Source organism: Salvelinus namaycush, chromosome 9 (assembly GCF_016432855.1).
Source record: "Salvelinus namaycush isolate Seneca chromosome 9, SaNama_1.0, whole genome shotgun sequence".
Classification (NCBI taxonomy): domain Eukaryota; kingdom Metazoa; phylum Chordata; class Actinopteri; order Salmoniformes; family Salmonidae; genus Salvelinus; species Salvelinus namaycush.
In genome coordinates, this window is record NC_052315.1 from 48111163 (window position 1) to 48172560 (window position 61398).

General features: G+C 43.7%; 1 pseudogene; it reads left to right on the top strand.

Annotated features, from left to right (window-relative positions):
- Positions 1 to 5591: 5591 nt before the first annotated feature.
- Positions 5592 to 53072, top strand: LOC120053302 (annotated as a pseudogene).
- Positions 53073 to 61398: the final 8326 nt, after the last annotated feature.

Consider the following 61398-nt stretch of genomic DNA (forward strand, 5'->3'; position numbering starts at 1 on the left):
TCAACGTTGACATCAGCAAACCGCTCGCCCTCACAACGCCATTCTTACGTATACTCACTCTCCGGCGCTCTATGTCACCAGGCTGCTCATTATTATGCACACCTGTCACCATCGTTACGCGCACTAGCGCCTCATCAGACTCACCTGGACTTCAGCATCTTCTTGATTACCTTCCCTATATCTGTCATTCCCTTTGGTTCCTTCCCCAGGCGTTATTGTTTCATGTCTGGGACGTCGGGTGCGAGTGCAACTCCCGAGGCAAGTGAGGATGCCTCAGCCAGCTCGTCAGGCTTTCATGCCTCAGCCAGCACGTCAGGTTCACAACACTCGGTTGTGTGACAAAACTGCACATTTTAGAGTGGCCTTTTATTGTCCCCAGCACAAGGTGTACCTGTGTAATGATCATGCTGTAAAATCCGCTTCTTGATATGCCACTCCTGTCAGGTGGATGGATTATCTTGGCATAGGAGAAATGCTCACTAACAGGGATGTAAACATATGTGTGTACAACATTTGAGAGAAATAAGCTTTTTGTGTGTATGGAAAGTGTCTGGGATCGTTTATTTCAGCTCATGAAACAGGGGACCAACACTTTACATGTTGCGTTTACATTTTTGTTCCGTTTAAAAATGAAATGAAATTTTTAAAAATCAACAAGTTACACTACGCAACAGGGACCCATTACACTTTGAAATAGCAAGAACAACTTCATAGAGTGGAATACATTCAACGGTTTTACAATCAAATAGAGTAAATAATACACAACCGGTCCTGGTATTCATCATTGCGTGCACCTGGCATTCATCATCATGCACACATGGACTCCATCGCTTCACTGATTACCTCCCCTATATCTGTCACCTCCTTAGGTCCATTCCCCAGACAGAATTGACGATGTGCTTCATGTCTATACGCTACTTGTGTTTGTTATATTGTTCTGTGGGCCGTGTTCCGTTTACTATTAACTCACCACCTGCACTTGCTTTCTGACTCCCAGCGTATACGTTACAGCACCACCAAGGCCAGTGTCACGACTTCCGCCGAAGTCGGTCCCTCTCCTTGTTCCGGCGGCGTTCGGCAGTTGACGTCACCGGCTTTCTAGCCATCGCCGATCCACTTTTCATTTTCCATTTGTTTTGTCTTACACACCTGGTTTCAATCCCCCAATTACTTGTTCATTATTTAACCCTCTGTTCCCCCATGGTTGTTTGTGAGTGATTGTTTGTCTTGTATACGGTCCGTTATTGTGGGCTCGGAATATTGTGTTGTATTTGTGAATACTTGAGTAAATACGTTGATTACTCATATCTGCTGTTCTGCGTCTGACTCTCTACACCAGCTACACACAGGCCCGATTACAGCCAGGCAGAAGCGCGTATAGACTGGAGCAACCCACTGAATGATTTTGATGAAATCAATTTCTGTGACCATTTCCATTTGTACAAAGAAAACGCAGCTGACATTTTATTTGATTCAGCCAAGGCTTTTTTCTGACTCTTAGGGGAAGGCCCATCTCTCCTTCCCAACAAGTATTGATCCCCTTGAGGTTTTTGGCATCTGGAACCTTCAGTCGAGAAACAGGAGATATGTGTGCTGTAAGTGAACCTACTGTATGCGGAATAGTCCACAAGTCTGAAATGCTATATGTGAAGTGAAAGACAAATACATCAAGTTCCCCTGATGCTGCAGCCCAAGTCAACAACAAAGTAGAGTTCTATGAATATGGGAACTTACCTGGAGTCATTGGCTATATAGATAGATGTCATATTCCCATCAAGTGTCCCTCTACAACAGATGCGGAACAGTATAGGAATCTTAAACTGGTTCTCAAAAAATATACAACGTGTGTGTGTGCACTCCCAATTTGCAGTTCTCCAACGTTGTTGCACATTGGAAAGGTACAACTCATGACTCAAGGTTTTTCCAAAACTCCTCTTTGTATGCTCAGCCTAAAGGAGGATAAGATAGTGGAATCATGCTTGGTGACAGTGGATTATGCACAGATCAACTTCTCGTTCACCCCCCCATCTTCATGCAATAGGACCTGAGCAACAACGCTACAACCAAGCTCATATCCGCGAGGTGTATTGGAGCGCATGTTTGGTGTATGGAAGAGTCTTTTCCAGTGCGCTTTCAACCAAGAAGATGCCGCAGTGTCATAATTGCAACAGCAGTGCTTCACAATCACCTCAAAAAGCATGGCTGCCCAGATCCTTGCATTGAAGGTGAGGATGACCCAGATGTTCCCATGGTTGAGGCAGACAATGACAGAAATGGACACGCCTGCAGAGGTGCTTTTGCTATGCAGCACTTCTCACAACAGATAGCTCAAATGATTGAAGCAAAGAACATTGGTACTGCTGCTACTTCATGTTTCTCTCCTCCTAGTTCATAGACAACTCAACATGAAGGATGTGCATCTTCATATCATGCTCTTCTTTTAAATGCTTTTTGTTTGCGCTCATTCAAATCCATGGCCAGTTTCTCATGCATGCTCAGCCTCTTTGTCTTTATCCTCCGGCCCAGGTTGGTGACACAATCTTCCTTCCTGGCTGCTGCAGATGTAGCGGGCTGACCTTCACCCCATTAAGACAAGTCCCCTCCAAGCTATGGTGATCATCTGCCTCTAGAAAATGATTACATTGCTGCATTAGAGAACATTATTTCTTCAAGAGTTGAGTTCATTACATCATTTTTATTATGGGATAGCAAGAGATGACTGACAACATTACATATTTCGTGCAGCACGGGGATGGCACAGGTTTTATGAATGTGTCCTACCAAATGAGGATTGGAACGGTCCCCCATCTGAACTGTCTAAATGGGCATCATAGGGGATACCTTCCACGGGTTACTGTCTATCAATAATTCTGGTCAACAAGTCCCCTAGCTCATCTGTCTTTGGTATTACCAGTCTTGAAACGCTCTCTACGAGCAACAGCATTTGTCTTCTTTAAGTAGATTTTTGTTTTTCCACAAGACCTTAGAAAGACAAGACAATATAGAAATGATATGAGTAATTATGCATGATATTGTTTGTTACATTTATTTCACACAAATACATTTAGGCCCCACTATGTTGTGTTACAGAACAAAACTAACATTTCAAAGTGACTAGAGATATGTATACTGTAGCTAAGAAAGTCATACTACACATATGTTGTGCAGTAAGCTGTTAGAAGCCCATGTGCCTCACCCTAATAATTTGGTCCTTTTCCCCCTCATAACTTAGTCTACTGTTCTGACTTGGTGGTGCACATGTAGCCTATAGCCTGTTTTAGAGAAAGGTAATCATAGAATATTGTAAGAGCTTTCATTGTCAGCTTTATATGCCCTATTTGTTTATCCTATGGTTCTGACTTGGTGTACAGGGAGAATACTGTAATAATAGTTATATTGACTACATCCGTCCTAGCTCACTCATTAATGTCTTAATCGAAATTACGGATGGCCTCTTATACGCTCGTCGTCCGCTTATGCCATAGATTGTGCATCTCAATTGTCAGTAGAAACCACATTTGTTGAAGCAAATGTTTTTTCAAATAGGTATTCCTATTTGAGTGTAAAGTGTTATTTAAATTGAATTACTCACAGTTTAACTATCAGATATTTTCGAACCGGTTCTCTTCGTAAAGGGAATCTAGATAATTAAATTGGATTGAGACAGATTCAGCACTAATAATCCGTCCATCCTAGCCCGTGGCAATTTTAGCATGTAAATCTTTGTGGTGCAAACTCAAATATTTTTGGGGATGCATTCCAGCAAAGCCACAACACAACACTAAACAATACATTAATTGAACTATAACAGTGACAAGCGGTGCCCACAAACTGTTAGGGCCTACATAAAACTGTCCCAACTGCAGAGCTTTCTTTTCAGCACCATGGAGTGAATCCTCACCACTGCTACACCTGGCTATCAGCGGAGCCTTGTTTGGCAGCAAAACAGTTAAATTTGCCTAATTCACTGCCTGTTAAAGATACAATCACATCCATTCTGTAACGATGTACGCTGAGAGTCGGGAAGCAAGTTCAGGGAGTGAATGCATTTAATTAATAAATGAACAAAACAAGAAACACAAACAGCGCACCGACATGAAACAGCAACAATGGTCCCATGTGGCTCAGTTGGTAGAGCATGGCGCTTGCAACGCCAGGATTGTGGGTTCGATTCCCACGGGGGGCCAGTACAAAAAAGTATGAATGTATGTACTTGTAAGTCGCTCTGGATAAGAGCGTCTGCTAAATGACTTAAATGTAACAATGACGACTGGGGAAGAAACCAAAGGGAGTGACATATAAACAGCACACCGACATGAAACCGCAACAATGACGACTGGGGAAGAAACCAAAGGGAGTGACATATAAAGGGCAGGTAGTCAAGGAGGTGATGGAGTCCAGGTGAGTGTCATTATGCGGGTAAAGCTGGTGAAAGGTGTGTGCTCTGATGAGCAGCCTGGTGACCTAGAGGCCGGAGGGAGCACACGTGACACATTCATTGTCATGGTCATTCAAACAGAAGATTCGCTGTAGTGTCAAAAATGTTAAAGAATTAATTTTGTCAACTGGAGGCAGGGTGATTAGATAGCCATAATAATATAGAATTTAGCTAGGACATCTCGTGATAAGTGCCGTGGGATGTCTAGTGACCACGGAGTGTCAGGTCCTTGTTTAACATCTTATTTGAAGGATGGCACCAGGGCTCCTCTGGTGGCACTTCTTTAGTCTTGTTACCCAACCCTAGGCAACAGTGACTAGGGTCTGGTTTCAATGATGGACTCTTTTGGCATCTATGTAGTAGAAGTCAATGGAAAGCAGACTGTGGGGGATAGAATAAGTGCATTTTGGAAGTGGCTAGTGCATCAACTACCTTCACTGAAACAACTGCAAAGGTTTTGCCTGTAAACTTTTAGTTTTGAATCGCAAAGTTCTGGCATGTCTGCCTCGTGGTTTATTGGGAGAGTTGTCTGTCGGTCTGAACAGGACCGACTTTTTTTCCCCTTATCGAAGTTGCCAAAAGAGTCCACCATTGAAACCAGACCCTAGTCACTGTTGCCTAGGGTCGGGTTTTAGCAACTAGCATCAAAGACAGAACATTATGAAAAGAGGCAGAACCTGCTTCTTCAAAAGACAGGTTGGTTGTTTATGACTTTGTAAGATCTGTTGGAAATTTTGAATTTGAAGCACCAGTTAAACTGAATCGTAGTGATGGAGGAACAAATCGATACAGGCTATTGCAATATTATTTTGGACGAGATTATACTGAACAAAAATATAATCGTGACATTCAACAATTTCAAAGATTTGACTGAGTTACAGTCCATATAAGGAAATCGGTCAATTCAAATAAATTCATTAGGCCCTAATCTATGGATTAGAAAACCAGTCAGCATCTGGTGTGACCACCATTTTCCTCATGCAGCGCGACACATCTCCTTCTCATGCAGTTAATCAGGCAGTTGATTATTGCCTGTGGAATGTTGTCCCACTCCTCTTCAATGGCTGTGCAAATTTGCTGGATATTGGCGGGAACTGGAACACACTGTCGTACAAGTCGATCCAGAGCATCCCAAACATGCACAATTGGGGACATGTCTGGTGAGTATACAGCCCATTGTAGAACTGGGACATTTTTAGCTTCCAGGAATTGTGTACAGATCCTTGCGACATGGGGCCGTGCATTATCATGCTGTAACATGAGGTGATTGCGGCAGATGGTAAGACAATGGGCCTCAGGATCTCATCACGGTATCTCTGTGCATTCAAATTGCCAGCGATAAAATGCAATTGTGTTCATTGTCCGTAGTTTATGCCTGCCCATACCATAACCCCACCGCCACCATGGGCCACTCTGTTGACAACGTTGACATCAGCAAACCGCTCAATGCCATACACGTGGCCTGTGGTTGTGAGGCCAGTTGAACGTACTGGCAAAATGTTTAATATGACATTGGAGATGGCTTATGATAGAAAAATTAACATTAAATGATTTGGCAACAGCTCTGGTGGACATTCCTGCAGTCAGCATGCCAATTGTACGCTCCCTCAAAGGTCAAGACATCTGTGGCATTGTGTTGTGTGACAAAACTGCACATTTTAGTGGCCCTTATTGTCCCCAGCACAAGGTGCACCTGTATAATGATCATGCTGTTTAATCAACTTCTTGATATGCCAAACCTGTCAGGTGGATGGATTATCTTGACAGGAGAAATGCTCAATAATAGGGACGTAAACAAATTTGTGCACAAATTGAGAGAAATAATATTTTTCTGCGTATGGAATACTTAGCTCTTTTATTTCAGCTCATGAAACATGGGACCAACACTTTACATGTTACATTTATATTTTTGTTCAGTGTATATCGATACTTTGACTCCAAGTATCGAATTGTAAAAATGTTTTTGCTAGGTAGAGCTAGTTAGCGGTTATCGGCTGTACCCGCGACAAAACTACAGTATTTCTCATCCTGTAGCTTGTTCTTCATTTTCTTTTATAATATTGTTTTCAGCACTTTTATTTCCATGACTGATCAAAACAAATGTTCTAATGCTCTCTCTTGTCTCTCTGCAGCACACATATATTGAGCAATATGTTTGGAGCATGAAATTGCAATTATATTACAGTATTGAATCTTAAAACACATCAAATGGTGACAATTGCAATACATATCGTATCGGCACCTCAGTATCGTGATAATATCGTATCCTGAGGTCCCTGGCAAATCCCAGCCGTATTGAGTCTGCCTTAACTGAAAATTGTAACCTAATGTTCGGTACATGACAGTGTTTTCAACCTTGCTGATTTGGGGTCTTCTTTGAACCCATTTAAATAACCAAGTGCTGTAACTGTTTGGCCTGGTTTCACTTTTCTAATTCCTGTGTCAGGCCTGGATGTCGAGACCAAGCTGGGCTTTGAGCGGACACCGCTGATGTGTGCTGTGCACGTGGCTCACTATGACATCGCCAAGTTTCTGCTGGACATAGGAGCCCGCGCTAACTTCAGCAGAGACAAGACCAACGAGTCATATTATGCAGGCTACAGCTTGTATTCAATACCATGCTCCCATCAGCACTCTGATGTCGACTACGTCCTGGTGCACTATAGGTGTGAAATGATTTTGCATTGTCGTTGAACAAAAGTACAGTGCAAGTTAATAGGCGTGATCGTTAAATCATTGCACTAGGCCAATATTTTTTTTCTGATGTCGTGGTTTTTCAGTGTTTCACAGACAGTTGTGTGACAGAACTTGACCCATTTCTACTAGAAACTTTCATATCTTCCAGCTTCTGCAAGCCTGCTTGGAGAAGAGACTATCTGCTCTATAGAGACACTGACTTAAAAGAGAGATAGAACACTGCCGCTGGCACGGGCTCAAATGACCTTCCCGTCATAAGTAGGACAGATAGCGGGATATTGCAACAAAACAGCAATGATGGACAAGGAAACGAATGAAGGAATCCTGTGATATAAAACGATCCAAGCTGTGCATGTCCAGACTTAATCCTCCCGTCTTCCGACAGGCCACTTCTGCTTTCCATGAAAAAACTGTATCGCACTTGAATCACACACATACACACACAGTTAATTACCCCTCCTCTCGCACCTTCTCTCAATTTCCACACGTGCCCCGGCCAAAGACTGAGGAGCCAATTAGAAGCCTTGGCACTAGTTTCATCTGCCTTTACTTAAAGTCTATGACGTTAAAGAGGAACCGTCGAAAAACATGCTGCTAATCCGCCGGTGTGTTTTCAGTTTACAGCTCCGACCATATCATTCCTGCCTCTCTCACTCTGGTGGAGAAATTGAATGCATCTTTCGGTGTATCGTTGTATCAGGGATCTCGGAAAGGGAGACAAGAGAGATAAGAGAGTCAAAGTCATGGAAAGACAGAGGAGAGTGTTACCCCGGTTGGGTGATAAGGGAGGGGTGTCACAGTCTGTGCTTGCGTTTGTGCGTTACTCCAGTCAGCACATATGGGATGGATGGTTGTGTGTACGTTAGTGATGCGCGGGTCAGCCGTTTGTTCACCCGCACCCAATTGCTAATAACTAGGGGTGTAAAGGTTCACCAAATCCACAGTTCGGTGCGTATTGCAGTATTGGGTTCACGGTTCAGTTTCGGTACAGTGGGAAAATGAAATGTACTTCACAATGTTCAGCATTCAATGTTCCTTGCATTGTCCGTTGTGACCGGATTGTTGTGTTGGCCCAGAGTTTCCACTCTGATGCTGCGTTTGTAACCATATGGAACGTGCGAGTTTACCAGTTGTGAAGTCGTAAATACCAGTTGGTATTTATTCATGTGATTTAAACTCATTGAGAAACACTGATTGGCTAATGGCCAACAAGCTGTGTCAACAATAAACTAAAAGTACAGCTATCATGCTTGTAAACTAATTATGGAGTTTAAAAAAACACTTTAATAGATTGATTTTTATATTGTTTTGTTGTTGCATTTAACTGCTGAAAATGCTGTTATAAAGGCCATTTCCTTAGTAAGTGACGTCAGAGGTCACCATGTGGGAGTGGTGGGTGCGATGATAAACGAGTTTCCCACTAGTAATTGCCAGTTTGAGGGCCGTTCAAGTGTATTTTTCCCAGTCGTTGGTTTGCTTATACACAGTGGAGCGGGTAATAACTGTTTGCTGAATGTGTGCAAAAGGGAAGTTCGTGTGGCTCAAGCACTTTCACCAGGTGCTGAAACCTAAATAATTTTCCAATCATTTTGTTCTGAACAGAACCATTCTTTTTTAAGTTGCGTTCCACTGTTCCGACCTGCAAAATAAAGTACTGGTTTCTATCTTTACTTTCTGTTCCTTTTTAAACTCGGAAATATTTTTTTTACATTAGCTCGACATTAAATTACTTCACCAGTACGGATAGAGCAGCTCGCTATGGAGCGGGCAAGCTATATAGTTATTTACATATGCGATGGACAGACAAGTAAAGGCCGCAACTAACATTTTGCTGGTGGGGAGAGAGCGAGAGGGAGTGGAGGAGGTTGGCTTGAAGTGCTGGGCATCTTGTTATGACTAGCTTCGACACAACCAAGAGAGTTATGCCATGCATTATCTGAATTGGGCCCACAGAGTTACTGAGGAGCAGCTTCTATGGAGGAACTTTTAATGTCTTGAACTTCTGAGACGTTGCTTAACGTTGGACCAGAGCTAGCTAACAAGTTTGTGTGTGCAGAGCAGGACCAGAATTAAAAACACGTCTTACCTTTTTGTAGTTAATACATCCAATGTTAAACGTAATAATTAATATCCGTAACTAGCATTGAAAAAAATATAAAACAGCCTACCTATCGCTCTTGTAATTTCTTTGGCCTGGTCAGAATCAGCCACCAAGTGCTGCTTGACTGCAGAGCTGTTGTGTTGTTGTTTCTTTGTGTTTCTGTCTTGCTCCGGTATACTGGGCTGATGTCCGTGTAAATGTGTCAATATGTTTGAGGTGTTGGCAGCTGCATAGGCTGTTCTCGTTGAGCGTGGCGATATTAGGGCTGTCCCCGATCCCAAAAAATCTTGGTTGACCGAAAGTCGTCTGTTCTTTCAACCAATCGATTGGTCTACATAGAAAACGTATATTTCTCCATATACACTACCGTTCAAAAGTTTGGGTTCTGTGAAGGGAGTAGTACACGGCGTTGTACGAGATCTTCAGTTTCTTGGCAATTTCTCGCATGGAATAGTCTTAATTTCTCAGAACAAGAATAGACTGACGAGTCTCAGAAGAAAGTTCTTTGTTTCTAGCCATTTTGAGCCTGTAATCGAACGCACAAATGCTGACGCTCCAGATACTCAACTAGTCTTAAGAAGGCCAGTTTTATTGCTTCTTTAATCAGGACAACAGTTTTCAGCTGTGCTAAATAATTGCAAAAGGGTTTTCTAATGATCAATTAGCCTTTCAAAATGATAAACTTGGATTAGTTAACACAACGTGCCATTGGAACACAGGAGTGATGGTTGCTGATAATGGGCCTCTGTACGCCTATGCAGATATTCCAACATTAACAATGTCTACACTGTATTTCTGATCAATTTTATGTTATTTTAATGGACAAAAAATTAGCTTTTCTTTAAAAAACAAGGACATTTCTAAGTGACCTCAAACTTTTGAACTGTAGTGTATGTGACCTGTTTCAGGAAGCTATCCATATGTGGCACTTCACTATTTCACAGGAGAGGCATTTTATTAAATTTTTATCAACATTTGTTATTTTGGTAGAAATGCCTTCTAGAACGTGAACTTTCATGTGCCTTAATATCAAACTTGTATTCCATCTGTAAATACGAATATTTGTTTTTAATTACAAGTTTGGTTGGTTTAGCCACGGAAAAAGGCAGGAACCTTCCCGCTAGCCATGATTGAGATAATGGTTGGGCTGGACATGCTGGGAGATGAGTTTGGATTGGTCTGCCATGTAGCATTCTCCTGTATAACGTGAGTTGCTCAGTATGAGTTGATAGTCTTTTCTACTGTGGCGTTTTTGAAAGATATAACGTTTTTCATTGAGAACTACAAAGGTTTTGCTACATTTCTCAACAACATTGATGCCCTGAATTTAGCAGGCGCTATCGACAGATCAGTTGGAAAAAGTTATGATGGGCTACTTTCTCCACATGCCACTGCAGTGTGAACCGGAGTGACTTGACTCAACGCTGGCCAAACAAGATGTAGCTACAAACAAAACAGAGTTAAATGGTTCAAGTCTGCTGTGAGGCGTTCATCCATGTATACTGGTAAGAGTCTAGCAATATTTTCAGATATATGTTTAATATATGATATTATATGTTAATTTTGTCAAAAAGTAATTTTCATTGAAAGTTAAAGTGTACTGTTAGTTAGCTAGCAAACTTTAGCTTACTGGCTTGCTAGCTAATGTTACGTGTATGACCTGTGTAGTAATATTATTCCAATCAGAACTCATTTGCATTGCTAGTTATAGCCTGATGTTGGCTAGCTAACATTGAACCTAGTTGGTTAGCTTTAGCTACCTGCAGATTCATACTACAGGTATGACAATGCTTGTATTGGTGGTAGTAGTATGAGTTGCGATTATGCCGGTTTATTGTTTAGCTAGTTAGCTAGCTACCTAGCTACATGTCTAATCAAGACTCCACTTGGCCAGATGATTGCATAACCCATCAAGTTAGCCAGGTGTGTCTGGGGGGTGATTACGGCCATCTAATGTATTTCATGAACATGTATACATGTCTAGACAATAGTGACCCATCCACTTAGCTAGATGTGGCAGGGGGGTGGTTACAGCATTTCTTTCACATGACCCATCAATTTAGACAAGTGTGTCTGGGTAAGCATCATCTAATAATTATATCTGCACATTTTCTGTTTTTGATGTTGTTTATGCAAGTAACCATTTCACAGTACCATTTACACCTTCTGTATCCTGTGCATGTGACAAATAAACTTAGATTTGATTTTATATAGTGTGTGTTCACCAGAGACGGTAATGTGAAGAACAACATGACCTGCACCAAAGTCAGATTAGGATATAAACTAAGGACTACATAAAGTGTATTTTTACTTGGGTTTATTTTCCTTATTGTAGGCTACTACTTTTCTCACTTTTAGTCTTGAAAAATTTGGTTGTTTACTACACTACTCACTCTGTTTAGCACATGGCCTCATGTGAATCCTTACAGAGATGTGTGGGGCTAAGGCTTAAGAGGGTGTGAATGATGCTGAATGGCTGTAGACAAAGAAGAGCTCTCCAGTAGGTGTACCAAAACATCTAAGGGCCTTTTTCTCAAAAGTGGCATTAGAAGTTAATAAACTTTCAAAGCAGAATGACTTTCCCATTGTCCCTCAACTGCAGTGAATGATATACCATCTTCTAGCTCTGAGTCTATACTTTTATTTCATGTAAAACATTTTTTTTAAATGTAGGACCGAATCCAGGTGGTGGGTCACATATAGACACACCATATGTGTTTTAATAAATCAACGATATGTATTGAGCTTGTCTGATGCTTCAAGCACACGGTTTGATTAAATAAGACACATATTACTCAAGAGGGAGCCAGAGATCAAGATAACAGGAAGAAAAAAAACTTAACCTGACCGGACCATCCTCCTCTTATTCCTGCTGGCTTTTGCAGATTCTGCCATTACTCTCCTGAAGTTGCCTGTAACAGGCTACACGAGGAGTCGGCAACCTTTCTCATGGTTGAATGCCAATTTATCTTACAATTTCTACCCATCTAACCACCTATGCCAGTTATGGTGTTCATATGCACGGTTTTATTTAATTTATAATAACATTCTTGTACCTCAAAATCAGTGTCATGTGGTTAATCAAAAATCTATCCAAATCTAAATTAAAATGATACAAACGAAAAAGACACTTCTATGGCCATTGACAACTATGTAAAAATAGCGTACACAAAGCCAACGAACTTGAAACATTGTATCAACAATCAACTTGGGTCTGGCCATTGTATAAAATATTCTGGGCCCTCAGAGTTGCCAATGTCAGTGAGATCAGGACAAACACAGCTGTAGGCTATTTGCGCAAGAGATAAAAGGTAATCGGATAGGCCTATTTTCCACTGGATCAGAGCATTATATTTATAGAAAGGGAGAGAGCTGGAAAGATTTATCAAATAAATTAACGAACTATTGTCATTCTAAATGGATGCAAAAAACATTACTTCGAGAAGATTCACAGCTCATTAGTGGTGGCGTTTTAAGTCAATCAGAAATACTATCAGATCCCCAAATGGGCACATTTATATGCCTACATTTGTGCGCAGGCCAGGTAGCCTGTAGGCCTACTTCTATGTACAATCAGATGCTTGTCCTTGCTCAACATTGACAGGAGCACTCCAAACAAAAGACACTTACTAAATTGACTAAACTCGTAAATGGAAGGAAATAAAGCAAAACTTGTTTCTCACAAGCATAGGTTGTTCACTCTACAAACAACGTGTCCACTCCGACAATGAGAACGGTAAAAGACTAGAATAATAATATATTGACTGCATTAACAGAAAAGACCGTAATCAAACAAAGATTGTAGATTAGAAATGAACGGTAAATGTACAATTGGTGATACACCATACAGTACCAGTCAAAAGTTTGGACACACCTACTCATTGAAAGGTTTTTCTTTATTTTTACTATTTTCTACATCGTAGAATAATAGGGAAGACGTCAAAACTATGAAATAACATATATGGAATCATGTAGTAACCAAAATTGTGTTAAACTCTTGGCATTCTCTTAACCAGCTTCACCTGGAATGCTTTTCCAACAGTCTTGAAGGACTTCCCACATATGCTGAGCACTTGTTGGCTGCTTTTCCTTCACTCTGCGGTCCAACTCATCCCAAACCATCTCAATTGGGTTGAAGTCGGGTGATTGTGGAGGCCAGGTCATCTGATGCACCACTCCATCACTCTCCTTCTTGGTCAAATAGCCCTTACACAGCCTGAAGGTGTGTTGAGTCATTGTCCTGTTGAAAACAAATGATAGTCCCACCAGATGGGATGGCGTATAGCTGCGGAAGGATGTGGTAGCCATGCTGGTTGTGTGCCTTGAATTCTAAATAAATCACAGACAGTGTCACCAGCAAAGCACCATCACACCTCCTCCTCCATGCTTCACGGTGGGAACCACACATGCGGAGATCATCCGTTCACCTACATTGCGTCTCACAACGACACGGCAGTTGGAACCAATAATCTCAAATTTGGACTCGTCAGACCAAAGGACAGATTTCCACCGGTCTAATGTCCATTGCTCGTGTTTTGTGGCCCAAGCAAGTCTCTTCTTATTATTGGTGTCCTTTAGTAGTGGTTTCTTTGCAGCAATTTGACCATGAAGGCCTAATTCACGCGGTCTCCTCCGAACAGTTGATGTTGAGATGTGTCTGCTACTTAAACTATGTGAAGCATTTATTTGGGCTGCAATTTCTGTGGCTGGTAACTAAAATGAACTTATCCTCTGCAGCAGAGGTAACTCTGGATCTTCCTTTCCTGTAGTGGTCCTCATGAGAGCCAGTTTCATCATAGTGCTTGATGGTTCTTGTGACTGCACTTGAAGAAACTTTCAAAGTTCTGGAAATTTTCCAGATTGACTGACCTTCATGTCTTAAAGTAATGATGGACTGTCATTTCCCTTTGCTTATTAGCGCTGTTCTTGCCATAAGATAGCCCTATTTGGTAAAAGACCAAGTCTATCTTCTGTATGCCACCACTACCTTGTCACAACACAAATGATTGGCTCAAATGCATTAAGAAGGAAATAAATTCCACAAATTAACCATGCACACCTGTTAATTGAAATGCATTCCAGTTGACTACCTCATGAAGCTAGTTGAGAGAATGCCAAGAGTGTGCCTAAGCTGTCATCAAGGCAAAGGGTGGCTACTTTTTAGAATCTCAAATATACCATGTATTTTGATTTGTTTAACAATTTTTTGGTTACTACATGATTCCATATGTGTTATTTTATAGTTTTGATGTCTTCACTATTATTATACAATGTAGAAAATAGTAAAATGAAAGAAAAACCCTTGAATAAGTAGGTGTGTCCAAACCTTTGACAGGTACTGTATATACGAAAGTATGGGAACACCCCTTCAAATGAGTGGATTCGGCTATTGCAGCCAAACCCGATAAATGTACCGTTACACCCCTACTAATAACCGATCCGCAACCGCCCGACAATATGTGATAAACTAAAAATCTGAGGCCCGCACCCAACCCTAACCCACAAATATTGAAAATGTGCTTTAGACCTAGTCAGAGATTACGGAATAATTGTTTGACAGGCCTTTTTAGATAGGCCTGTTTCCGCTTATTATTTCCAACATTTTGGTAGGCTATTTGTTAGTCAACTTGTCTATAATTAGATACATGCAGCTTATCTCTATGTTCATCTTTCATCTCTGCTTCTCTCGCACAGTAGATGTTTCGGGACCGGGGAGAAAATGCAATAAAAAAAACAAAAAGGAAAAGATTTTCCATGCAAAATTTCCAAATGAGTTTTAGCAGTTTTAAGGAAATTAACAGCTGTTAAAACAACCCAACATGTTTCTAATAAGATTCCAGTTTGGCTTGGATGTCTATTTTATGTGGTTGAAATACTATCAGCTTTCATGATGCTGATAAAGACGGCACATTTACAGACATTCCCTAACCACTCATTCATTCTCTCAACATGCTGAAAGAAAGAAACATGTCTCCACTCATGTTCCTGAATCAAAATGTACATTTGGTGTATAATTTTACTGCAAGAAATGCTTAATTCTGTAGGAGTTAATATAATATTAAGCTATGTCAGAGGTTATAGACCTAAAGTCAGTGTCCAGATTTCAATTAGGCTACTATTCCATTTACCCATCTGAACACTACAGTTCCCTTGAGGTGCCATTTTGAATTCCCCTTCTTGTGACTGTCGAATTTGTATAGCACCTCACAATCATCACACATACAGTGGCTTGCGAAGGTATTCACCACCCTTGGCATTTTTCTTATTTTGTTGCTTTACAACCTGGAATTAAAATAGATTTTTTGTGGGGTTTGTATCATTTGATTTACACAACATGCCTACCACTTTGAAGATACAATTTTTTGTTGTTGTGTGAAGCAAACAAGAAATAAGACAAAAAACAGAACTTGAGCATGCATAACTATTCACCCCCCCCCCCCCCAAGTCAGTACTTTGTAGAGCCACCTTTTGCAGCAATTACAGCTGCAAGTCTCTTGGGGTATGTCTCTATAAGATTGGCACATCTCGCCACTGGGATTTTTGCCCATTCTTGAAGGCTAAACTGCTCCAGCTCATTCAAGTTGGATAGGTTCCGCTGGTGTACAGCAATCTTTAAGTCATACCACAGATTCTCAATTGGATTGAGGTCTGGGCTTTGACTAGGCCATTCCAAACCATTTAAATGTTTCCCGCTATACCACTCAAGCGTTGCTTTAACAGTATGCTTAGGGTCATTGTCCTGCTAGAAGGTGAACCTCCGTCCCAGTCTCAAATCTCTGGAAGACTGAAACAGGTTTCCTCAAGAATTTCCCTGTATTTATCGCCACCCATCATTCCTTCAATTCTGACCAGTTTCCCAGTCCCTGCTGATAAAAAACATCCCCACAGCATGATGCTGCCGCCACCATGCTTCACTGTGAGGATGGTGTTCTCGGGGTGATGAGAGATGTTGGGTTTGTGCCAGACATAGTGTTTTCCTTGATGGACAAAAAGCTACATTTTTGTCTCATCTGACCAGAGCACCTTCTTCCATATGTTTGGGGAGTCTCCCACATGCCTCTTGGCGAACATCAAACGTGTTTGCTTATTTTTTTCTTTAAGCAATGGCTTTTTTTCTGGCCACTCTTCCATAAAGCCCAGCTCTGTGGAGTGTACGGCTTAAAGTGGTCCTATGGACAGATACTCCAATCTCCGCTGTGTAGCTTTGCAGCTCCCTCTGGGTTATCTTTGGTCTCTTTGTTGCCTCTCTGGTTAATGCTCTCCTTGCCTGGTCCGTGAGTTTTGGTGGGCGGCTCTCTCTTGGCAGGTTTGTTGTGGTGCTATATTCTTTCAATTTTTTTATTAATGGGTTTAATGGCGCTCCATGGGATGTTCAAAGTTTAAGATTTTTTTCACTACCCAATCCTGATCTGTACTTCTCCACAACTTTGTCCCTGACCTGTTTGGAGAGCTCCTTGGTGTTCATGGTGCCGCTTGCTTGGTAGTGCCCCTTGCTTAGTGGTGTTGCAGACTCATGGGCCTTTCAGAACAGGTGTGTATATATACTGAGATCATGTGACAGATCATGTGACACTTAGATTGCACACAGGTGGACTTTATTTAACTAGTAACGTGACTTCTGAAGGTAATTGGTTGCACCAGATCTTATTTAGGAGCTTCATAGCAAAGAGGGTGAATAGATATGCATGCACCACTTTTCCATTTTTAATTATAATTTTATATACACTGCTCAAAAAAATAAAGGGAACACTTAAACAACACAATGTAACTCCAAGTCAATCACACTTCTGTGAAATCAAACTGTCCACTTAGGAAGCAACACTGATTGACAATAAATTTCACATGCTGTTGTGCAAATGGAATAGACAAAAGGTGGAAATTATAGGCAATTAGCAAGACACCCCCAAAAAAGGAGTGATTCTGCAGGTGGTGACCACAGACCACTTCTCAGTTCCTATGCTTCCTGGCTGATGTTTTGGTCACTTTTGAATGCTGGCGGTGCTCTCACTCTAGTGGTAGCATGAGACGGAGTCTACAACCCACACAAGTGGCTCAGGTAGTGCAGTTCATGCAGGATGGCACATCAATGCGAGCTGTGGCAAGAAGGTTTGCTGTGTGTCAGCGTAGTGTCCAGAGCATGGAGGGGCTACCAGGAGACAGGCCAGTACATCAGGAGACGTGGAGGAGGCCGTAGGAGGGCAATGTCTCTATAAGATTGGCACATCTCGCCACTGGGATTTTTGCCCATTCTTGAAGGCTAAACTGCTCCAGCTCATTCAAGTTGGATAGGTTCCGCTGGTGTACAGCAATCTTTAAGTCATACCACAGATTCTCAATTGGATTGAGGTCTGGGCTTTGACTAGGCCATTCCAAACCATTTAAATGTTTCCCGCTATACCACTCAAGCGTTGCTTTAACAGTATGCTTAGGGTCATTGTCCTGCTAGAAGGTGAACCTCCGTCCCAGTCTCAAATCTCTGGAAGACTGAAACAGGTTTCCTCAAGAATTTCCCTGTATTTATCGCCACCCATCATTCCTTCAATTCTGACCAGTTTCCCAGTCCCTGCTGATAAAAAACATCCCCACAGCATGATGCTGCCGCCACCATGCTTCACTGTGAGGATGGTGTTCTCGGGGTGATGAGAGATGTTGGGTTTGTGCCAGACATAGTGTTTTCCTTGATGGACAAAAAGCTACATTTTTGTCTCATCTGACCAGAGCACCTTCTTCCATATGTTTGGGGAGTCTCCCACATGCCTCTTGGCGAACATCAAACGTGTTTGCTTATTTTTTTCTTTAAGCAATGGCTTTTTTTCTGGCCACTCTTCCATAAAGCCCAGCTCTGTGGAGTGTACGGCTTAAAGTGGTCCTATGGACAGATACTCCAATCTCCGCTGTGTAGCTTTGCAGCTCCCTCTGGGTTATCTTTGGTCTCTTTGTTGCCTCTCTGGTTAATGCTCTCCTTGCCTGGTCCGTGAGTTTTGGTGGGCGGCTCTCTCTTGGCAGGTTTGTTGTGGTGCTATATTCTTTCAATTTTTTTATTAATGGGTTTAATGGCGCTCCATGGGATGTTCAAAGTTTAAGATTTTTTTCACTACCCAATCCTGATCTGTACTTCTCCACAACTTTGTCCCTGACCTGTTTGGAGAGCTCCTTGGTGTTCATGGTGCCGCTTGCTTGGTAGTGCCCCTTGCTTAGTGGTGTTGCAGACTCATGGGCCTTTCAGAACAGGTGTGTATATATACTGAGATCATGTGACAGATCATGTGACACTTAGATTGCACACAGGTGGACTTTATTTAACTAGTAACGTGACTTCTGAAGGTAATTGGTTGCACCAGATCTTATTTAGGAGCTTCATAGCAAAGAGGGTGAATAGATATGCATGCACCACTTTTCCATTTTTAATTATAATTTTATATACACTGCTCAAAAAAATAAAGGGAACACTTAAACAACACAATGTAACTCCAAGTCAATCACACTTCTGTGAAATCAAACTGTCCACTTAGGAAGCAACACTGATTGACAATAAATTTCACATGCTGTTGTGCAAATGGAATAGACAAAAGGTGGAAATTATAGGCAATTAGCAAGACACCCCCAAAAAAGGAGTGATTCTGCAGGTGGTGACCACAGACCACTTCTCAGTTCCTATGCTTCCTGGCTGATGTTTTGGTCACTTTTGAATGCTGGCGGTGCTCTCACTCTAGTGGTAGCATGAGACGGAGTCTACAACCCACACAAGTGGCTCAGGTAGTGCAGTTCATGCAGGATGGCACATCAATGCGAGCTGTGGCAAGAAGGTTTGCTGTGTCTGTCAGCGTAGTGTCCAGAGCATGGAGGCGCTACCAGGAGACAGGCCAGTACATCAGGAGACGTGGAGCAGGCCGTAGGAGGGCAACAACCCAGCAGCAGGACCGCTACCTCCACCTTTGTGCAAGGAGGTGCACTGCCAGAGCCCTGCAAAATGACCTCCAGCAGGCCACAAATGTGCATGTGTCAGCATATGGTCTCACAAGGGGTCTGAGGATCTCATCTCGGTACCTAATGGCAGTCAGGCTACCTCTGGCGAGCACATGGAGGGCTGTGCGGCCCCACAAAGAAATGCCACCCCACACCATGACTGACCCATCGCCAAACCGGTCATGCTGGAGGATGTTGCAGGCAGCAGAACGTTCTCCACGGCGTCTCCAGACTCTGTCACGTCTGTCACATGTGCTCATGTGCTCAGTGTGAACCTGCTTTCATCTGTGAAGAGCACAGGGCGCCAGTGGCGAATTTGCCAATCTTGGTGTTCTCTGGCAAATGCCAAATGTCCTGCACGGTGTTGGGCTGTAAGCACAACCCCCACCTGTGGACGTCGGGCCCTCATACCACCCTCATGGAGTCTGTTTCTGACCGTTTGAGCAGACACATGCACATTTGTGGCCTGCTGGAGGTCATTTTGCAGGGCGCTGGCAGTGCACCTCCTTGCACAAAGGCGGAGGTAGCGGTCCTGCTGCTGGGTTGTTGCCCTCCTACGGCCTCCTCCACGTCTCCTGATGTACTGGCCTGTCTCCTGGTAGCCCCTCCATGCTCTGGACACTACGCTGACACACAGCAAACCTTTTTGCCACAGCTCGCATTGATGTGCCATCCTGGATGAACTGCACTACCTGAGCCACTTGTGTGGGTTGTAGACTCCGTCTCATGCTACCACTAGAGTGAGAGCACCGCCAGCATTCAAAAGTGACCAAAACATCAGCCAGGAAGCATAGGAACTGAGAAGTGGTCTGTGGTCACCACCTGCAGAATCACTCCTTTTTTGGGGGTGTCTTGCTAATTGCCTATAATTTCCACCTTTTGTCTATTCCATTTGCACAACAGCATGTGAAATTTATTGTCAATCAGTGTTGCTTCCTAAGTGGACAGTTTGATTTCACAGAAGTGTGATTGACTTGGAGTTACATTGTGTTGTTTAAGTGTTCCCTTTATTTTTTTGAGCAGTGTATATATTTTTTTAAACAAACTATTTTTCATTTCACTTCACCAATTTGAACCATTTTGTGTAGGTCCATTTACATGAAATCCAAATAAAAATCCATTTCAATTACAAGCTGTAATGCAACAAAATAGAAAAAACGCCAAGGGGGTGAATACTTTTGCAAGGCACTGTAACATATCCAGCAATGCTATCATCCTCATTTATCACTTCAACAAATCTTTCCCAAACATTAGACTACTGTTCTGGCCCTCCCTTCTATTTATTTTCAACCCTCCATTTCGCAGCTTTTCTCTTCATGACATTGTGCTTTTTGCCTCAGTGGATCGAACAAAATCAACGTAGCCTATAGATATGAATTACACACGCATTGATTTTTAATGCATCGTTTTCTCTTTTCACACAATATTTAATTACCTTAATCCCGCCCCGCGGATATACAGTGCATTCAGAAAGTATTCAGACCCCTTCGCTTTTTTCCATTTTTTGTTAGATTACAGCCTTACTCTAAAACGTGTTAAATTGTGTTTTTTCCTCATCAATATACACACACACAATACCCCATAATGACAAAGCAAAAACAGGTTTTTAGAAACATTTGCAAATGTATTAAAAATACAAAACTGAAATATCAAATTACATTAGTATTCAGACTCTTTACTCAGTACTTTGTTGAAGCACCTTTAGCAGCGATTACAGCCTCAAGTCTTCGTGGGTATGATGCTACAAGCTTGGCATACCTGTATTTGGGGAGTTTCTCCCATTTTTCTCTGCAGATCCTGTCAAGCTCTGTCAGGTTGGATGGGGGGCGTTGCTGCACAGCTATTTTCAGGTCTCTCCAGAGATGTTCGATCGGGTTCAAGTCCGGGATCTGGCTGGGTCACTCAAGAACATTCAGAGACTTGTCCCGAAGCCACTCCTACGTTGTCTTGGCTGTGTGCTTAGGGTTGTTGTCCTGTTGGAAGGTGAACCTTCGCCCAAGTCTGAGGTTCTGAGTGCTCTTGAGCAGGTTTTCATCAAGGATCTCTCTGTACTTTGCTCTTTTAATCTTTCCCTCGATCCTGACTAGTCTCCCAGTCCCTGCCGTTGAAAAACATCCCCACAGCATGATGCTGCCACCACCAGTCTTCATTGTATGGATGGTATTGGCCAGGTGCTGAGCGGTGCCTGGTTTCCTCCAGACGTGACATTTGGCATTTAGGCCAAAGAGTTCCATCTTGGTTTTATCAGACCAGAGAATCTCGTTTCAAATGGTCTGCGAGTCATTTATGTGCCTTTTGGCAAATTCCGTCTCGCCACTCTACCATAAAGACCTGATTGGTGGAGTGCTGCAGAGATGGTTGTCTTTCTGGAAGGTTCTCCCATCGCCACAGAGGAACTCTGGAGCTCTGTCCCTAATTAAGGCCCTTGTCCCCAGAATGCTCAGTTTGGCCAGGCGGCCAGCTCTAGAAAGCATCTTGGTGGTTCCAAACTTCTTCAATTTAAGAATGATGGAGGCCACTGTGTTCTTGGGGACCTTCAATGCAGCAGAAGTCTTTTGGTACCCTTCCCCAGATCTGTGCCTCAACACAATCTTGTCTCTGAGCTCCACGAACAGTTCCTTCGACCTCATGGTTTGGTTTTTGCTCTGACATGCACTGTCAACTGTGAGACCTTATATAGACAGGTGTGTGCCTTTCCAAATCATGTCCAATTAATTGAATTTACCACAGGTGGACTCCAAGGAAGTTGTAGAAACATCTCAAGGATGATCAATGGAAACAGGATGCACCTGAGCTCAATTTCTAGTCTCATAGCAAAGGATCTGAATACTTACGTAAATAAGGTATCTGTAAAAAATAAAATAAAATGGCCAACATTTTCTGAAAACCTGTTTTTGCTTTTTTGTTATGGGGTATTGTGTGTAGATTGATGGACATTTAAAAAAAAAATAGAATAGGGCTGTAACAAAATGTGGAAAAGGTGAAGGGGTCTGAATACTTTCCAAATGCACTATAACCAAGGGTTATGAGTCAACCCGCGCATCACTAGTGTTGGTGTGTGAGTGTGTGTTTCTATGTCTGTGTGTGTGTATACACACTTCGGCGGCGACTGGTGCTGGAGGCTTTGAAGGGAAACAATTAAATGGGAGAGTGGCGGTCACTTCCTAATTTGTGTTCCGCTAAGAGAGAAAAAAAAGAGGGTAAGGAATGCAGGAATGATTGATAAAGCTGGTACACAGAGTGTGGCGCTGTCGTCATAGCACCGGGCCAACCCGACTTTTATTTATTTTCCCCCGGCAACCGCAGACACAAACCGGTAGTCTGGTTGCTTTCTACACCCGAACAGACCAACAGCTGCCCTCCCTTGCTTTTCCCCTCTAACACACAAACATACACTTCCCATACAGACACGTACACACACACTAGGATTTAATGCAGGAACCATGTTACCAAGATTTACTGCCACAACCCAAATAAAATAAAATAAAGTTTGATTTGTCGCATACACATATTTAGCATATGTTATTGCGGGTGTAGCGAAATGCTTGTGTTCTTAGCTCCAACAGTGCAGTAATATCTAACAATACACAACAATACACGCTTGTCTATGCTGCAATAGCCGAGTGTGTTTTAGTCAGGCTGGTCTGACTAAAATACACTCGTCATCTGAGAGCAACGTTTGTTGTTGAAAGCTGAACGAAAGGTTTATTGTTTTTGTCAAGTTGACAGTGTTTCTTTGGACATTTTGTTTTTTATATTATTTTATTTTGGAGCCTGCGGTTCTGTTGGGCATAGTTGCTGTGAGCGCTGCTGTCTGACCCGGGATCCTGCCAGATTCCGCATAGGGGGAGAGACACGGATGCCCAGCTAGCCGAGCTGGCTCGGCTGTCTCAAATAGAGATCGTTATTGAACGTTTCCAGCGCTGCAGGAGCTGCAGGAGCTGTGTTTACTTTGTTTTGTTCTGGGACAATGTGAAACATGCTGACTTTCAATGAAGCAACTGCTTGCTTGCGGAGGACAAAGGGGCGAAGTGGCTATTCTTAACAAGCAGGTAGCAAACCAACAAAAGCTACTGGGGAATCCATGCCCGCCTACTTTTTATTTTTCTTCCACCCCAGTAGCAGGATGCCGCCGTCGTGTCGGCTCTCTCCACAGCGAACTGGTCGGTGCTCAGCAGGGTTCCATCCCCGAAGGCGTCACCCCCTTCCCTGGAGAACGGAGCTGATCTTGACCCAACCAACCAGCCATGGAGATACATCAGTCGACGTGGAAGATGAAGAAAGCGTCCTCTGGCGATGGGGGTCTCCTTGGAGATGTTAAGCCCGGACCTGACACAGACCAGAAACGACTTTGCAGCCCTGGATCCAGAGGTTCTTGCGCCTTCTTCCTTAGGGGCTTCCCATTCGAGATCGGATCCAGAGGTACCTGCGTCTTCATCCTCTGTTCTGTCTCCCTCTTCGGTGGCTTCTACCTCGGGTTCAGATCTTCAGCGGTCCCACCGTCATCAGAACGTAAGGCTGCCTGAGAGACCGGCCCATTCAACATCACCAGCTGTCATCATCGGCAGCTCTATGGTGAGAAACATCTCGGTTCCCAAGGCAAGGACATCACAAGGCTGCTTCCGATTGTTCTACGGCAGATGCCGGGAGCTGACGCTGTCGTAGTCCATGTGGGGTCAAACAACATCAAGAGGGCTAGCTCGGAACATCTGAAAATTGATTTTAAAGAACTGATTTTAGCATTAAAAGACTCCAAAAAACGGGCAGTCATTTCAGGTCCAGTACCATCGTTGGGCCGCGGGTGTGAAAAAATTGCTGAGGATAATAGCGGAGGATATTGCCACTCGTATTTGCCACATCTTCAATTTAAGCCTACTAGAAAGTGTGTGCCCTCAGGCTTGGAGGGAAGCTAAAGTCATTCCGCTACCCAAGAATAGTAAAGCCCCCTTTACTGGCTCAAATAGCTGACCAATCAGCCTGTTACCAATCCTTAATAAACTTCTGTAAAAAAATAGTGATTGACCAGATACAATGCTATTTCACAGTAAACAAATTGACAACAGACTTTCAGCACGCTTATAGGGAAGGACACTCAACAAGCACAACACACAAATGACTGATTATTGGCTGAGAGAAATTGATGATATAATGATTGTGGGGGCTGTCAGACTTCAGTGCAGCTTTTGACATTATTGATCATAGTCTGCTGCTGGTAAAACATAGGTGTTATGGCTTTACACCCCCTGCTATAATGTGGATAAAGAGTTACTTGTCTAACAGAACACAGAAGGTGTTCTTTAATGGAAGCTTCTCAAACATAATCCAGGTAGAATCAGGAATTCCCCAGGGTAGCTGTTTAGGCCCCTTACCTTTTTCAATCTTTACTAACGACATACCACTGGCTTTGAGTAAAGCCAGTGTGCCTATGTATGCGGAAGACTCAACACTATAAAGTCAGCTACTACAGCAACTGAAATGACTGCAACACTTAACGAAGAGCTGCAGTTAGTTTCGGAATGTGTAGCAAGAAATAAGTTTGGGTCAAATCATTCACTAATCCCTAAACCTCAACTACATGTCATAATGAATAATGTGGAAATTGAGCAAGTTGAGGTGACTAAACTGCTTAGAGTAACCCTGGATTGTAAACTGTCATGGTCAAAACATATTGATACAACAGTAGGTAAGATGATGCGAAGTCTGTCCATAATAAAGCGCTGCTCTGCCTTCATAACAACATTATCAACAAGGCAAGTCCTACAGGCCCTAATTTTGTCGCACCTAGACTACTGTTCCGTTGTGTGGTCAGGTGCCACAAAGAGGGACTTAGGAAAATTGCAGTTGGCTCCGAACAGAGCAGCACGGCTGGCACTTAAAAGCACACGGCAAGCTAACATTAATGACATGCATGTCAATCTCTCATGGCTCAAAGTGCAAGAGAGATTGACTTCATCACTACTTGTTTTTGTAAGAAGTTTTGACATGCTGAATGCCCCGAGCTGTCCGTTTAAAATATGTACAGACACATGTAATATTGTTGTATGGTGGTATTAAACATTATGTATTGTAGATATGTAGTGGTGTAATAATGTTATATGATGTACTGTTTTATATGTAATGTAAGTGCTTTCATATGTTTGGACGCCAGGAAGAGCTGCCTTGGCAGCAGCTAATGGGGATCCCTAATAAATACAAATACAAAGCTTGCTGTACAACATTAAAACCCATTCAGTCTGTCTATTAACAGGCTCTCAACGTGCTTGATAGGAAGCCCAATAGCCATCATCACTGTTACATCCTCAGAAAGCCTGAGTTGGGAAAATCTTGTGCAATACACTGACGCATGTCTTGCATTCAAGATCCTAAATGGCCTGGCTCCCCCTCCACTCAGTATTTCTGTTAAACAGAAAACCCAAACCTATTGCAGCAGATTCACACGGTCTGCCATGAGAGGTGACTGTATAGTTCCCTTAAGGAAAAGCACCTTTAGTAAATCCGCTTTCTCTGTGAGAGCTTCCAATGTCTGGAACACACTGCCATCAGACACACATAACTGCACCACCTATCACACTTTCACAAAAAACATGAAGACATGGCTAAAGGTTAATCAGATTTGTGAACATCATCCCTAGCTGTGTATTGCCGCTTTCCATGTTGTCTGTTGTCTGTAGCTTGTGAGGTGTGGAAACACTTTGTTGCTTTTATGGAGTTTGTCTTGTTGCTTTTTGTTCTATATTGCTCTGTCTGTATGCTGTGTCTTGCTTGTCCTATGTTGCTCTGTCTGTATGCTGTGTCTTGCTTGTCCTATGTTGCTCTGTCTGTATGCTGTGTCTTGCTTGTCCTATGTTGCTCTGTCTGTATGCTGTGTCTTGCTTGTCCTATGTTGCTCTGTCTGTATGCTGTGTCTTGCTTGTCCTATGTTGCTCTGTCTGTATGCTATGTCTTGCTTGTCATATGTTGCTCTGCGTGTGCTCATTGCTTGTCTGTATTGTAATTGTTTTTAATAACCTGCCCAGGGACTGCAGTTGAAAATTAGCCGGCTGGCTAAAACCGGCACTTTTACTGAAACGTTGATTAATGTGCACTGTCCCTGTAAAAATAAAATAAACTCAATAAACTATATATTTTAGATTTTAGATTCTTCAAAGTAGCCACCCTTTGCCTTGATTACAGCTTTGCACACTCTTGGCATTCTCTCAACCAGCTTCACCTGGAATGCGAGGTGCAGTTAACACTAATGAACTTATCCTCTGCATCACCTATTCTAGGTCTCACAAAGACACGAATGTTGGAACCAAACATCTAAAATTTGGACTCATCAGTGTCACACACTGATCTGTTTCACCTGTCTTTGTGCTTGTCTCCACCCCCCTCCAGGTGTCGCCAATCTACCCCATTATCCCCAGTGTATTTATACCTGTGTTCTTTGTTGCCAGTTTGTTCAGTTTCGTGAAACCTACCAGCATTTTCCCCCTTGCTCCTGTCTGTTCTAGTTCCTGTTTTCTATTTTTTCCAGGTTTTGACCATTCTGCCTGCCCTGACCCTGAGTCTGCCTTCCGTTCTGTACCTTGCCACACCACACTGGATTATTGACCCCTGCCTGCTCTGACCCTGAGACTGCCTGCCACTCTGGACCTTTTGCACCCTATCTGGATTACTGACCTCTGCTTGCCCTTGACCTGTCATTTTGCCTGCCCCTGTACTAGTAATAAACTTTTGTTACTTCGACACTGTCTGCATCTGGGTCTTACCTGAAACGTGATAATCAGACCAAATGACAGATTTCCACTGGTCTAATGTCCATTTCTCGTGTTTCATGGCCAAAGCAAGTCTCTTCTTATTGGTGTCCTTTAGTAGTGGTTTCTTTGCAGCAATTCAACCATGAAGGCCTGATTCATGCAGTCTCCTCTGAACAGTTGATGTTGATGTGTCTGTTACTTGAACTCTGTGACTGCAATCTGAGGTGCAGTTAACTCTAATATGGTTCTTCCTTTCCTGTGGCGGTCCTCATGAGAGCCAGTTTCATCATAGCGCTTGATGGTTTTTGCGACTGCACTTGAAGAAACTTTCAAAATTATTTTCCAGATTGACTGACCTTCATGTCTTAAAGTAATGATGGACTGTCGTTTCTCTTTGCTTATTTGACCTGTTCTTGCCATAATATGGTCTTGGTCTTTTACCAAATAGAGCTATCTTCTGTATACCACCCCAATTTTGTCACAACTCAACTGATTGGCTCAAATACATTAAGAAGGAAAGAAATTCCAGAAATGAACTTTTAACAATGTACACCTGTTAATTGAAATGCATTCCAGGTGACTACCTCATGAAGCTGGTTGAGAGAATGCCAAGAGTGTGCAAAGCTGTTATCAAGGCAAAGGGTGGCTATTAAATATATTTTGATTTGTTTAACCCTTTTTTGATTGCTACATGATTCCATATGTGTTATTTCATAGTTTTTTAAATCTTCACTATTATTATACAATGTAGAAAATAGTACAAATAAAGGAAAAACCCTTGAATGTTTAGGTGTGTCCAAACTTTTGACTGGTCCTGTATATGTATGTTTGTGTGTGATGGGATGGGATGTATACACAATATGGACAGTATATGTATAGAATATGTATTATATCTGAAGAATAGTATATGTACAGCAATAGTTAAATAAGAGGCCTTGACTAGAATACAGTATATACATATGAAGTGGCTAAAACAGTATGTAAACATTATTTAAAGTGACCAGTGTTCCATGCATATCTGCATAGGGCAGAAGCCTTTAAGGTGCATGGTAGAGTAACTGGATGGTACAGTAGCCGTCTAGTGACAGTGATTAATGTTCAGGGTAGGGTACTGGGCGGGGCCCGGCTAGTGGTGACTATTTATCAGTCTGATGGCCTTGAGATAGAAGCTGTTTTTCAGTCTCTCATTCCCAGCTTTGATACACCTGCACTGACCTCACCTTATGGATGATAGCAGGGTGAACAGGCCGTGGCTTGGGTAGCTGAGGTCCTTGACGATCTTGTTGGCCTTCCTGTGACACCGGTGATGCGTTGAGCAGACTGCACCACCCTCTGGAGAGCCCTGCGGTTGCGGACGGTGCAGTTGAGGTACCAGGTCGTGACACATTCCGAAAGGATGCTCTCAATGGTGCATCTGTAAAAGTTTGTGAGGGTCTTATATCTTCAGCCTCCTGAGGTTAGAGGCGCTGTTGCACCTTCTTCACCACACTGTCTGTGTGGGTGGACCATTTCAGATTGTCAGTGATGTGTATGCAGAGCAACTTGAAGCTTTTCACTTCCACTGTGGCCGTGTCGATGTGGATGGGTGCGTGCTCCCTTTGCTGTCTCTTAAAGTTCACGATCAGCTCCTTTGTTTTGTTGACGTTGAGGGAAAGGTTATTTTCCTGTCACCACTTCACCAGGGCTCTCACCTCCTCCCGGAAAGCTGTCTCGTTGTTGTTGGTAATCAGGCCTACCACTGTTGTGTCGTCTACAAACTTGATGATTGAGTTGGAGACGTGCGTGGCCACACCGTCATGGGTGAACAGGGAGGACAGGAGGAGGCTGAGTACGCACCCTTGTGGGACCCCTGTGTTTAGGGATAAATAAGTGCGAGAAACCAGTAAATAAGAAATGAATTCTATGAACAGCACAACATGAAATGGAACTATTAAATGATATGCAATGTCTAAATCTGTCTTCTCTATGGCCTTATCTGCTCTGCTCTCTGCATGATCAATCATCAACACGCAGGGTGGGGACAGACAGCGTATCTAATATGGAGTTGTCTCATCGGTTCGTTTTTTTCTTGTCAGGTACATTTGCTGCAGCATAGCCTGTGCTACGTTAATATTAGGACTAATATTTCTGAATGCGCCTCTGATTTACACATCTCCTTCTTGCTTTCGGGGGTCACCTTATTTTTTAATAGTAACGATTTTCTTTTTAAATTGCAGCTGCACGGTTTTAATAGACTATCACTTGAATATCGTTGCTTTAAATCAGTGTGCACACGAGCACTCTGTCTTTCTCTCCATCAATTGCATTCAAATTGCATCTAAAATAGATCATCCTTTTCAAGATTGACACAGTGTATTCGGAAAGTATTGCATTTTTCCACATTTTGTTACGTTACAGCCTTATTCTAAAATGGAAGAGGTCGTTTATTCCCCTTATCTACACACAATGCCCCATAATGACAAAGCGAAAACAGGTTGTTAGAAATGTTTACAAATGTATAAAACATGTAAGACAATAAAACATGTACCTTTTTACTGAGGAGTGGCATCCGTCTGGCCACTTTACCACAAAGAGCTGATTGGTGGAGTGCTGCAGATATGTTTGTCCTTCTGGAAGGTTCTCCCATCTCCACAGAGGAACTTCTGTAAATAAGGTATTTCTGTTTTTTAGAATGAGAAAATCCCCAAATCCAGATGTGCAAAGCTGATACAGATACAGTGGCTTGCAAAGGTATTCACCCCCCTTGGCATTTTTCCTATTTTGTTGCCTTACAACCTGGAATTAAAATGTATTTTTGGGGTGGTTGTATCATTTGATTCACACAACATGCCTACCACTTTGAAGATGCAAAATATTTTTTATTGTGAAACAAACAAGAAATAAGACAAAAAAACAGAACTTGAGCGTACATAACTATTCACCCCCAAAGTCAATACTTTGTAGAGCCACCTTTTGCAGCAATTACAACTGAAAGTCTCTTGGAGTATGTATCTACAAGCTTGGCACATCTAGCCACTGGGTATTTTGCCCATTCTTGAAGGCAAAACTGCTCCAGCTCCTTCAAGTTGGATGGGTTCCGCTGGTGTACAGCAATCTTTAAGTCGTACCACAGATTCTCAATTGGATTGAGGTCTGGGCTTTGACTAGGCCATTCCAAACCATTTAAATATTTCCCCTTAAACACTTGAGTATTGCTTTAGCAGTATCCTTAGGGTCATTGTCCTGCTGGAAGGTGAACCTTCGTCCCAGTCTCAAATCTCTGGAAGACTGAAACAGGTTTCCTCAAGAATTTCCCTGTATTTATCGCCATCCATCATTCCTTCAATTCTGACCAGTTTCCCAGTCCCTGCCGATGAAAAACATCCTTCTCGTGTTCTTGAGGTGATGAGAGGTGTTGGGTTTGCGCCAGACATAGCGTTTTCCTTGATGGCCAAAAATCTAAATTTTAGTCTCATCTGACCAGAGTACCTTCTTCCATATGTTTGGGGAGTCTCTCACATGCCTTTTGGCGAACAGCAAACGTGTTTGCTTATTGTTTTCTTTAAACAATGGCTTTTTTTCTGGCCACTCTTCCATAAAGCCCAGCTCTGCGGAGTGTACGGCTTAAAGTGGTCCTATGGACAGATACTCCAATCTCCGCTGTGCAGCTTTGCAGCTCCCTCAGGGTTATCTTTGGTCTCTTTGTTGTCTCTCTGGTTAATGCCCTCCTTGCCTGGTACATGAGTTTTGGTGGGCGGCTCTCTCTTGGCAGGTTTGTTGTGGTGCCATATTCTTTCCATTTTTTATGAGTGGATTTAATGGTGCTCCGTGGGATGTTCAAAGTTTTGGATATTTTTTTTATAACCCAGCCTTGATCTGTACTTCTCCACAACTTTGTCCCTGACCTGTTTGGAGAGCTCCTTGGTGTTCATGGTGCCGCTTGCTTGGTGGTGCCGCTTGCTTAGTTGTGTTGCAGACTCATGGGCCTATCAGAACAGGTGTATATATACTGAGATCATGTGACAGATCATGTGGCACTTAAATAAAGTCCACCTGTGTGCAATCTAACTAATTATGTGACTTCTGAAGGTAATTGGTTGCACCAGATATTATTTAGGGGCTTCATAGCAAAGGGGGTGAATACATATGCACGTTCCACTTTTTAATTTGTAATTTTTATTTTATTTTTTGAAACAAGTAATTTTTTAAATTTCACTTCAACATTTTGGACTATTTTGTGTATGTCCATTTACATGAAATCCAAATAAAAATCTATTTAAATTACAGGTTGAAATGCAACAAAATAGAAAAAAACGCCAAGGGGGATGAATACTTTTGCAAGGCACTGTATAACCAAGACGCCTCAAAGCTGTAATCACCGGCAAAGGTGCTCCTACAAATTATTGATTCAGGGGTGTGAATACTTATGTAAATGAGATATTTTTGTATTTCATTTTCCTTGCATTTGTTAAAATGTCTAAAAACATGTTTTCACTTTGTCATTATGAGGTATTGTGTGTAAATGGGTGTGATTATTATTATTTTTTTTAAATTCAGGATGGAACACAACATTTCTGAAGGCACTGTATATAGATGTCCTAGCCTACCTCTTTCATGTAATAAACTCAATGCAGTATTAACCTTATATTTAGCTTATGAACACTGGGTTAATCTGCATATGCTTCTAACTTGTAGCCTCTGTCTTCACTCTTGTGCAGTAAGCACCTGCTCTCCTCTGGCCTCTCTCCTTAGCTCTTGTGGAGTCCCAGGTAAAGCTAGACTAGAATAGCTTGTTGCAAAACATTTTGAGCATTTCTCATACTAATAGACTATTTGAAGAGGGATGAAAGCTTGCTCTTGTTTGCTGAATGTTAAATACAGCAGCCAAAATAACTCACAGGGAAAGAAGAGAGAACGTGTGATGGCGATAGGCTACAGCAGTTATTTATTCAGACCCATTACCATTAAAATATTTGTTGGTCTGTGGTGTGTAATGAGGAGCAACCAGATGCTGCACTTCATACATTTATGAAATTACTTATTCCAGTTACTAATAAGCATGGACCCATTACGAAAAGGACTGTAAAAACGGTAAAATCCCTGTGGATTGATGAGGAATTTAAAAATGTTATGGTGGAGAGGGACGAGGCTAAAGGAATGGCTGTCACGGATAGCTAGGAGTGGTGGGTGTGGAGTCAGGCGCAGAGAGCAATGCTTCCAATGCATACGTTTTATTTAGCTGGGTCTAGTCAACAAACAGGCAAAAAATACCAATAAACAGGTATGTCCCCAAAACCAGGGAAAATAACAGACAGCAAAATACGTACGCACAACAATCACACCACTGATAGGTAGAATAAGCCCGCACAAAAGCAGGCGGGCCCCGGAAGATTAGATAGGCCAATAATTAACAACAAATAAGTAACAGGTGAAAACAATCAAGACAAAACTAACAGAAAATAAAAAGGAATCGGTGGCAGCTAGTAGACCGGTGACGACGACCGCCGAGCGCCACCCGAACAGGGAGAGGAGCCACCTTCGGTGGAAGTCGTGACAGAAACCCCCCCCCCCGACGAGCAGCCCCCTGCAGCGCGCCGACACCGGCCTCGAGGACGACCCGGAGGGCGAGGCGCAGGGCGATCCGGATGAAGGCGGTGGAAATCACTCAGCAGTGATGGATCCAAGATGTCCTCTACCGGCACCCAGCACCTCTCCTCCGGACCGTACCCCTCCCAATCCACGAGGTACTGCAGGCCCCTCACCTGGCGTCTAGAGTCCAGGATGGAACGTACCGTGTACGCCGGGGGCCCCTCGATGTCCAGAGGGGCGGAGGTACCTCCGGCCTGAGGAGAGACACATGAAACGAGGGGTTAATACGGTAATAAGGGGGGAACTGTAACCTATAACACACCTCGTTTATCCTCCTCAGGACTTTAAATGGCCCCACACACCGCGGCCCCAGCTTCCGGCAGGGCAGGCGGAGGGGCAGGTGTCGGTTCGAGAGCCAGACCCGGTCCCCCGGTGCGAACACGGGGGCCGCACTGCGGTGGCGGTCAGCGCTCACCTTCTGCCGCCCACCAGCCCGTTTTAGCGATTCCTGGACGGCTCTCCAGGTCTCCTTTGAGTGCTGCACTCACTCCTCCACCGCAGGAGCCTCGGTCTGGCTCTGATGCCACGGTGCCAGGACCGGCTGGTAGCCCAACACGCACTGGAAAGGCGACAGGTTCGTGGAGGAGTGGCGGAGTGAGTTTTGGGACGTACCTTGCCCATTCTCCTGGCCGGTCCTGGCAATACAACCGCAGAAACCTACCCACATCCTGGTTCACTCTCTCCACCTGCCCATTGCTCTCGGGGTGAAAACCTGAGGTCAGGCTGATCGAGACCCCCAGACGCTCCATGAACGCCCTCCAAACCCGGGACGTGTTTGGAGGGCGTTCATGGAGCGTCTGATCAGAAACGATGTCCTCAGGCACCCCGTAGTGCCGGAAGACATGGGTAAACAGTGCCTCCGCAGTCTGCAGGGCCGTAGGGAAACAGGGCCGTAGGGAGACAGCCGTTCACCAGCTGCTCTACCCTCCGGTGGGTAGTCGGACACTGGACCCTCCCAGACCGCGTTGGCCCACTCCAGGGCTCTGCCCGTCAGGCAGGAGATGAGGACGCTCACACTCTCCTCTCCAGAGGGAGTCGGGCGAACGGTAGCCAGGGAAAGCTCTAGCTGGAGCAAGAATCCCTTGCACCTGGCAGCCGTTCCATCGTACTCCCTCGGGGGCGCGAGCCGAAGAGCGCTGGGTCCGGATGCCACCGGAGAAGTTGGTAGCGCAGGCTGAGGAGGAGCTGGAGAAGGCGTAGGGAGGCCGCTCCTCTCCCATCTGTCCATTCTCTCCATCATCTGATCCATCACCGTCCCGATCCGGTGTAGGATGGCTGTGTGATGGAGGACACGCTCATCCATGAATGGGAGAGGGGGCGCAGCTGCTCCTGCTGACTCCATGGCTTTTGGTGCGGGCTTCTGTCACGGATAGCTAGGAGTGGTGGGTGTGGAGTCAGGCACAGAGAGAAAATACATTTTATTTAGCTGGGTCTAGCCAACAAACAGGCAAAAATACCAGTAAACAGGTATGTCCCCAAAACCAGGGAAAATAACAGGCAGCAAAATACGTACGCACAACAATCACACCACTGACAGGTAGAATGAGCCCGCACAAAAGCAGGCGGGCCCTGGAAGATTAAATAGGCCAATAATTAACAACAAATAAGTAACAGGTGAAAACAATCAAGACAAAACTAACAGAAAATAAAAAGGAATCGGTGGCAGCTAGTAGACCGGTGACGACGACCTCCGAGCGCCGCCCGAACAGGGAGAGGAGCCACCTTCGGTGGAAGTTGTGACAATGGCAATTAAGTCTGGCTGCACAATCGATTCACAAACATATACCAAATTGACAAACCATGAGACTAAACTGAATAAAAAGAAGAAGAAACTATACTACAGTATAAAACAAAGATAAATGACAAATAATGATAGTAAAAAGCTTTGGATCACCTTAAATTACATTTTGGGCAAAAAGGCAAACTCAGCTCCATCATTCCCCAGCGCAGTTGTCTAGGCCCCTTATTTTTTTCAATCTTTACTAACAACATGCCACTGGCTTTGAGTAAAGCCAGTTTGTCTATGTATGCAGATGACTCAACACTATACACATCAGCTACTACAGCGACTGAAATGACTGCAACACTTAACAAAGAGCTGCAGTTAGTTTCAGAATGGGAATATAGCCTATCATATGTCATATGTATTGGATAATCATTTATTTTTGGGGGGCTTGGGCTCAGAAGGCGCTGGGCAGGCGGGCGGCTCAGATGGCGCTGGGCAGGCAGACGGCTCAGATGGCGCTGGGCAGGCAGACGGCTCAGATGGCGCTGGGCAGGCAGGCAGCTCAGATGGCTCTGGGCAGGCAGGCAGCTCAGATGGCTCTGGGCAGGCAGGCAGCTCAGATAGCGCTGGGCATATACGGACAGCGCAGACGGCGCTGGGCAGACGGGTAGCTCAGACGGCGCTGGGCAGGCGGACAGCGCAGACGGCGCTGGGCAGACGGCAGACTCAGACGGCGCTGGGTAGACGGGCAGTGCAGGCGGCGCTAGGCAGACGGGAGACTCTGGCCAGCTGAGGTGCACAGTAGGCCTGGTGCGTGGTACCGGAACTGGTGGTACCGGGCTAATGACACGCACCTCAAGGCGAGTGCGTGGAGGAGGAACAGGGCTCTGGAGACGCACTGGAAGCCTGGTGCGTGGTGTTGGCACTGGTGGTACTGGACTGGGAACACGCACCACTGGGCGAGTGCGAGGGGCTGCCACAGGAGAGCTGGTGCGTTGAGCTGGCGCAGGACGTGCAGGGCTAGGAAGGTGCACAGGAGGCCTGGTGCGTGGTACTGGCACAGTCTTCACCAGACGGCTAGCACGCACCTCAGGACGAGTATGGAGAGCTAACTCAGGTGACATCAAGTCCCCGACTCGCTCTGTCGGGCGGATGTCGTGCCTCAAGCACCAACACAGCACCTCCCTCATAACTCTCTCCTCCAATTTCCCCATTAGCTCCTTCACAGTCTCTACTTCACTCGCCCTGCTCACCTCCAACTCCACCCCGACTGGCTCCGGTTCCATCCTTGGTTCCTCACGGTAAGCACGCCACACTCCCCGTGTGCCCTCCCCCAAGAAATCTTTGGGGCTGCCTCTCGGGTTTCCAGCCGCTCTGCCGTGCTAGCTCCTCATACCGGCTCCTCTCTGCTTTCGCTGCCTCCAGCTCTGCCTTGGGGCGGCGATATTCCCCTGGTTGTGCCCAGGGTCCTCCGCTGTCTACTACCTCCTCCCAATTCCAGGAGTCCTGTGTCCTCGGCCACTGCTGTTGTTGCCCGTCATCACGCTGCTTGGTCTGGTTTTGGTGGGTAATTCTGTCACGAACGTCGTAGTGAGGAGACCAAGGCGCAGCGTGATTAGAATACATTCTTCCTTTTAATAATGAAGAACACTTAACAAACAATACAAACAATACAAAATAACAAAACAACCGTGACTGCTATAACACTGAGTGCAAACATGCAACATCACATAGACAATTACCCACAACCTACCTAATGACTATGGCTGCCTAAATATGGCTCCCAATCAGAGACAACGATAGACAGCTGTCTCTAATTGAGAACCAATCTAGGCAACCATAGACTTACATAAACACCTACACTGAACACAACCCCATGAAATCTACAAAATAACCCTCGACTATACAAACACCCTATACGAGACAAAAACACACAAACATCCCCCATGTCACACCCTGACCTAACTAAAATAATAAAGAAAACAAAGATAACTAAGGCCAGGGCGTGACACAGTGCCAAAGTAGAAAGCAGATTTTATATTCCCGGTATTTTAGAGAATAAATCACTGAGTCGTTATCGTGTTCTGAGTCAGAGATAAGACAATTCCACTGAAGTCAACCCCATAAAGAACACCACAGTTCCCAGATTAAGATAAAAGAATATTGATCACATCAATGTGAATGTTACCAATTTCACAATTCTAATATCCTGTCTCATCCTGCTCTGTTAGGTATGATGCCTGGTTCTCTATTATTGTCATGACTCATGATTTCATGTGTAATATGATGTTTTATCCATTGACATGTTCTGTTGTTTAGCTGTCATCATTGAATGGAATCACCGGCAATATTTAAATAAGAGTATGCAAAATGGTGATAATTGGTTACTGAATATTCTGTGTCCCAGTACTAATGCTGTTATGTTTTATGTGTGTGTGTGTGTGTGTGTGTGTGTGTGTGTGTGTGTGTGTGTGTGTGTGTGTGTGTGTGTGTGTGTGTGTCCTCACACACACATAGACCGGTACACGGTACTGATGGCTGCATGCATGGCTTCTGCCAGCGAGGACAAGATCGTCAAGTGTGTGGAGCTGCTCTTGTCCAGAAACGCTGACCCCAACACATTCAACAAGTGAGGGACTCTGTGTCTGTGTGCGCATGAGAATGAGTGTGTCTGTGCATTTTATAGAGGGAAATTCCATTCAATATAATCACAAGATGCACACAGTACATTTTATACTCTGCAGCACAGGGAATGATATGTGATCATGCAAGCCTCCTATCCTTGGGTGACTATGAATGTCAAACACTATTTCATTTCATTTCACTAGACATCAAGGACCACACTGTCATTTTTGAAGTGCAGATTGCAAAAGGTCACATGCAGTACAGTTTGAAGTTCCTGTTCATATACATTTTTGGGGTGAAGATAATATACAATAGATTACAGAATATGTCATGCTAATTCTTTAATAGTATGTTCTGATTACACTTTTTATGTTCTGATTCTATGTTCTGATGGCTCTTTTATACATTGTTTAATGTGATGGAAAGTACCATGATAGAGGCAGTGTTTCCCATTGCCTGGCGACCACGTCTGGGTTTGATCCTGGCCTTGACTACCTTTGGACTTCTTCCTTTGCTGTCAACACTGTCCCCGTACACCACTGCAACACATGGAGTACGGTGTGTGTGTCAGTGTTTGTTGGTGTGTGTTGGTCTACATTGGTCTTTTGTGTGGAATGTCCTGTTATGGCATCTGCATGCACATGTACCCAGGCCCTCTTCAGACAGACAAAAAACAAACACTCATGGAGTGGGGGAAAGAGCCCCTCCCCCCTCACCACCTAAACTCACTGTACTGGACACTGCCTGATGCTGCCCAGACACAAAGAGTGAGGGAGGGATGGAGAGAAGAAGTGAGGGAGAGAGAGGAGGGAGGGGGATTCTGGAACCACTTACCCGTTGTCATCGTCTGTGGACATTTCTCATGGCAAGCGAAGGATGAAGGCCTGAACTTCGCCCTCTCCCTTTCACCTCCATCGCCCTCACAAACTCTCCACCACCCTTGTCTCATGCCCACCGCCTGAGCCACACACTGCCCAGAGCCCTCCAACACACACCAGCCAGAGAGTGAACAAGAGCAGGCAGGGTAGGAAATTGATTGTTTCCTCTCCAGACAAAATATTTGAAGAACGGTAACAAAAGACAGAGAGGATGCGGACAAGTGGAAAGGGGGGAAAAACTGAGTTTCAGCAAAGGGAAGAGAAGAAAGAAGACCAGGGGTTCTTGTGGGCAGAGAAATATTCCCCCCCACCCCATTGGCTTTTACATTCTGAGTATTTGACCAGCAATTCATACCAGCTGCTTTTCTTTCCCTCAGTCTCATAAACAAATGAACCTCTAAAGCTGCTGTGATTTTTCAGGAGCAAGATGTTGTGTTTTTGCATAGACAATAGGCTATATGATCGCATCTCTAGTTTTTCCTCTGCAACCTCTACTGTACCTGTCCTCTGGCCTTTGAACACTTTTGGATACCAGCTGAATGTCAAGCTTTTTCCTGTAGCCTAATGACCCGTCAGCTGGATAAGAGCTGGAAATCAGTTTCAGCTGAAACCTTTTGAGTTTTTGCAACAACAAAAAAACGTCTTTGTATCGATTCTCTGCTCTTGTGTGGGAACTGGTGATCAAAAACACGTAAAGTACAAAACACACACACCACCCGTTCACTCTTTGGCTAAACCCCGTGACGAGCGAACGACCTTGTCACCTGTTTGCCACTGAGACCAACATCTTGGGAAAACAGGTTCTCAGGAAACTAAAACCCTCAGTGACGCTCGGGAGCCTGTCACGTCTCCTGTGGTCGAAGAGGAAGTAAAAAGCGAATACCTGGAATATGTCAGGATGAGGATTAATACGCCCCCGACTCTGGGGCTAGATGTCCCCAATACACACACCCCCCCCCTCTGGCCCTGGAAAACGCCACATTGTGATGAATGACCATAGGGCGTTCCCACACCTCTGGACTGATGGAGTTTCTTACCCTCTGTTTTGTCTGAGTCACAGGTGATAAAGTTGAGTTTTATCAATGGTTATTTACACTCGCCGGTTTGTTGCTCAACATACTGAACTTTGGCACAATGGGACGGGTGATCAGTAGCATGGGCTGCCTCACTCTTGCCCAATAACATTGTGTTTTGGGTGCCAAGTCTCATTAACCTAGAGGATGGCTTGTTTGTGCCAAACAGTGTGGTGAATCACTAAGTAATACTGAACTTACAATAGTTGTTTAACTTATTGTAACTTACAGTAAGTAGCCTATGTTTTTATGTGACCCTAAAGCTGTCAAAGCCATGCGCTGCAGTGTATGTTTGAAAACAATTGCTCCCTTACAGTTTCCCAAAGCCCCCCCCCCCCAAACCCCCCCGTTTTTGCCCTAGCACTACACAGCTGCCTCAAATAACCAGCTTGGTGTGGAGTTATTTGAATCATCTGTGTAGTGCTAGGGTAAAAACTGAAATGTGCATCCAGAGGGGGCCTGAGTTTGGAAAACCCTGCTGTAGTTGGTCTCTCGAGTTGAGGGCTTGGTGTGTGTTGCCCTCCAGTGGTTTCAAGTGTTCAAACCCAGTTCTACCACTCATTATTTCTTACCCAGATAGGCAGAAGACACATTTAGTTTGGGAGAAGACAAATGTCTGTTTCTCTCAAAAATGTACAGTAAACAATATATGATATTTTATTCTATTCCCATTCCCAGGTCTTGTATGACCTCCCTGATGCTGGTGTCCCGGGACGGCTACAGTCAGGTAATCGACTTGCTGGTGTCTCACGGGGCAGAGGTCAACTCCCAGGGTGAAAATGGGTACACAGTAAGGATGGTGCCCACCTCACCTGGCGTGATGCCTGTTGCACAAGAGAACGCTTTGGGTTTTTAATTTCATAGCTCAGCACTCCCTGCGTCCCAATAATCCCTTCTTTCTCCCCAAGTGTGGAATTTTTTACTTCCCTTTGGAGACAGATTTGAAAAAGAAATACTGTTTTAACATATATGGTGGAAACTTTGTCCAGCCCGTGCTTACACCAATCAAATGTTTTTACATTCCCTTCATTGATTTTGACTGTGATTGATAGTAATGAGTAGTGACATGGTGATGATTAACCCATAGCAGTCTAAGCCAGGGATCATCAACTAGATTTTGGCGTGTGCCGATTTCTTGTTGAGCGGATGGTGGGGGGGCCGGGACATAATTACAAATCATTTGTAGAATGCGAATTGACCGCACGAAGCCCAAGCAGATATCTTTGACTTAAACATAATCATTTCAAACTTTGCTTGCATTTGTACACGATCACGTGTCTCTCTATTATGCATTGGAATACTTGGGAACAGATTTCTTAAATTAAAATCACTATATTTATCTCATCTCATTGCTTAAATGTATGCATAAATAAGACCTTTTAGATGCCAAGTCTTGGTCATGATATGGTTTCAGTGCTGTTTTTACAGTCTTTTGTGTCCAACAATGAACATTTAAAAAAAGTTAGTTGTTTTTATATTTTTTTGCTCTGAAAACCTGGAGGGGGAAAATGAAACCACCCGCGGACCAAATTCGGCCTGACGGCTTCCAGTTGGGGGAACCCTGGTGTAAGCCCTGTCTAAGCCGCAACATGCAGTTACAGTTCAAAAAGGAAATCAGTCAATTTAAATAAATTCATTAGGCACTAATCTAGGAATTTCACATGACTGGGCAGGGGCGCAGCCATGGGTGTGGCTGTGAGGGCATAGGCCCACCCACTTGGGAGCCACGCCCACCCACTGGGGAACCAGGCCGAGCCAATCAGAATTAGTTTTTCCCCACAAAAGGTCTTTATTACAGAGAAAAAAAATACTTCTCAGTTTTATCAGCTGTCCGGGTGACTGGTCTCAGACGATCCTGCAGGTGAAGAAGCTGGATGTGGAGGTCCTGGGCTGGCATGGTTACACGTGGTCTGCGATTTTTGAGGCCGGTTGAACGTACTGCCAAATTCTCTAAAACAACGGTAGCGAAATGAACAGTAAATTCTCTGGCAACAGCTCTGGTGGACATTCCTGCAGTCAGCATGCCAATTGCACGCTCCCTCAAAACTTGAGACATCTGCGCCATTGTGTTGTGACAAAACTGTACTTTTCAGAGTGGCCTTTTATTGTCGCCGGTACAAAGTGCTCCTGTATAATGATCATGCTGTTTAATCAGCTTCCTGTCAAGTGGATGGATTGTCTTGGCAAAGGAGAAATTATCACTAAAAGGGATGTAAACAAATTTGTGCACAACATTTGAGAGAAATAAGCTTTTTGTGTGTATGGAACATTTGTAGGATATTTTATTTCAGCTCATGAAACATTGGACCAACACTTTACATGTTGAGTTTATATTTTTGTTCAGTATATATGGAATTGTTTTAAGAATGTCATATCAAGGACCATTTAGCTATTTGATTTTAAGACCCCTTGAAGTATACAAATAATCTATAAAACATAAATAAAAAAAGTTAAACATTATTTAACTAGGCAAGTCAGTGAAGAACAAATTCTTATTTACAATGACGGCCTAGAAACATGGGGTTAACTGGCAGAATTACATATTTTTACCTTGTCAGCTCAGGGATTCAATCTTGCAACCTTTCGGTTACTAGTCCAACTCTCTAACCACTAGGCTACCTGCCACCCCCTTACTGCTATTAGCCCATACAAACGCATTAAATAACAGATTCACTACATGGAACAACAGACAGTTCCAACAGACACATCTAAATGATGTTTGTTCTGAAGTGTCTGTCCTATATCTTAGAGATATAAGAAAGATGAGGAATTATTTGTATTTAACCCCTTATTAAGTCTCCATATATACACTACACTACCAAAGTATGTAGACACCTGCTCGTCAAACATCTCATTCCAAAATCATGGGCATTAATATGGAGTCAGTCCCCCTTTTCTGCTATAACAGCCTCCACTCTTCTAGGATGGCTTTCCACTAGATGTTGGAACATTGCTGTCGGGACTTGCTTCCATTCAGCCACAAGAACATTAGTGAGGTCGTCATGGATGTTGGGCGATTAGGCTGCAGTCAAGCCTAATCGCCCAACTTGACTGCCAGTTCCATTTCATCCTAAAGGTGTTTGATGGGGTTGACATCAGGGCTTTGTGCAGGTCAGTCAAGTTCTTCCACACCGATCTCAACCAACCATTTCTGTATGGACCTCGCTTTGTGCACAGGGGCATTGTTATGGTGAAACAGAAAAGGTCCTTCCCCAAACTGTTGCCACAAAGTTGGAAGCACAGCATCGTCTAGAATGTCATTGTATGCTGTAGCATTAAGATTTCCCTTCACTGGAACTAAGGGGCCTGAACCATGAAAAACAGCCCCAGACCATTATTTCTCCTCCACCATATTTTGCAGTTGGCACTATGCATTTGGGAAGGTAGGGTTCTCCTGGCATCCGCCAAACCCAGGTTTGTACGTCGGACTGCCATATGATGAAGCGTGATTCATCACTCTAGAGAATGCGTTTCCACTGCTCCAGAGTCCAATGGCGGCGAGCTTTACACCACTCCGGTCGACGCTTGGCATTGCGCATGGTGATCTTAGGCTCGTGTGCGGCTGCTCGACCACGGAAACCCATTTCATGAAGCTCCCGATGAACAGTTCTTGTGTTGACGTTGCTTCCAGAGGCAGTTTGGAACTCGGTAGTGAGTGTTGCTGAGCTCTTCAATAAGTCCGTTCTACTGCCAATGTTTGTCTATGGAAATTGTATGGCTGTGTGCTCAATGTTATACACCTGTCAGCAACGGATGTGTGTGGCTGAAATAGCGGAATCCACTAATTTGAAAGTGTGTCCACATACTTCTGTATATATAGTGTACTTCCATTCATTTTTTAACCTGGTACTGTGGGACCTTCATATGAGTCTTGTGAGGCATGTGGGCATCCTAGAGCAAAACAACATGTACGTGTTTGTGAGAATCTCATCTTTCCACAAAGTGGTCATATTAGTGTGTAGCCCAAAATGCTCGGACGCTACAGACAGAAGTTGGCAGATCGGCTGTACCAACTTCAGACAAGTCCCAAGACACTTGTAGGGGTCGTAGATCAAAACTGAGAACACTCATCTTTCCATGGAGGGGTGATAATAGTGTGTAGGCCAAACTGTTCAGACGCTTGAGGCGATTTTGTGAGAAGACCCATTTTTGGGATGTCTCATGGTCTGACAAAACACCGCTCTAGGTTTGTCACCTTTCAGGAAGATGCGAAAGTGCGACATTGGCGGATGTGGTGGATTGAGACTCATCCAATGCAAGAAAAAACATCTCTAGCTTAAATTGACAGATTTCTATGGGGCTTTTTAAAATTATTTTAAAACGCTCTTTCTTATTGGTCTATTAACTAATTTACCATCTGGTGATGTCACCAGGCAGGCCAAAATGCCATCCCACCAAAACAGGTTGAAATTTCAGGCAGTCTTTTCAAACAGCTCGTACACTAAAAGGACATTATCATAATTTTCATAATTTCAGAGTACTAGTCCAACCTCAGTGTGGAAGTCAATATAAAACAGAAAATCTATTTTCTGACTGCACTGGGCCTTCAATGATAAGTATATAGGATGGTCCTAGATGTTGATTGTAGATGATAACCTGTGAGCTTTGACCCCAAGGTCCTGACTGTGGCGGTGCAGTATGGCAGAGAGGAGCCGGTCCTCAAGCTTCTCTAGCTGGGGGCAGACAAGACCAAAGCAGGAAAGATTGCTGCTGACATAGCCAAAGTCTTCAAACGACCACAGGTAAAAACAAATCAAACCACTTAGTTTGACCACAACTATGTACACAACTAAATACATAACTCTGGCATTCAAAACGACCACAAGTAAACATCAACCACCACTTTGACCACAGCAAAACTAGGTTTACCACGCAGTTTGAAATGGTAGTCCATTTTCCCTGACTCTTGTAAAACCCATTTTAAATCAATGGGGAACAGTTGCAGAACAGCACAAAGGTCATATCTCAACATTATATCAAATAGATCTGCTCTTCTTCGCCCTCAGATTGCCAGGATCCTGGGGTCCCCAGGCCATGCCCTGGTGACCATAAGTTCTTCAAGAGGGACCCCGATCCCCCTGCTGCCTCCAAGAAGAGGGGAGACCATGGTTTAACCTCAGTTCGTCTTACTGCTATTCCTCGCATCCCATCTCCTCTTCTCAACCATATTGGAGGAGGCGAGAGGATGTGAGGAATCAAGGAAAGGATGAATTGAGAAAAGGCCCCATCACATCTGTGAGTGGAGGCCAGGAGCCATGATGATGTGTGTTTGGGGCCCTCTAGTGGACATTAAGGGAAATGCCCTATCCCATAAAAACCTTCATACTTGTTTAGTCCTGTCTAGGGACTAGCTGCTAAATCTGCACAACATCACTTAATCTCATGCCATATGTCTCACTGTTGAAGATTCAGTGTTCTAATCTGGCCTGTCATGTTTATCTGTTCTAAAATATTTTAGGCAGAATGTTTGATGGGCCGATTTGGTTGCGTGGGGTCTGTTGTTAACAGATGGTTGATGTAGTATGCTCTTAAACCTATTTATATATTGTCTTTATTTCACCGGGTAAGTTATTGAGAACACATTGCTTGTGTTCGAGAGCATGAGCAAACTGACTGATCTACAAATAATAATGAATAGTTGATTTAAAGGGTGATTTGTTGATCAGTGATTCTGCACAATACGACTGCAGTGTCGTATTTTAGCATGTACAGTTGAAGTCGGAAGTTTACATACACCTTAGCCAAATACATTTAAACTCAGTTTTTCACAATTCCTGACATTTAATCCAAGTAAAAATTCCCTGTCTTAGGTCAGTTAGGATCACCACTTTATTTTACGAATGTGAAATGCCAGAATAATAGTAGAGAGAATGATCTTTTTCAGCTTTTATTTCTTTCATCACATTCCCAGTGGGTCAGAAGTTTACATACACTCAATAAGTGTTTGGTAGCATTGCCTTTAAATTGTTTAACTTGGGTCAAACGTTTTGGGTAGCCTTCCACAAGGTTCCCACAATAAGTTGTGTGAATTTTGGCACATTCCTCTTGACAGAGCTGGCGTAACAGAGTCAGGTTTGTAGGCCTCCTTGCTCGCACACGCTTTTCAGTTCTTCCCACAAATGTTTTGTAGGATTGAGGTCAGGGCTTTGTGATGGCCACTCCAATACCGTGACTTTGCTGTCCTTAAGCCATTTTGCAAGTATGCTTGGGGTCATTGTCCATTTGGAAGACCCATTTGCGACCAAGCTTTAACTTCCTGACTGATGTCTTGAGATGTTGCTACAATATATACACATAATTTTCCTCCCTCATGATGCCATCTATTTTATGAAGTGCACCAGTCCCTCCTGCAGCAAAGCACCCCCACAACATGATGCTGCCACACCCGTGCTTCACGGTTGGGATGGTATTCTTCGGCTTGCAAGCGTCCCCCCTTTTCCTCCAAACATAATGATGGTCATTATGGCCAAACAGTTCTATTTTTGTTTCATCAGACCAGAGGACATTTCTCCAGAAAGTATGATCTTTGTCTCATGTGCAGTTGCAAACTGTAGTCTGGCTTTTTTATGGTGGTTTTGGAGCAGAGACTTCTTCCTTGCTGAGCGGCCTTTCAGGTTATGTCGATATAGGACTCGTTTTACTGTGGATATAGATACTTTGTACCTGTTTCCTCCAGCATCTTCACAAGGTCCTGTGTTGTTGTTCTGGGATTGTATTTTTCGCACCAAAGTACATTCATCTCTAGGAGACAGAACGCGTCTCCTTCCTGAGTGGGATGACGGCTGCGTGGTCCCATGGTGTTTATACTTGTGTACTATTGTTTGTACAGATGAACGTGGTAGCTTCAGGAGTTTGGAAATTAATCCTAAGGATGAACCAGACTTGTGAAGGTCAACAATTTTTTTCTGAGGTCTTGGCTGATTTCTTTTGATTTTCCCATGATGTCAAGCAAAGAGGCACTGAGTTTGAAGGTAGGCCTTGAAATACACCCACTGGTATACCTCCAACTCACTCAAATGATGTCAATTAGCCTATCAGAAGCTTCTAAAGCCATGATTTTCTGGAATTTTCTAGGCTGTTTAAAGGCACAGTCAACTTAGTGTATGTAAACTTCTGACCCACTGGAACTGTGATACAGTGAATTCTAAGTGATATAATCTGTCTGTAAACAATTGTTGGAAAAATTACTTGTGTCATGCACCGACTTGCCAAAACTATAGTTTGTTAACAAGACATTTGTGGAGTGGTTGAAAAACGAGTTTTAAATGACTCCAACCTAAGTGTATGTAAACTTCCGACTTCAACTGTAAATCTTGGTGGGGCAAACTCAAAAAATATGTTTTAGATGCGTGCCAGCAAAGCCATTACACTACACAACACTAAACAATACATGAATTGCACTATAACGGTGACAAACTGTGCCCACAAACTGTTAGGGCCTACATAAACCTGTCCCAACAGCAACCTGTCCCAAGAGCTTTCTTTCAAGAACCATGGAGTGAATCCTTACAATCCTGCAACAGCTGGCTATCAGCGGAGCCTTGTCTGGCAGCTCTGGTATCCCAGGAGGTCTACCCCAGGGGGTGGTAATAGAGGGGAGGTACGTGAGGCGACGTTGGCTCCCTCTGCTGGGAATACGAGAGCTGGGCACCCCGACACGGACAGCTCCAAGTGGAGGTAATTAGGAGAAAGTGCCAACCAGCCATGGAGGCCAAATAAAAGGATCACTGTGGCACACAGTGAGGAAGAACGGGGAGAGACCGACACCGAGCAAAAGTAGAGAAGAAGGACCGAGCCAAACTTAAGTGATTTTCTTTATGTTTATTTTCTGTCATAGTAAAGTTGTTTTTGCGGACTAAAAATCTCTCTGTCTCTGCACGCTCAACCCAACACCCCACTGTTTACCACACAGCGTACCAATTAATTCAGCCTCATTTACTGCCTTAAAAAAAAACATAGCTGTTATGTCTGACTTGCCATATGTGGTTACAAATGTGGTTTCTACTGACAATTGACATGTACAAACTACGGCATAAGGGACGACGAGCAGATGATGCAATCCGTAATTTCGATTAAGACAGTATTGAGCAAGCTAGGACGGACGTAGTAAATATAACTATTTGTTCAGCACTTTTGAAATATACAGCGTCAGAATTCAGAACATGGGCCGTTCTTACAGTATTCTCCCTGTACACCAAGTCAGAACCGTAGGTTAAATAAAGGGGGCATAAAAGCAGACAATGAACGCTTTTACAATAGTAGATGATTACATTTCTCTAAAACAGGCTATAGGCTACCTGTGCACCACCAAGTCAGAACAGTAAGCTAAGTGTGAAGGGGAAAGGGACCAAATTATTAGGGTGAGGCACATGGGCTACTAACAGCTTACTACACAACATACACTTAGTATTACTGTCTTACCTACAGTATACATATCTCCCTGGCATATTACATAATTTATGCAGCAGCATACAATATCTTTTTGGACTCACCTTGTTGTGCTGTGCTCACTTGAACAGGAAGGTGGCGCAGCGGTCTATGTGGGCAAACTTTGTCATCAAAGTCTGGCATTCTCTGGATTTATGGTCGTTTCAAGACACCTGGGAACTCGGATAAAAACAATGTTGAATCAGTGCTTTTCAGGTCGGCGCTCTAGAGAGAGGACAGAGTTCCCTGCTTGGAATTCGAGTTGGATGACCGTACAAAACTTATTTTTCCAGTCGGAGCTCGTTGTTCCCAGTTTTCTTGAACTCACTGAAGTCTGAGATTTCCCACATCTGAGTTTCCAGTTGTTTTGAACATGTCAGAAATCATGCTGGATTGACAGCATGACCAATGTATTCAACGTTTTCTAGCTCATGATGTTGAATGTTTACTCTTTTAAGTTTGGAAAAGAGACCCTTACACCCAGACTTGGACCACACACTCACTCCACTGAATAGCAGGCTAGTGATTGCTTTGTAACGCTTGCATCTAGCCACTGATTCCTTCCTTGAGCCTTCTTGGATCTGCATTTTTAATGTAACTCTAAGGCAGCACCCAAGGTGCTTGAATTTTTGCTTTCTCCCCGTAGATTTTGCGGTGACGTAGTGTCCCCATGAGTGACAGAACACTGAGCCAATAACGGTGAAACTAGAGAACATTACCATCCCCTACGCTCCGTATTTTCTGCTGGCTGCCACCACAGAAAGCACTGAGCTAGGCTGAAACACCTTCATTTTGGAGCTGCCTTACTCAAGAAAGCAAAAAAAGAGACCATGTTCGAATGCAGCTTTATTAACTCAATGATTTTTTAAATAGATTTTTTTTTACATTGTTTGCAAACTTATATAACATAATAATAAAATAACATGCAAAACAGGCTAATCAGGTGGGCCTCTGAATGACGGGACTGGTAGCAGGTAGCTACACAAACACATACTGTAATTGTATTGTACATCTCAGGGTGAGGGCCAGGGTTTGAAGCTGTCATATTATATAGATATTTTTTAATGCAGAGTATCATTTTTTTTCTGGCCATGAAAATGACATCACTTGGAGCTACTTGTTGACCATGGAGAAGGATGACTTGGAGAAGGATGACTTGGAGAAGGTAAGAAAGGCCTGTCTGTCAGGTTTGAACCTGTGCCACATTTACACGAGACATTTTCCAAAGGGATTATTAGAAGAGACACAATTCAAGTATGAGTGCAGTGACTGTAATGTACTGTAATATACATCCGTAATATTGTACTGATATAATGAAAACCCTGGCTAACTTAGGGTTGCTGGTGAGTTTTCCAGGTGTTAATACTGCATTCTTCCCCAGATTGGTATCTCCAACCCAGAGGACCAGCAGAAGGTTCTGAGTGTGGTGATGGAGATGCATCTGGACCGGGTTGACCTGGACACACTCAGCCAGCTTGAGAACATAAACAACGAGTAACAGTACAAATCTTTTTTTCTTTATATTAGAGTAATCCCTTCCAAGTTTACACATGCATTATACTTTTAACACATAAGCCTAAAGACCAGGGTTTCCCAACCCTCTCTTCGGCCCCCCCCAGACATTTCACATTTTTGTTTTAACCCTAAACTGCCACACCTGATTCAATTAGACAAGGGCTTGATGATTACTTGACTAATTGAATCAGGTGTGGCAGTTCATGTAACGCTCGTCGTTGGAACGAGAAGAGGAGGACCAATGCGCAGCGTGGTAAGTATCCATTTTAATAGGAATACTTGAACAATGAACAAAAACAATAACGTGAATGGAACAAAACGAAAACGAAACAGTCCCGTATGGTGAAAAACACAGACACAGGAACAATCACCCACAACGACAAAACAGGCTACCTAAATATGGCTCCCAATCAGAGACAACGACTGACACCTGCCTCTGATTGAGAACCATATCAGGCCAAGCACATAGAAATAGACAAACTAGACATACAACATAGAATGCCCACTCACATCACACCCTGACCAAACAAAACATAGAAACATACAAAGCAAATTATGGTCAGGGCGTGACAGTTTAGGGTTAAAACAAAAATGTGAAATGTCTGGGGGGGCCAAAGACAGGGTTGGGAAACCCTGCTATGGACATCCTCTCTCCAGGATTCAGACATTACATTCAGGACCCCCTCCCCACCGGCGATGTCTCAGCATCATCCCCACATACTGTACACAGTCCATCCTCCAGCACTGGAAGTCATCCGTCAGACAGAGGATCCATCCCACTGTTATTCTCCCACTGCCTCTTCAAGTCTCTGAGAGCAGAGTCCTAATGGTTTAAGCGGGCCATAATGATTTGTAAGGTGAGAGGAGATGGAATGAAATCCCCCCCCCTCTCTCTCTTTCCACTCGCTCTGTGACTGATGACAGGCCAGCTCTCAGGCCAAGCTACCATGTCTGCCTGCAGCCCCTCCCGTCATGAGGCCTTATGGCCATGTTCTCCCCTCTACTCTACTTTAGTGTCAGGCATACAGGGCTACTTTTACAGAGACTGTACATCCCCTGGGGTAAATCCTCTGATGATGGCCACACTGTAAACATGAAACCACTAGATAGCCACATCTCTTATGCTGTATGCTCATCCCAGGAGGTAGTGGCTACACTTGTTCACAGAGTTCACCCGGGTTATATTGAAGTGGCCTATTTCATGTTCTAGTTGGGCTGGTACATGGCCAAAAGTATGTGGAAACCTGCTCGTCGAACATCTCATTCCAAAATCATGGGCATTAACATGGAGTTGGTCCCTCCTTTGCTGCTATAACATCCTCCACTCTTCTGGAAGGGCTTTCCACTAGATGTTGGAACATAGCTGCGGGGACTTGCTTCCATTCAGTGCATTAGTGAGGTTGGGCTCTGATGTTGGGGTGTTAGGCCTGGCTCGTAGTTGGCGTTCCAAATCATCCTAAAGGTGCTCGATGGGGTTGAGGTCAGGGCTCTGTGCAGGCCAGTCAAGTTCTTGCACACCGATCTCGACATACCATTTCTGTATGGACCTCGCTTTGTGCGCAGGGGCATTGTCATGGTGAAATAGGAAAGGGTCCTTCCCCTGGAAGCACAGAATAGTTAAGAATGTCATTGAATGCTGTAGAGTTAAGATTTCCCGTCGCTGGAACTAAGGGGCCCGAAACATGAAAAACAGCCCCAGACCATTATTCTTCCTCCACCAAACTTTACAGTTGGCACTATGCATTTGGGCAGGTTGCATTCTCCTGGCATCCGCCAATCCCAGATTTGTCCGTCAGACTGCCAGATGGTGAAGCGTGATTCATCACTCCAGAGAACGTGTTTCCACTGCTCCAGAGTCCAATGGCGGTGAGCTTTACACCACTCTTGGCATTGCGCATGGTGATCTTAGGCTTGGGTGCGGCTGCTCATTCATGGAAATCCATTTCATGAAGCTCCCAACAAAAAGTGATTGTGCTGACGTTGCTTCCAGAGGCAGTTTGGAACTCTGTAGTGAGTGTTGAAATGGTGGACAGATAATTTTTTACGCGCTACGTGCTTCAGCAGTCAGCGGTCCCCTTCTGTGAGCTTGTGTGGCCTACCACTTCGCAGCTGAGCCGTTATTGATCCTAGACGTTTCCACTTCACAATAACAGCACTTACAGTTGACTGGGGCAGCTCTAGCAGGGCAGAAATTCGACAAACTGATTTGTTAGAAAGGTGGCATCCTATGACGGTGCCACGTTGAAAGTCACTGAGCTCTTCAGTACGGGCCATTCTACTGCCAATGTTGTCCTATGGAGATTGCATGGCTGTGTGCTCAATTGTATACACCTGTCAGCAATGGCTGTGGCTGAAATAGCCAAATCCACTAATTTGAAAGGGTGTCCACATTATTTTGGCTATGTAGTGTATGTTGTACTGCAGGTGGAAAGCCGTCTATGACAAAATGGACTGACAGACCGATGGGTGGACAGAGATTTTCATACCGGGGGACAACTGACACAGATAGTCAAACCAACTGACCTCTACACAACAGACAAATAAAAATACATAAGACGCTGTGCGTGGCCAATGTCCAGTATTTCCCCTCATAACTCAAAAACTACCGTATAATATATACAACAACAAAAATTGAGGAGAGAAAAAAAAGAAACGTCACATCCAAAGGATTTGTACATCACGTTCATCAAGGCTCCATTTTTGTTGTTGTTGCATTCGCTCTGCTGTCCGGTGTTCGTTGATGGGTTATTTTATATGAACGGTACCTTTCCCTGCATGCGTAGCAGCCGTTTTGTGATGCTCACACTCTGTCAGCTTGCCGTGTAAACAGTGTCAGTCAGATTGGAGTTACTATCTCCTCCCCGGGACCTGGGACTGTAGCTCTGTTAGTTTATCTATCACACCAAAGACTGATAGGCTCTCTTTGCAACACTTAGTACAGGGATAGGAGAGCAGAGGGGAAGATAGGGGGAGATGTCTGTCTGTTGCAGGCAGCCTCTCTTTCCCTCCCTCCTGGTTTAGGTGTACTGTACTGTAATGTATTGTATAGGGCAGGGTTTCCCAAACTCGGTCCTGGCCCCCCCGTGTGCACGTTTCGGTTTTAGCACTACGCATGTTGATTCAAATAACCAATTCATCATCAAGCTTTGATCATTTGAATCAGCTGAGTAGTTCTTTTGGGCAAAAACAAAAATGTGCACCGCAGAGCTGCCCCGGGACTGAGTTTGGGAGGGACACGGGTTGTGCTGCTCACCCACACAATTAAGGTCAGACCGTCACACTTAAACACACTTGGTGTCGAAGTGCGAAGAGACTCATCAACACTGAGTTAGCTGGAAGTGTACCACAACCGTGTCCTGTTTGAGGTTTTGGCTCATTGTCATCTACCATAAGTGAGAAGCTGTCTAATAGTGGTGTCTGTGTCCTTCCCTGTAGGAGTGAGGAGCTGTATGACTTCCTGATTAGCCTGCGGCAGCCTGCTACCTGACAGAGACCGTGCAGGACGTCATCAGCCGCTTCCGCCGTCGAGCCTCTGAGGTACGCGTGTTTGTGTGCACCAGTCCTTAGACTGATCAATAAGTGCTATAGTGTCTCACTGAAAGCTCACTATTAAAATCTAGCCATACTGCATACACCTGTCTAATTCCTTTCAGATCAAAACAAGTGCCAAGGTAGAGTGTAGGGGCTTGTGGTTGTTCTTTGGACTGGACTCTCTCCAGCTCCACTAACTCTCTCCCTCTTTCCACTCCCCAGCAGGTGTTGTCCCTGGATCCGAAGAAGGACGCCCAGGCCATCTGTAATGAGCTGGAGGCCCAGACTGGAGACCTGCAGAAAGAAGTCACCTGTCTCAGGAACCTGCTTCACAAGGTATGTCCCATACCTTTTCTCTGACTGCTGTGTGTGTGTGTGTGTGTGTGTGTGTGTGTGTGTGTGTGTGTGTGTGTGTGTGTGTGTGTGTGTGTGTGTGTGTGTGTGTGTGTGTGTGTGTGTGTGTGTGTGTGTGTCACCTCAGCCCTGCCACTCAAGAGCCCCCGCTACAATATTTCTGCTCTCCTTACTGGGCCACTCTGAAAGAATGAATGAGAGTCCTGTCTCAGTTTCCTCTATCCGGCCCTGCACACCTTTTCACTGCCCTCTCTTCCCATCTGGTCCAATTCCAAACTTCTCACAAACTCGGGTCAACTCCCATTTCGCACCCTCTCTATGTGTAGGGTCCTGTGTGTAAGGGTTCTGACAGGGTGAGTCCTCACAGCCCATAACTCAGACACAGTGTGACAGTGTCCTGTCAATGTGGAGATGGGGAGGTTAGGGTGGGGAAGAAGGGGGGTTGGGGGGGTAGCCCCGGACGCTGGCGGTGTCAGACAGGAATCTGACAACCAACGGAGGCCATTTGGAGAGACTGGTTCAGGGCCCAGGGGGGCAGGCCCTCACACCAGTTTATCTTATCTGTTGGGGCTCGTCTTGACACCCACCCCCCTAAACATACATACAGAGTGCCTGGCCAGATAGATTGGAGATGGGGAGAAGCACAATCCTTCCATGGGTTGGTAAAATCATAGATCTGTTCCATAAATCTACAGTGTATTCGGATAGTATTCAGACCGCTTCCCTTTTTCCACATTTTATTACGTTACAGCCTTATTCTAAAAGTTTTTAAAAATCTGTCGTTCTGCCCCTGAACAAGGCAGTTAACCCACTGTTCCCCGGTAGGCCGTCATTGGAAATAAGAATTTGCTCTTAACTGACTTGCCTAAAGGTTCAATTTAAAAAAATCTATCTACAAACAATACCCCATAATGATAAAGCGAAAACAGGTTTAGAATGTTTTGCAAATGTATTAAAAATAAAAAACAGATACCTTATACACATAAGTATTCAGACCCTTTGCTATGAGACTGAAATTGAGCTCAGGTGCATCCTGTTTCCATTGATCATCCTAGAGATTTTTCTACAACTTGATTGGAGTCCACCTGTGGTGAAATAAATTGATTGGACATGATTTGGAAAGGCACACACCTGTCTATATCTGGTCCCACAGTTGACAGTGCATGTCAGAGCAAAAACCAAGCCATGAGGTCGAAGGAATTGTCCGTAGAGCTCTGAAACAGGATTGTGTCTAGGCACAGATTTGGGGAAGGGTACCAAAAAATGTCTGCAGCATTGAAGGTCTCAGAACACAGTGGCCTCCATCATTCCTAAATGGAAGAAGTTTGGAACCACCAAGACTCTTCCTAGAGCTGGCCTCCCGGCCAAACTGAGCAATTGGGGGAGAAGGGTCTTGGTCAGGGAGGTGACCTGACCTGGTCAATCTGACAGAGCTCCAGAATTCCTCTGTGGAGATGGGAGAACCTTCCAGAAGGACAACCATCTCTGCAGCATTCCACCAATCAGGCCTTTATGGTAGAGTGGCCAAACGGAGGCCATTCCTCAGTAGAAGGCACATGACAGCCAACTTGGAGTTTACCAAAAGGCACCTAAAGACTCTCAGACCATGAGAAACAAGATTCTCTGGTCTGATGAAACCAAGATCGAAATCTTTGGCCTGAATGCCAAGCATCACATCTGGAGGAAGCCTGGCACCATCCCTATGGGGAAGCAAGGTAGTGGCAGCATCATGCTGTGGGAATGTTTTTTTAGCGGCAGGGACCGGGAGACTAGTCAGGATCGAGGGGAAAATGAACGGAGCAAAGTACAGAGAGATCCTTAATGAAAACCTGCTGCAGAGTGCTCAGGACCTCAGACTACGAAGGTTCACCTTCCAACAGGACAACGACCCTAAGCACTCAGCCAAGACAAATCCGGAAGTGGCTTCGGGACAAGTCTCTGAATGTCCTTGAGTGGCCCAGACAGAACCCAGACTTGAACCCGATCAAACATCTCTGGAGAGACCTGAAAATAGCTGTGCAGCAACGCTCCCCATCCAACCTGACAGAGCTTGAACATCTACAGAGAAGAATGGGAGAAACTCCCCAAATACAGGTGTGCCAAGCTTGTAGCGTCATACCCAAGAAGACTCGAGGCTGTAATCGCTGCCAAAGGTGTTTCAACAAAGTACTGAGTAATGGGTCTAAAAACTTATGTAAATGTGATATCAGTTTTTTATTTTTAATACACAAACGTTTTTTGCTTTGTCATTACGGGGTATTGTGTGTAGATTGATGAGGGGAAAAAACGATTTCATCAATTTTAGAAAAAGTCTGTAAAAGTCAAGGGGTCTGAATTAGAGGTCGACCGATTAATCGGAATGGCCGAGTAATTAGGGCCGATTTCAAGTTTCCATAACAATCGGAAATCGGTAATTTTGGATGCCGATTTTTTCCCCCGAATTATTATTATTATTATTTTTTTTTTACATTTTTATTTAACTAGGCAAGTCAGTTAAGAACACATTCTTATTTTCAATGACGGCCTAGGAACAGTGGGTTAACTGCCTTGTTCAGGGGCAGAACGACAGATTTTTACCTTGTCAGCTCAGGGATTCAATCTTGCAACCTTACGGTTAACTAGTCCAACGCTCTAACCACCTGCCTCACGAGGAGCCCGCCTGTTACACGAGTGCACTAAGAAGCCAAGGTAAGTTGCTAGCTAGCATTAAACTTATCTTATAAAAAACAATCAATCAATCAATCATAATCACTGGTTATAACTACACATGGTTGATGATATTACTAGTTTATCTAGCGTGTCCTGCGTTGCATATAATCAATGCAGTGCGCATTCGCGAAAAAGGACTGTCGTTGCTCCAACGTGTACCTAACCATAAACATCAATGCCTTTCTTAAAATCAATACACAGAAGTATATCTTTTTAAACTTGCATATTTAGCTAAAAGAAATCCAGGTTAGCAGGCAATATTAACCAGGTGAAGTTGTGTCACTTCTCTTGCGTTCATTGCACGCAGAGTTAGGGTATATGCAACAGTTTGGGCCGCCTGGCTCATTGCGAACTAATTTGCCAGAATTTTACGTAATTATGACATAACATTGAAGGTTGTGCAATGGAACAGGAATATTTAGACTGATGGATGCCACCCGTTAGAAAAAATACGGAATGGTTCCGTATTTCACTGAAAGAATAAATGTTTTATTTTCGAGATGATAGTTTCCGGATTCGACCATATTAATGACCTAAGGCTCGCATTTCTGTGTGTTATGTTATAATTAAGTCTATGATTTGATAGAGCAGTCTGACTGAGCGATGGTGGGTACCAGCATGCTCGTAAGCATTCATTCAAACAGCACTTTCGTGCGTTTTGCCAGCAGCTCTGCTGTTTATGAATTCAAGCTTATCAACTCCCGAGATTAGGCTGGTGTAACCGATGTGAAATGGCTAGCTAGTTAGCGGGGTGCGCGCTAATAGCGTTTCAAACGTCACTCGCTCTTAAACTTAGAGTAGTTGTTCCCCTTGCTCTGCATGGGTAACGCTGCTTCGAGGGTGGCTGTTGTCGATGTTTTCCTGGTTCGAGCCCAGGTAGCGGCGAGGAGAGGGTCGAAAGCTATACTGTTACACTGGCAATACTAAAGTGCCTATAATAACATCCAATAGTCAAAGGTATATGAAATACAAATCGTATAGAGAGAAATAGTCCTATAATTCCTATAATAACTACAACCTAAAACTTCTTACCTGGGAATATTGAAGAGTCATGTTAAAAGGAACCACCAGCTTTCATATGTTCTCATGTTCTGAGCAAGGAACTTAAATGTTAGCTTTCTTACATGGCACATATTGCACTTTTACTTTCTTCTCCAACACTTTGTTTTTGCATTATTTAAACCAAATTGAACATGTTTCATAATTTATTTGAGGCTAAATTGATTTTGATGTATTATATTAAGTTAAAATAAGTGTTCATTCATTATTGTTGTAATTGTCATTATTACAAAAAAATATATAAAAAAAATCGTCCGATTAATCGGTATCGGCTTTTTTTGGTCCTCCAATAATCGGTATCGGTATCGGCGTTGAAAAATCATAATCGGTCGACCTCTAGTCTGAATATTTTCCGAATGCACTGTATATAAAATGGATGTATCTTAAAACATTACTAATCATTGAAAATGACAAATGACCCAATGGATCATAATACTTTTCTGGGGAAAAGTGGGGGTGCAAAAACATACATTTGCACCACTATTTTGTAAGTGGGCGTGCAGCTGTGCCGTTTGCTCCATTGCTCAGGCGCCTATGGGAACAGTGCTATATTACTATAATACAGCATTATGAATGCTCTTAGAGTCCATTTCGAAGGCATTTATAGAAAGCACAATTACATAGGCTACACCCTCCAACTACTATACATGCCACATATGTATTCACATTTTTTTTTACTTTAGTAATTTAGCCGGCACTCTTACCCAGAGCGACTTACAATTTGTGCATTCATTTTAAGATAGCAAGGTGAGACAACCACATATCACAGTCGTAGTAAGTACATTTTCCTTCAAAGCAGTAGCTTCTATGATTATATGAATATTATACATTCAACAAGTAGGGCTACTACAGTGTTACAATATATGTAGGTTGTGGTTGGCCATGAGAGAGTGAGTGAGATGGGGCATTCTTTGGGCCTGGGTGACTCGGGTGGCTGAGCAGTGAGCGGGCAGGCCTGTTAGCTCTTGAGCTGTGATCCCTGATACATGATACAATCAGACATGCCATCTCCACAGGTAGTAACTAGCTTTCTTTCCACTTTATTCAGCCAATCACCCAGCAGTCATTGAGCCAATGCCCACCCACTCAGGCTGACATGTCTTAGGCCTGTGAACTGGCAGAAAACTAAGGGTTGCGTCCTAAATGGCACCCTATTCCCTATACAGGGCCTTCAGAAAGTATTCCCACCCCTTGACTTTTCCACATTTTGCTGTATTACAGCCTGAATTTAAAATGGATTAAATTAAGATTTTTGTGTCACTGGCCTACACACTATACACCCCATAATGTCAAATTGAAATTATGTTATTTTTTTGCTAATTAATTCAAAATTAAAAGCTGAAATGTCTTGAGTCAATAGGTATTCAACCCCTCTGTTGTCACATAATAAGTTGCATGGACTCACTCTGTGTGCAATAATAGTGTGTAAAATAATTTTTGAATGACTACCTCATCTCTGTACCCCACACATACAATTATCTGTAAGGTTCCTCAGTCAAGCAGTGAATTTCAACCACAGATTCAACCACAAAGACCAGGGAGGTTTTCCAATGCCTCGCAAAGAAGGGCACCTATTGGTACATGGGTAAAAAAAAGCATACATTGAATATCCCTTTGAGCATGTTGAAGTTATTAATTACACCGTGGATGGTGTATCACTCAGTCACTACAAAGGTACAGGCATCCTTCTTAACTCAGTTGCCGGAGAGGAAGGAAACCACTCAGGGATTTCTAAAATAGTTAAAGAGTTTAATGACTGTGATAGGAGAAAACTGAGGATGGATCAACAACATTCTATTTACTACACAATACTAACCTAATTGACAGTGAAAAGAAGGAAGCCTGTACAGAATAAAATATTCCAAAACATGCATCCTGTTTGCAACAAAGCACTAAAGTAATACTGCAAAAAAATGTGGCAAAGCAATTCATTTTTTTGTCCTGAATACAAATGTTTGTTTGGGGCAAATCTAATACAACCCATTACTGAGTACAACTCTTCACATTTTCAAGCATACTGTAGTGGTTGTTGCATCATGTTATGGGTATGCTTGTAATTGTTAAGGACTGGGGAGTTTTTCAGGATACAAAAAGCAACAGATTGGAGCTAAGCATAGGCAAAATCCTAGAGGAAAACCTGGCTCAGTCTGCTTTCCACCAGAGACTGGGAGATGAATTCACCTTTTAGCAGGACATTAACCTAAAACACAAGGCCAAATCTACACAGGAGTTGCTTACCAATAAGACAGTGAATGTTCCTGAGTGGCCAAGTTACAGTTTTGAATTAAATCTAATCTATGGAAAGACTTGAAAATAGTTGTCTAACCATGATCACCAACACCTTGACAGAGCTTGAATAATTTTGAAAAGAATAAAATGGGCAAATCTTGCACAATCCAGGTGTGGAAAGCTCTTAGTCTTGTGAATTTAAGTATGCTCTCTCTAATTCTCTCTTTCGCTTTCTCGGAGGACCTGAGTCCTAGGACCATGCCTCAGGGCTACCTGGCATGATGACTCCTTGCTGTCCCCAGTCCACCGCCGTGCTGCTGCTCCAGTTTCAACTGTTCAGTCTGCGGCTATGGAACCTGTTCACCAGACGTGCTACCTGTCGCAGACCTGCTGTTTTCAACGATCTAGAGACAGCAGGAGCGGTAGAGATACTCTCAATGATCGGCTATGAAAAGCCAACTGACATTTACTCCTGAGGTGCTGACCTGTTGCACCCTCGACAACTACTGTGATTATTATTATTTGACCATGCTGGTCATTTATGAACATTTGAACATCTTGGCCATGTTCTGTTATAATCACCACCCAGCACAGCCAGAGAGGACTGGCCACCCCTCATAGCCTGGTTCCTCTCTAGGTTTCTTCCTAGGTTTTGGCCTTTCTAGGGAGTTTTTCCTAGCCACCGTGCTTCTACACCTGCATTGCTTGCTGTTTGGGATTTTAGGCTGGGTTTCTGTACAGCACTTTGAGATATCAGCTGATCTAAGAAGGGCTATATAAATTTAGATTTGATTTAGAAAGACTCACAGATGTAGTGCACTCAAAGCAAAGGCCAAGTAGTGCACTATGTAGGGAATAGGGTGCAATTTGGGTTGCGACCTTAAAAGGGTCTGGTCCGGTCAGGATTAGGTCAGAGTCAGAGTCGGCATTAGGTAATTATGTCCACTTGAAGTGGTGTGTGTGTCAGAGTATGTGAGCGGAGGTGAGCTGTTGGAAATCCCACTCATCGGTCACGGAGTGGTCTGTGCACCGCTCTGGCACTCAATGCCCTTTCCCCTGCTCCGATACAAATTGCTTAGCATTCACAGGAAAAGAAACTGCTGCTCCAAATTAGCTCTATTCATATTTTTTTTTAAAGATCATTTAACAAACACACCATCTACTTTTGTGACTATGTACAATTTGGTTTTGAAGTAGACTATCATAAGAAGCTTCAACATTTCAACATGTTGTAGGCTATTAACAAGGACCTACATAGGTGAGCACTGTGTGAGCACTACGTGGGCACTGTGTTAAAAAAACAAATAGCTTTTTCTCTAATCTATTGATGATCAGATACTTCATTTGTAACTGGCTCTGTTGCACTCACATTTTACAGTTGATAGACAACTTAAGCACTGTTACAAACTTAAGACTCCTCTTGTTCAACAGTAGCCTATATAGAAACCAAAACATCTCCGGTGCTGCTGCATGGGCTCATTGGTTGTCTTGCCATCAATTACACAGGCTGTGTGACCTATTTCTTGGTCGACTCATATCAACATCCCTGCGTATTAGTGGTGGGGTATACAAAAGTATAGGCCTAATTTAAAGAACACTGCTGGGCTGAGCATGGCTAGAGCTTGTGGCTGAACGATACCGGAGCGAAATTGGAGCGGTAGAGAAAGCCCACGCTCCAGATAAATTACTCAAGCTGAACTCGACTCAAGCTCAATGCACTCCGCTCACATCCTCTGGTGTGTGTATGTGAGAGAGAGAGACGTGCGTGTCTCTAGTTTGTGTCCACCCTGCTCTTTCTCACCTATTCCCTTGTGATGCTCCTCCTCCTCCTCCTAAAATGGACCCGGCCGGAGATTCCTGCCCGCTTCCTCGACCTGGTTCCCACGGCGACTGGAGGAAGGGGGGTTCTGAAGATGCTCGCACTGAGCATGCTCGGAGCAGGCCTGCTGTTTGCCTTGTCCAGAGCAAAGAGCATCAAGGTTTACCAATAGACATCACCCCTGCCCGTAATATCCAATCACTATTCATTTTGGTAAATTATGTCATAGGTCAAAGGTTACCAATCAATTTGCTTAATTGTTTTTATCTAATTGACATTTCTGTTTGAGGAATTATGCCAAATGAGAATATCTCAAATGCAGACCTTTCAAGAAAAGTTGTAGTGTTTTTGATTGAGGTTCCTTATTATTTGTATACTTGGATCTTAATAGTTTATTTTTATTTTGTTCTTAATCCTTTGTGGGCTTTTGAAAATAAAAACCCTTTCTTTATCCAGCATTTTACTGCATTAAATTGCTGCACATGTTAGAACACTGTCAGTGAAATAAACTTCCCACATATTGTTCAAGATTAAAATCTTTTAGTTGACTATATGACTAAAACTATTTGATTTTGTTCTGATGTAAATATTGTTTGTTTAATGGAAATATCGTATTTCTTCTTGAAGATACATTTAATATACATTTTCAATTAAAAATTTGTTTACAATTTCTAACAGTTTTTTGTTGTTATTTCAAGGGTTGATACGTGTAATTTAAAGAATACTATGTTCATCTTTTGTCTCTCCAAATAGAGTTTATACTAAGCATTATAACGTTTCTCTACTGGTGGCATGTTGATTTTTATGAATTGTCCTGCGTCTTGAGAGAATCCAATTTCAGCATTAACCTCATCCCAACAGGCGACCGAGCACCAGACCTCCCA